The 72,089-nt window shown below is 40.3% G+C and overlaps 1 protein-coding gene across 1 annotated transcript; it reads right to left on the bottom strand.

Moving 5' to 3' along the window:
• Positions 1–29,779: 29,779 nt before the first annotated feature.
• On the bottom strand, positions 29,780–36,426 carry IFNG (interferon gamma). The gene is made up of 4 exons (XM_082252683.1): positions 36,252–36,426; positions 33,475–33,546; positions 32,355–32,543; positions 29,780–30,075 (listed from the first exon to the last, which is right to left on the bottom strand). Exons 1-4 carry the CDS (start codon positions 36,372–36,374, stop codon positions 29,926–29,928), a joined length of 534 nt encoding a protein of 177 aa, XP_082108809.1. The 5' UTR covers positions 36,375–36,426; the 3' UTR covers positions 29,780–29,925.
• Positions 36,427–72,089: the final 35,663 nt, after the last annotated feature.

The raw sequence follows: 72,089 nt of genomic DNA, 5'->3' as shown, positions 1-72,089 counted from the left end.
ATACAGTGAAATGTCCGGGTTCGGGTCCGGATACCGAATACCCAAAAGTCCAGTACGAACACGAACAATACAGTCTGGGTTCACTCAACCCTAGTGTTTAGTTATATACTTTAAGGTCATCACAGAGGACAAGGGGGCACTCTTTACGGCTGGAGGAAAAGAAATTTCCTCTCCAAATACGGAAAGGTTTCTTCACAGTATAAGCTGTGAAAATGTGGAATAGATTCCCTCAAGAACTGTTTCTGGCCAGCTCAGTAGATTGCTTTAAAAAGGCCTGAATTATTTCCTAAATGTACATTTTATACATGGATACTAACATAAATAGGTAAAGTTGATCCAGGGAATATCCGATTGACTCTTCGGGGATCAGGAACAAATTTTTTCCCCCTGCTGTAGCAAATCGGATCTTGCTTTGCTGGGATATTTTTTGCCTTCCTCTGGATGAACTCTGGGTATAGGATTGCATATATGGGATTGTATTATTATTATTTTTTTCAACCTGACTAACTATGTAACTATTTAACTCTTGACTAAGACAATTGAGTACTGTCCGTGATACTTTTTTATTGCACTTCAATTGTCTCTGTCGCAAGTGCACTAATACGGCTACAATCACCTCAAGCATAACTCTTGACTATGAATGTAGCAAACATTAACCACTAGCCGACCGCTCATGTTGCTGCTACTGCAGCAGAGCGGCTCGGCTGGGTCCAGAGATGTAGACCTACGTCGCTGGATTCCCCCCCTCTCTGCGGCGCGCGCGCCACCAGAGGCTTGCTCCCGCTGTGTCTGAATACAGTCGGGCCAGGGGAGGAGAGGCGGTGATCACTGCCACTCTTCCCTGATCGTCGGGGAAAGAGTGAGGAAATCCGCCCGCTTGTGTAAACAAAGCGGGCGGATCTCTTCTGTGACAGGCAAGGACAGATCACAGGATTCAGCATAGCTGAACCTGCGATCTGTGTCTGTGTCACACAAACCCCTCCCCCCACACACATCAGTAAGCATGAGGCACACATTTAACCCCTTGATCACCAACAGTGTTAACCCCTTCCCTGCCAGTGTCATTATTACAGTAACAGTGCATATTTATAGCACTGATTACTGTAGTAATGTCACTGGTCTCCCCAAAAGTGTCAAAAATGTCAGTTAGGGGTCCGATCTGTCCGCCGCAATGTCGCAGTTCCACAAAAAAATTGCAGATCGCCGCCATTACTTGTAAAAAAAAATAAACAATAAAAATGGCAAATCTTTCCCGTAGTTAGTAAACGTGGTAACTTTTGCGCAAACCAATCAAAATACGCTTATTGTGATTTTTTTTTACTAAAAATATGTAGCAGAAAACAAATAAGCCTAAAATGTTAAAAAATTTTGATTTGTAAATTTTTTTTGGGGAATGTTATATATCAAAATATGAAAAATATTGGGGTTTTTTTGTTGCTCTTTTTTTCAAAAATTAAAAATCGCACAGGTGATCAAATACCACCAAAAGAAAGCTCTATTTGTGGGAGAAAAAAAGGACATACATTTAATTTGGGAATAGCGTTGCACGACCGCGCAATTGTCCGTTAGAGTAACGCAGTGCCAAATCGCAAAATATGGCCTGGTCAGGAAGGGGGTAAAATCTTCCGGTCTTAAAGTGGTTAAAAATACACTCATTGAGAATTTTTTTGTCGAAGACATGTAGCTAAATACATTTTGGCCTAAATATATGACAAAAATTGAATATAATGGATATTTTTTAACTGTCAAAGTAGAAAATTTAAATTTTTTCTGCAAAATTTTCGCTCTTTTTTTTATTAATATCGCAAAAAGGAAAAGTGCAGAGGTGATCAAATACCACTAAAAGAAAGCTCTGTTTGTGGGAAAAAAATGACATAAATTTTGTTTGGGTACAGCATTGCATGGCTGCGCAATTGTCAGTTAAAGTCGCGCAGTGCCAAGTTGAAAAAAGTGGTCTGGATGTTTAGCAGGAAAATCCTTTGGGACTAAAGTGGTTAAAGCTACATGTATGCTAGACCACCCTGACTGTGGCTGTGGGAACATTTTGCCACGATTTGGTTTTACCACGGTGGCGATTAGTGATCGACCGATATCGTTTTTTTTGTTGCCGATACCTATATTTTGGCCAATGCATATCAGTATCGGCTGATATGCACCGATATTTTTGTACATTAAAAAAAAAATGTTTTCTTTTTTTTCTTGACAGGTAATCTTGTGGAGTGATAAGGGAGTTTAAAAAAAGCCCAAACCCCTCCTCTGCACTTAAAAGCATTTAAAACGCCAAGTTTGGCTGTTTTGAATGCTGTCATTTTTTTAAATCTGATGTCAGTCCCTGGAAGTGATGTCACTCATGACATCACTTCCGGGTTTTTGCATGGAGACCCTATCAGAGCCGAATGCGGCTTTGATCGGGTCTTCGGCAGGCGTGCAGGCTGGTTGCCCGGGTCTCCCGGGCGAGTCGCGGAAGGCCCGCTCCTTGTAATGACAGCCTAGCGGCTTCTCAGCCGCATCGGTTGTCATTACAAGACAGACAACCGTCGGCTATGGACGCCAGTACCGGGGTGATGCCTCTAGCTGCAGGCATCACTCCGGTACAAGCACTTTCCCTAAATAGCGGCAATATTGGTAACCTCCGGGGCCGATTCTGATGTATCGGTAAAAGTGCATATCGGCCCTCGAAAAACATTCCAATCCTTAACACGATTCTTCTGGGTTCGGGGGAGGGAGGTTTAACCTCATCTAACGTGGCAGCTTCTAAACTCTGCTAAAAGCCCATGTGTACATTGACACACAGGCTTTTAAGGAGTTAAGTTTAGGATCTTTGGCAAAAAAAAAGGCAAAAGCTCCTAAACTCAAGTTTAGAATCTGCCAGGAGCTACCAGTGTACATGAAATCCTAACATGTTTTTCTGTCCCCAGTGGTTTGGTGAATATGTGTGTGCTGCAGTATTTTTTTTTTAATGCACCCAAGCAATCCTCCCACATTCTGTGCCAAAACCCTGTTAGGCACAGAATTAGGCATCCCCTGATTGTTGTGAAGACTTCAGAACAAGGTAAGTGAAAAACATAGTATGCAATACTGCCTGGTGACCTTCAAGGGTGAGGCTGGGAAGCACTTGTCATAAGTCACAAACCCAGAGTTGGGTTTCATTTTTCAGTTTTCCTCACAGCAATCCCTTTTTTATTTGGCTGCTACAAAGTAGTTTGAATAAAGGCATTCTACGGACCTAATTACTGACCTCTTTAAAGCAGAAAGTGAGACTAGTGATACTAGTGAGGTTTTGGCTGCTTTTGGCTTTAAGTAGGCACCACAAATCCGCCTGCCATGTATTTACTTACAGATAGCTGCCATAACCCCAGTATTTTTTTACATGGTGGGCAGTCCGCTTTAAAATAAAAGTGGTTGCAGTGGTGGATTTGTCACGGGATCACTTTTATAGGGGGCGGGAGAGGTGCCGCCCCCCTCCCGCCGCTTCCCGGTCTATTTCCCCGCTCACCGGAGCTGTCGGTAGTGGGGAGAACGATCCTATCTTCCATGCGGATGGGCAGGAAGTCGAGTGAAGGCAAGATGGCCCCCACTTGACTCTATGCCCTTGGAGGACAGGAGCGAGGTCAAATGTCACTTCCGCCCAACAGCCTTAAAGGGACAATTTTTTTTTTCTTAAATTACCTCTTTTTTTATTGCTTTTAAGTGTAAATGTGAGATCTGAGTTCTCTTTGACCCAAGATCTCACATTAAAGAGGTTCTGTCCTTCTTATTACAAGGGATGTTTACATTCCTTGTAATAGAAATAAAAGTGTTAAAAAAATATATATGTGTATATATATATATACACACACACATATACCAGTGCCTTGCAAAAGCATTCGGCCCCCTTGAACTTTGCGACCTTTTGCCACATTTCAGGCTTCAAACATAAAGATATAAAACTGTAATTTTTTGTGAAGAATCAATAACAAGTGGGACACAATCATGAAGTGGAACAAAATTTATTGGATATTTCAAACTTTGTTAACAAATAAAAAACTGAAAAATTGAGCGTGTAAAATTATTTAGCCCCTTTACTTTCAGTGCAGCAAACTCTCTCCAGAAGTTCACTGAGGATCTCTGAATGATCCAATGTTGACTTAAATGACTAATGATGATAAATAGAATCCACCTGTGTGTAATCAAGTCTCCGTATTAATGCACCTGCACTGTGATAGTCTCAGAGGTCCATTTAAAGTGCAGAGAGCATCATGAAGAACAAGGAACACACCAGGCAGGTCCGAGATACTGTTGTGGAGAAGTTTAAAGCCGGATTTGGATACAAAAAGATTTCCCAAGCTTTAAACATCCCAAGGAGCATTGTGCAAGCGATAATATTGAAATGGAAGGAGTATCAGACCACTGCAAATCTACGAAGACCTGACCGTCCCTCTAAACTTTCAGCTCATACAAGGAGAAGACTGATCAGAGAGGCAGCCAAGAGGCCCATGATCACTCTGGATGAACTGCAGAGATCTACAGCTGAGGTGGGAGACTCTGTCCATAGGACAACAATCAGTCGTATACTGCACAAATCTAGCCTTTATGGAAGAGTGGCAAGAAGAAAGCCGTTTCTTAAAGATTTCCATAAAAAGTGTCGTTTAAAGTTTGCCACAAGCCACCTGGGAGACACACCAAACATGTGGAAGAAGGTGCTCTGGTCAGATGAAACCAAAATCGAACTTTTTGGCAACAATGCAAAACGTTATGTTTGGCGTAAAAGCAACACAGCTTATCACCCTGAACACACCATCCCCACTGTCAAACATGGTGGTGGCAACATCATGGTTTGGGCCTGCTTTTCTTCAGCAGGGACAGGGAAGATGGTTAAAATTGATGGGAAGATGGATGGAGCCAAATACAGGACCATTCTGGAAGAAAACCTGATGGAGTCTGCAAAAGACCTGAGACTGGGACAGAGATTTGTCTTCCAACAAGACAATGATCCAAAACATAAAGCAAAATCTACAATGGAATGGTTCGCAAATAAACAAATCCAGGTGTTAGAATGGCCAAGTCAAAGTCCAGACCTAAATCCAATTGAGAATCTGTGGAAAGAACTGAAAACTGCTGTTCACAAATGCTCTTCATCCAACCTCACTGAGCTCGAGCTGTTTTGCAAGAAGGAATGGGCAAAAATTTCAGTCTCTCGATGTGCAAAACTGATAGAGACATACCCCAAGCGACTTACAGCTGTAATCTTTATGTTTGAAGCCTAAAATGTGGCAAAAGGTTGCAAAGTTCAAGGGGGCCGAATACTTTTGCAAAGCACTGTATATGTATATATATATATATATATATATATATATATATATATATATATATATATAGATGCAAAACCAAAATAATTATATGTATATATATTTTTTTATTGTTTTGCCTATGTGTGTATATATATATATATATATATATATATATATATATATATATATATATATGACAAGCAACAATAATATGGCTCCCCCCAAAAAATAAAACATTGTATATGTGTGAAATTAATATTTTTTTGGGTTGGTTAGATATAGGAAGTAACAATAATATATTGTTTTTGCATATGTAGATATATATATATATATATATATATATATATATATATATATATATATATATATATATATATATATATATATATATATGTATATATATATATTTATATATATATATATGCATATGCAAAAAAACAATATATTATTGTTACTTCCTATATCTAACCAACACAAAAATATATTAATTTCACACATATACAATGTTTTATTTTTAGGGGGAGCCATATTATTGTTGCTTGTCATATAGAACAACAGAGACAGGGATAGGTAGTTCAGGGATTTGAACCCCCAAATACACTGTTGCATGGCAGATTTGCTAACCATTTAGCCACCTGGTACTCATGACATTTTTGAAAGCATTTGTGATGGGGGTAGACTTGGGTAGACTTCTATCTTAAACAAACCAAAAATACTTAAAAATCAATATATAGTTGTTCAAGAAAGAGTTCTGGTTTCAGCTGCCCATGCTCAAACAGTTTGCAAAATTTAAAATTTTTCTGTGTTTTGATATAGGAATATATTTGTTGGTTTAGTGGGGAGCCATATTAGTGTTGTTTCCTATATAGAATCACATTAAACTCTGAAAAACTGCAAACTGATTTAGCGTAGCTGAACCCAGAACTCTTTCTTGAAAAACTACATATATCTGTGTGTGTTTGATTTTTTTGGCATACATATATATATATAGATATATATATAAATATATATATATATATGGAAAGAAAACAAAATCAAAAAAATAATATAAAAAAAATATATATAGACATATAGATATACACATATATATATATATATATATATATATATATATATGTATCTCTCTCTCTCTCTCTCTCTCTCTCTATATATATATATATATATATATATATATATATATACACACATGTATATATATATATTTGTTTTATTTAAGAAAGAAGTCTACCCAAATCACACATGCTTTTCAAAAATGTCACGAGCACCAGGTGGCTAAGTGGTTAGCAAATCTGCCGTGCAACAGTGTATTTGGGTGTTCCAATCCCTGAACTACCTACATTTGTCTCTGTTGTTCTATATGACAAACAACAATAATATGGCTCCCCCCAAAAATAAAACATTGTATATGTGCGAAATTTATATATTTGTTGAGTGGGGAGCCATATTAGTGTTGCTTCCTATATAGAACCACATTAAACTCTGAAAAATAGCAAAGTGTTTGAGCTGCAAAATCTGAGAATTTGGAAATTGATTGAGCATATGCAGTGGAACCCCAGAACTCAGAATTCAACAACCCCAAAAAATAACTATATATATATATATCCCCAAAATATAATTTATATTTTTTTTTCTGAAACATTTCTGGGTTCAGCTGCTCATGCTCAAACCATTTGCTATTTTGCACAGCTTTCTGTTCCAAAAATACTACATCAATTCAACCCACATAAGAAATGCTTTCAAAAATCTCATGAGCACAAAGTGGCTTTTTCATTTTGACAAACACTTTTATTCATTAGTTAACTGGTGATTTTGCATTAAGAACCAACAGACACAATGAATTACTTTGCTGGGCATTTCCTTTACTGGGTGGGTGTAGTTTAACCAATGTTATATTAAGGCATGGTCAAGAGCAGATCATTTGGCCTCTGGAAGGGCCACATGTCTTTCTGTCTGAATTGGCTTTTGGTTTTAGGGGTGGGGGGTTTGCTGGCATGCCTAAGGACCCATATTGCAATAAATGTGTTTTGTTGGATGAATACATTTCATGCTCTAAATGTTTTGTATAGTTTTTGCAAAGTGTGTTTTTCTGAACTCTATACATGTGTTTTTTTTTATTTTCATGCCTCTGTGTAGCTGTATGTTCTAGTGATTTGATGGTAGTTTACATGGAAAGGTAGGCTCATGCAAACAATAACCATAAAAGTATTTTGGGTATGTTTTATGCTTAATACTAAGGTGTCTACAACTTATTTTGCTTGACTGTTGGATATTGTAAGCTCTATATCTATTCATCATATGTTGTATGTTTGCACTGTAATTTGAATAAAGAATACTTGATTTGGGGGGGGGGGGGGCGTTTCACATTTCACCTGCCTGCTTGAGTGATTACTGATGTTTTATACATGTTCAATAAAGCTTATTCATTTGTACACAGCTCCTGGTTTTTTGTTTTCTTTTCTTCATATTTGTCTGGATGTTATTCAGATATCTTTTGTGTCTTTTGAATGTAATCCATTTCTTGTATTTTTGGTGTGTGTGCAATGCCAGTACAGTATGAACATGTGTATGGCTCCGTCCCTGGAGAGCAGCAAGTGTATGGTTCCGTCCCTGTACTCCAGCAAAGTGTGTATGGGGGTGTGTGTGTTTGGGTGTGTGTGTGTGTGTGGGAATGTGTGTATGGGGGTGTGTGTGGGGGTGTGTGTGTGGGGGGGGTGTATGGGGGGGTGTGTGGGGGTGTGTGTGTGTGTGTGGGGGGGGGGGGGGTGTGTATGGGGGGTGTGTATGGGGAGGTGGGGCCAAATTGTAAGAAATATTTTTTAAAAAAGTGTGTATGTATAGATTTAGCTAAAAATATATATAAATAAAGGAATAATACAAAATTTCCGTTCAGCCTCTGTGGATGAATGTAACCAAAAATTTTTTAAAAAATCACTAAAAATGATTACTAAATAAAAGATTGCTCCAGCGCTGTATTCATGCATGACTGACTCACCTTTTTAGTTGGCCTAGGTCTGTGATAGTGAATCTTGGCAACACAGGTGCTTTCTAACAACATTTTCCATGATGCTCACCTACATTGCAGAGTACATGAGCATTATGGGAAATGTAGGGCAAAAACATCTGGGGGGGGGGGGGGTTAAGGATTACCATCACTGGTCTAGGTAAAACATTTCCAATACATTTTAGTTGTTTGTGTGCACCATTTTTTAAAATAAAGCAAAATCCCTTTAAAATAAATTGCACATAGGCGTTCGCCCTTGACCAGAAGTGACACCAAATTGGGTTGCACACATTCCAGGAAGTGGTCACAATCAACTAGCTAATCATGGTGAGGGGCACTTTCAGCCATGAAGAAATGGCATTCATATGCAAAGTAAGTGTGGGGGGGGGGTTCTGTGCTTGTAATCAGAGCATTGATTACCAGTGCAGACCCTTGGGGGATGCCCCTAGAGCCACCAGGGATTGCTGACCCATGGCCACCAGGGATGCCCACCCATGCCACTATTGATGCCAATCAGTGCTCAGGGAGCATGTTAGTGCCCTCCTAATCAGTGCTGCCCATTATTACCATCTATCAGTGCTGCCCACCAGTGCCGATCATTGCCCATCAGTGCCACCTATCAATGCCCATCAATGCTGCATATCAGTGCTGCCTATCAGTGTCCATCAGTGCTGCATATTAGTGTCTCATCAGTGCCTGCCAGTGCCGCCTCATCAATGCTCGTCAGTGCAACAAAAAACATATTGATTTACTAAATTTTATTACATAAACAAAAACACATTTTTTTAAGGGTCAAACATTTAGGTCTTCTTTTAGCCAATAAAAAAAAAACCTTGCAGTGATAAAATACCACCAAAAGAAATCACTATTTGTGTGAAAAAAATGTCATAAATTTGTGTTAGGTACAGGGTTGCCTGACCGCGCAATTGTCATTCAAAATGCAACAGCATAAAAAGCTGAAAATTGGCCTGGGCAGGAAGGGGATGTAACTGCCCTGTAAGGAAGTGGGTAATTATTCAAACATGGGACTAAATATTCCAAGGGTAATCATGCTCAGCTCAATGGTTTAGTGGTTAGCGCTCCTATCTATCAACACTGAATGCATGAGTTCAAATCCCAAGTCAAATCCCAGTGCCATCACCTCCTTAAGTTTTAGACAGCTGTAAATAAACACTGAAACTTGGCAAATGCATAATTGCACCCTGCACATATGCATGTCTGTTTCTTGAACATACATGGCCATTGACATGGAATTTTAGTTGATGTAGCCAATGTATTACTATGTGGCAAAAAAGTAATGACACACAACTGTGAACACACAGGGTGTTAGCATGGTTGTGGCTTGAACTCATGACCTAGCAATCTTTGTCTATGAGCATAGACCACTACACCAAAGTGCTGAATACAATCAGATATGCCTGAAAGTTTCAGATGAATAAAGAATGAAGATTGATAATTAGACAGTTGTGTAGTCTGCTATTAGTAAATCTAAAGGTTAAAACACATAAGATACATAACCATACCTAAAAATAAAATAAACCATAATAGATGACATTGCTGTGTAATAGTGATTCAGAATAGACAAATTTCCTTTTATGAAAAACACAAACGGAATTTGGTTAACTCCAAACCGAATTCACTATTTGGTTAACTCCAAACCCGAATTCACTATTTGGTTAACTCCAAACCCGAATTCACTATAGCACCTAGTTGAAGGTTTAATTCCAGCAGCTTCACCTAATTAAAATGATAATAAGTTTAGGTTGGAGTTAGTTTTGGAGAAGTGAGCAGCTCTAGTCCGAACTTATAGTGAATTAGGCCCCAAGTGTCAGAAATAGGCCTGGTGTTAAGTGGTCAATGTATAGGATACTTTTTTCTCCTCTTGCGGGAGTCCACACTGATGCTGGGGCATTTCTTCCTTTGCCGCTGTTGGTTCCATTATTTGCACCACTTAAACCCTTCAATTAAGTGCAATGTGCAACAACCATTGACACATTTTAAAGGATGCTGCAGCCATTAAATATGTTTTGGTGTTGATAATAGCCCCAGCCCATCCCCTACTCTACCCTTTTTCCCACCTCTATTCTCAGGTCCACTGATTTTTAAAAGTTCACATGTATGGTTCTAACCTCTCAAAAACTTTTTGTTAACAAGAGAAAAGGTTTTGTCTAAAAATACACTTTAATATAATTATTGGTAATAGCATGTGTGGGTAAAGGGGGAAAATAATTATTTTATTACAGGAGTGTCAGATTCTATAATGTATTGAAAAATGAATTACATATTTTTTGGGGGTTAGAAAAGACAAAACTAGTGGCTTTTTTCTACCAAACCAGGGTAATGTGAAAATATTTACATCTTATAAAGTAATTTGCTAAAAGGCATGCCAAATCGGCACACCTGTTTTCACTTCAAACAGCCAATCAGGTTAAAGAGAAATTTATTTTGCATTATTAATGCTAAATTAGCCTTAACATAATCGGTTATTTGGCAAAGCTTTAGTAAATGATTTCCTTTAAGTGTGTAATACACTAAGACAGATGTTTATGTAATAGAAAATAAGGAAATGACACTGAGCAGCAGCAAGATACTTCTGCAGCTGCTTTGACAATACTAAAATCTAGAGAAATTACCAGATTTAGCCTGAATTGTGTCTGGCAAAAGGGAACCTGTATGTACAGGACATAGTTGACAGCAAATGCTAACAGTTTTTTCTTTTGTTTGGGGTAATAAATTGGTTTAGCAGAAAGAAAAAAGTATTTTATAGTGGACCTATAGTTATTTCTTTCTTGTGGATGCAAGGAGGGAGTTTTCCACAGAGAAATGTTTATATTGCTAACCAATATATTAAGTTTACTTTCTGGGTTAAATAAAGTGGTCTTTATCCTTATTATGTGTATTTAAAATGTCACTCTTATGTTTTGTGAAGAATGGCCAGAATTACAGATCACTGGTAGATGTGTGGGCTTTAATAAATTTGTTTATCTTGCATGTTGCTAATCTCAATAAAAAAATAAATGCAAAATTCAAAAAATCATGCAAAATTAAAAATATATATTGGGGTGTTCCATAACTGAAGTTGGATATTGGTGATTTGTAACACTGTTTTGCGCCTTTTATTGAATAGTGGATGGGACCCTGGTGATTTAAATTTTTTTATGACATGATTCCCTAAAGTTTTTTTTTTTTATAAGGGGACCTTAGTTATTTAAATATACAGTGCAACAGCTACGGTTTTCTCCTGAGATTAGTGTAGGCATAATTTACTATTATTTCAAGATAAATTATTGGTCAGGTAGGGTTCTTCATCATGATGTGGCAGATATATTTTCATTATAATTAAGCTGTAATGGCTATTGTTGCTGCTGCTTTTCAGCACTAGCAGTGGTGGTAAAGCTATGATGCAGTAGAGAGCAGAGAGGTTCATCATTCTCAAAAACATTAGGTTTCTCCATTGCAGAAACTGCCACAAGTAGAGAAAAGAGCACATCCTGATGATATCTGTTCTAGAAATGTATCGCTGGGCAGGCAATGTGTATGTGCTGGGAGTGCACTCCTGCTGGACTCCAAGCACAAAGGCCGAGCTGCCAAAAATGGCTCTCGGTCATGAGAAAATATCAGTAGCTGGCAGGACCCGTTTCCATTCATGTCACAAATCCTTCCCGCCCCCCAGAGTGTTAAAAACGTTTAAAAGGGAGGTGAAGGTGGGCATGAAGGAGTTAAAATACCTGTGCAGTTTTGTAAAATGTTAATTAACTGAATTTAGCGGAAAAAAAAACTCCCAGTTAGCAACCTTCATTTCCTGCCTTGTTGCTAGCGTGTAAAAACCAGGGCTTTTTTTCAGTGGGAATGTGGGGGAACACAGTTCCGCCACCTCTGGCACTGAATGTATGTAATGTCTGGGAGGTGCTGGAGGGTCTATTGCTGGCTGCTGGGGGATCTGTTATCTCTAGAGGGGATACATTGTTGCAGGGGAACTATTGTTAATGGTGGGAGATCTATTGTTGCTGGGAGGGACCTAATATTGAGGGAGGAGTCTATTAATGCTAGCTGCCCGGAGATCTATTGTTTCTGGGGTGGTCTATTTTGCTGGGGGAGGTATTGTTTTTTTTTGGGGGGGGGGGTTACTGTTGCTGGGGGGATTTATTGTGTGTGGGGGGTCTATATCTGCTGGCTGCAGGCAATCTATTTTGCTGCTTTCCTTGTTATGATTTACAAATCCCATACAAATTACATAGCACCACAAAATTATACTTGGTTCTGTATTTTCCAAAAGGGGTGATACTGGGAGGTGGGTAGGAGGTGGAACCAAGCGACGGTGCTAAAAGTTGAGCATGAATCCAAATGGTTAATGACCGGAGTTTGCGAATTTACACATGATGTTGGAATGAGGAAAATACAGGAGAAAGGACAATACCCTTTGCAAGGAAATGTTCCCCAGAGCTAAGGGAATGAGATGACTTCCATGATCCAGTCATGTACAAACAAAAAAAGCTGTATTTATAAATTCCCTTGCATGTGATTGAATATACTTTTAAATTGACCTAAAGTGGTTCTAAAGGCAGGAGTTTTTTTTTATCTTATCTTGCCATTGTCATTTTATTGACACACAGAGCAGTGGCTTGGGTACTCCCATAGCAAGCTGCTTGCTGTGCGGGCAGGAGGGGGGCCAAGAGTGCTGGCGAGGGACCCAAGAAGAGGAGGATCTGGTCTGTTCTGTGCAAAACCACTGCACAGAACAGGTAAGTATGACATGTTTGCTATTGTGCTATCCTTGGCACAGTAAACATTAGGCGTGTGCATCTTCACTGGTCTCATGATTTGATTTGATTACAATTATCCTAATAACGATTCGATTCGATTTGATTCTGCGATGCACCATGATGTATCATGATGCATCATGATTAATGCCCACGGTTCCTATCCAAAAATTCAAGCAGTCAGAAGAACTTCATTTTTTTTGCTATTTGCTCTTAGCGCAATATCCTATTTGGGGAGGTGTAATGGAATCAGGTAGAGGGATGGTGGTGAAGAAATAGGATCAGGCAGAGGGATGGTGGTGGAGGAATGGGATCAGGCAGAGGGATGGTGGTGAAGGAATGGGATCAGGCAGAGGAATGGGGGTGAAGGAATGGGATCAGGCAGAGGGATGGTGGTGGAGGAATGGGATCAGGCAGAGGGATGGTGGTGGGTAGGTATGGACTGTGTGTTTGAGTCGAACGTAAGTTCGCCGAACACACAAACAAATGGGGCGCTCGGTGGAAAGTATGCCTGCCGATGAGTGCCCTATAATGCACTGCGCTCTTGCAGTGCATTGAAGCTGATGATTGGCCAAAGCATGCACCTTACCTGTATGCTTTGGCCAATCACAGCAAAATGTACTATCAGAGCTATGAATGGCCAAAGGCTCTTTTAAAAACTATAATTTAAAGAAAAAGTTTTTTGCATTGATACATGTCCCCCAGGGCAGTACCCAGGTCCCCATACACTTTTTATGGCAAAAGTATGCATATAAGCCTTTAAAATTAGGAATTTTGATTTTTTCATGTTTGTGTCCATAGACTTTATTAGAGTTCGCATGTTCGCTAGAACTTTTTCCCTGTTCGAAATGTTCTGGTGCAAACCGAACAGGGAGGTGTTTGGCCCATCCCTAGTGGTGGAAGGAATGAGATCAGGCAGAGGTATGGAGGTGGGGGGGAATGGGATCAGGCAGAGGGACAGTGGTGAGAGGAATGGGATCAGGCAGAGGGATGGTGGTGAAGGAATGGGATCAGGCAGAAGGATGGTGGGGGAGAGATGGGATCAGGCAGAGGGATGGTGGTGGAGGAATGGGATCAGGCAGAGGGATGGTGGTGGAGAGATGGCGTCAGGCAGAGGGATGGTGGTGAAGAGCTTGGATCAGGCAGAGGGTTGGTGGTGGAGAGATGGGATCAGGCAGAGGGATGGTGGTGGAGGGATGGAGTGGGATCAGTGACACTGGCACTCACTAGCTTTTAGTGTCAGTCAATTCCCCCTCCTCCATCATGTTTATTGTGTCTCTGCCTCTCTTCTCCCTCCCGGTGCCTCCAGTGATGCTTCTGCTGATGTAGGGTCTGCTCGAGCTCCTCCCCCTTCACTCTATTGGCAGCTCATCAGATAACTTTCTGCTTCAGTGTCCACCTGGAAGGGGAGAGGGTTTGAGTCACTAGGCCTCACCTCTGTGTTTCTCCAGGAGAGGCAGAGCGCCAGATGACATCATCGGAGATCGATTCCGCTGACTCACAGCATCGATGCCGAGCAGAATCGAGAACGTCTGAATCGCGATGCATCGATACTGCGATTATATTCAACACCCCTAGTAAACAACTATGTGCCTTTAGTAAATCATCTTGAGTGTGATTACTTTTAATTTATGAGAGACTTGGTGCACAAGGAATATAGATTACTGGGGCAAGAGGATTTATTTACATATACAATGGGATTAGGGAAATAGATATTGCACTTTATAGAATTGTTGTTATATTACTTATCAAGTTTATTTTATGTTGAAACAAGAGAAAAAGAAGGGGCTTTGGAAGGCCGGTAGGAAAAGGGAGGATCACAACTCTACCTCAATTGTTTCATAATATAAAACATATTTATTAATGAAAAAAAGGAATAAAATTGCATAAACATATAATAAAAAGCACACACAAAGAAATGGGGCCATCCTTCATACTGCCAGTATGAAGGCAGGCTCTCGCAATACTGGCAGTATGAAGGATGGCCCCACTTCTGTTGGTTAGGTGGGATGTACCCATGTTTTTTGCCCTGTAATGTATTTTGGATTTGTAAAGATCTGCCTGCCTCATATGGACAGCTTCCTATGATAAGGCTGACGTATCATCGTTACAGAACGTAAGAATGATGTCCCCACAATTTGAATACAATTAGCTGTATGCTAGCTATTAATGTGGAACACTATAGTGGGTTAATACTGGTATAGTCATTCAGGTCTGGAGTTGCCTCTGGTGTCTGCCTTCCTGCGCATGTGGTCAATCTGGTCTTTTATGCAGTGGAATATCGGCCTTTTTTTGGTCTCTCTGGCCCTAAGGAAGCCTTGCTGCGAAACGCGTCAGATTGCTGGGGACCCTTAGATCATAGAGACCACCATCATCTATTTGATACACAAGTATCAGCACTCCCAACTGGGAGTATAATTCTACACATGCAATTTTCCTTTGTGTGTGCTTTTTATTATATGTTTATGCAATTTTATTCCTTTTTTGATTAATCAATATGTTTTATATTATGAAACAATTGTGGTAGAGTTGTGATCCTCCCTTTTCCTACCGGCCTTCCAAAGCCCCATCTTTTTTCTTGTATATCTATATATGCGATTAGGGGTGTGGGCCATTCATCACGGTCATTTTTTGTCTGGTGCCAGAATGAAAATGTATGTGTCAAGATAAACAGGGCAAATTGAAGGAAAAAAATGTGCCCTTTGTACTTATTGCAAACGAGTTGTTTTAAAATGGTCACTATTCAAAAGTGAAAAGGGGATTCTTTTTATCTTTGATTAGTCTTTAAAATATGTATAAAAAAATTAAACAAATCTTTATTGATGGTACCTTGTTTGTCAGCCTCCCAAAAATATATGCCTCATTTCTACATCTCCAGTATAAGCAAAGGTATTGCTGAATAAAAAGACCTTTAGCTGAAATAGGAAAAATGGTGGTTAAGCCTCAGGACAGGCAATCACAGCCTCCACCACTTGCTCATTCCATGTTAGTCAATGAGGAAAACCACACATCTTATCTGAAGATCACTATAAAGCCACAGCTTGCAAAATGGTGATTTCTCTTTAGTGATAATGTGACAATGTAAGCCCTACTTTTGACCTCTACTACTGCCCTACTCCCAGGCCTGTAGTATCCTTAAATAGGTAAATATACAGTATCTAGTTACACTGCATGTAGACAAAACACTGAGTTTTTATAGGTTAGCAAGACCAAAATTAAGAGAAAGACAATCTGATAGAGACATGTTGCTTTAGTTACCCACTGTATATACCACAGTCAAAATTGTATCATACCCATAGATGCCATGTTATAAATGATAGAATAAGTGAATGTTACCAGATGTACCATGTTAAAAATTATTGGGTATATTTTTGCAAATACATAATAAAGAAATTATGCTTCACAAATCACAATACATATAAGTATATGCATCCATTCCCATTTGCTCCACCCAGCTAGATAGAAGCATACTATGAGCAGTTTAATTGCAATAGATCCCAGAGTGGTGTTAGGGGGAGATCAATAGAGTAACGATAATGGAGCAATGGTACAAAAAGATCCAAAAAAACACATACAGTATATTGCTACCAAAGAAATATCCATTGGTGTATGGACACTCATAAGAAGGTGGAGGTGAATATCATAACATTTCAGTGGAAGAGCCTCTTTCTGAAGTAGGATGCAACATAGCATAGTCATAGCAATGGCACTTATAGTGTTTAAATACACTCAATGGTGCCACATATCCCTAGTCCTGCCTCTCAGATGCAGTCTTCCAGCCACATGAGGAAGGTGCCACCCAGGGGTGGGGAAGCTGTCCAAAACTGAGAGGGGCAACAAGATAAACAGCAACAGAAAGGGGAAGTGAATTTTGAGCATGAGAAGTGCAATTTTGGGAGGAGAACATAAGCTACTTAGAAAGAACAAAACAAGTGTAAAAAATGTATAGATCTATAAACTGAATACCCTCTCTCTGAAAAGTATGAATGAGGATAAGGATCTGTCAGTCTTCATATATTATTACTGCTCCAGGCTATTTCTGATCCCTCTAGTTGGAGGTGGTTAGGTCTTTTATGTGTATATGGTTTTATGATTATTATTATTGTGGACACCTTGTATAGATTATAATTTTTTTTATACTTGTTTTATTCTTTCTAGGTAGCTTATGCCTTACTTGGGTCCTCTTTTGCAAATTGCATACCTCGGACAACGCCCCTGGTTGGCAACTTCTTCCAGTGCCTGGCAGACTGCATCTAACAGAGTGCAGAATGGAAATTACTTCACAACTGTTAAACGTCTAATGGCTGACATGGTATCTCATCTGCCAGAGGGAAGAGGCAGGGCTAGCCATCTTTGGTGTTGCTATCAAGGTTATCTAAACACTATGGGTGCCACTACTATGACAGCAGGATCTGACTTGAAAAAAGGAGTTCTCACCCTGAAACATTGTGATATCCACTTCCACCTGTTTCTGAATGTTCACATGCCGGGGGGGGGGGGGTATTTTTCTGGTATCAATATATGTGTAAAAATGTATCCTTTTGTACTGTTACTCTGGATCTCACCTTTTTACCGCTCTGTGATTCATTACAAAACAACCATGTACTCCAAGCACTCAAAAGCTAAAGATCATGTCCGGATGCAGAGGGTAAAAAGACCTGGGCTAACCTGTGCAGCTGCCAATGTACATTATGGAAAATGCAGCATATAAACACAACCAAAAATGTTGTCAGCGCTCGGCGCCCTGCGCAGTTACTGTAGGGGGGTGGACAACAGGTAATGATAAGAACTGAAGGAACTCAGGTTAGTCCATGGATGAAAAAAAACATTAGTTTATTATTCACAACATTGGGAAAATAGATCAACGATTAAAAAGCCATTGATACCAAGCTGGGTCCATGGGCATTGATGGGCTAAGGTTGTCCAGTGCCATAGAGGGTGTTTCTAAGAGAGGCACCAATCCAGCAAGCCCTGGAAGGTGGAAACTGAGCAGCTCGAGATGTCAAATGGGGTGCACTGGTGCGCCCAGATGATGTTACAGTTAGAACCCAGGAGGACCAGTATGGAAGCCTCAGAAAGCCAGCATAGAACGCAGGGTTATATGTTGTCCTGATGACGTGTTTCGTATGCATGCGCTTTGTCAAGTCCTTGGATTTCCACCTTCCAGGGCTTGCTGGACTGGCGCCTCTCTGAGCAGCCCCCTCCACGGCACTGGATGACCTTAGCCCACCAATGCCCAGGAACCCATCTTGGTATTGTAGGCTTTTTAATCCTTGATCTATTTTCCCTATGCTGTGGATAATAAACTAATGTTTTTTTTTTATCCATGGATTGACCTAAGTTTCTTCAGTTCTTATCATTGCCTGTAGTCCATCCCCCCACAGTGACAAATCAGGGCACCAAGTTAGTGTTATTGATATTGTATCGCTTTCCCTATTAAATGGCTATCATACACATACCGTATGTGCAGTACAGCTAGCTAGCCTATGTATTAGAGCCGCTAGCTCTCTGTCCACCAGCTCCCTTGTGGCTAGGGTATTCCTGTTGGTCTCCATTAGTAGCAGTACCCAATGGCACATTCTTGGTTGGCTTTGTGTAAAATATAAAAAAATAAAAACCAGCTAGTAGAAAATCAAATGCTTTATTACAAGTAACAAAACAGTGCAAAGTTAGCTGAGATATCATGTTGCAGTATAACATGGCATCTCTTGTAACAATCTATTAAGCTGAGAATAATATAATATTGCCAGACATGCCATGTTGCAAAATGCACAATAATGCAGCATCAGCAAATATGCAATATTACAAATGGCAAATGTTTCCAGGGCTGCTGTGTTACAAAAGACCAAACAAGGTCATGTTAACAAAGTGCAATGTTACAAAAGAACAATGAAAAGACCTGTTGAACTAGTCTGGTTTGGCCTAGAAGCAAAAGGATTGAAACGTAAGCCGCTTTGTAGAAAAGACTCCTTAGAGACACAGATATGTCTTCTCTGTCTGTTAAATAATAACATATTACTAAATGTCTAATTACCACAACATTTTGAAGAATGGCAAATGTGGCTGCCAAGCTACACAACCATGGTGTGGGGACTGGTACTGGTCATACATTAAAAGAAGCAGCATCATTCTACCTGGTTGATTTTTGCAGTGTTTATGTGGAGGCTGGAGCTCCTGTTCCTGCAGTTGTGTAACACACATTCCAGGCAACTCTCCTATAGACCTTCCAGGCAAATGATTTAACTAGTTACAGAGGATCCACCAGACAAGAAAGTAGAGCAACAAATAGGATAGCATGGTCTGGTGCCTTGTGGGATGGCTGGCTTTTTTTATTGCGGTGAATAATTGTTTTCATAGTGGATGTAAAACAGAATGACATTTAGTTTGCATACTGAACACTGTGTATAACAAGTATGGACGAGCTGAGCGTACCTGGGTTTTTGTTCAAGAATTGTTTGTCAATCCTAATTGGAGGATGAGTTCCAAAAAAACGTAATGGCCATTTTCTAGGCTACATTTATCAAACAAATTGCATAGAGGGCTGGGGACTTCCCCATGGGAAAATAGAACAATGTTTGGCAAGGAGTAGCAATTTTAATAATGCCTAAAGTAAAACAATAAAAATGGGAAATTCCTTTAACCTTTTAGCGCCAGCGCCTCCTGGACCTTTAAGAGCTTTATGATGTCAGGAGGCAGGACGTGGTTTAAGATCACATGACCACCGTGATTGGCTGTCACAGCGGTCACTTGGTCCGAAAACTCATTACGATTAGGAGCTTTTAGTTAGGGGATGGTAACTGTGCTGGGAGCGCACAGCGTGCACACTTTCAGCACAAGTGTATACACAGCCATTCACGTAAATATGTGGCCCCTCGGAGCTAAGGACCAGGCGCCAGGAGGCCACATATTTGTGTACAGTTGGTGAGAGGGGTTAAATAACATGCAGCAGGATGCCCTGAACCTGCCTGTGAAGTGGCACATCTGTACATTGTATACAACCTTTTACATAGGAAAAAAATTGTGTTTTAATTGCTGGTGAATGACAATGGAAATATAGTTACATAGTTACATAGTAGATGAGGTTGAATAAAGACATCAGTCCATCCAGTTCAACCTGTATAGGTGTGTGTGTGTGTGTGTGTTTGTCAGTGGTCTGCTCATTTCCCATAACCCTGAATGTTATGATCTGTGAGATGCACGTCCAAAAGTCTTTTAAAAGTAGCCATACTCCCTGCAGCTACCACCATTTGTGGAAGAGAGCTCCACATTCTCACCGCCCTTACAGTGAAGAACCCCTTACACAGCATATGGTTAAACCGCCTCTCCTCTAATCTCATTGTGTGGCCACGTGTCATCTTGCACTCCTTGGAACTAAATAGTTTTCTACCTATTCTAGGATCGCCATTGATGTATTTGTAGATCGCTATCATGTCCCCTCTCAGGCGGTTCCTCTCCAAGGAGAATAAATTAAGCGCTTGTAATCAATATATAATTTAGGTCCTCCAATCCTCTAATTAGTAGGGATGATCGAACTTTTGAAAAGTTTGGTTCGACCAGAACACCCAAACTTCCCGAAAGTTCAGCCCGGATTTCAGAACCCCATTGAAATCAATGGGACCCGAACTTCGGTAATCAAAAAACACCATTTTGAAGCCCTAAACCCCAATAAATGCCCCTAAAAAGTGCCTAGGGTTCTGTGTCATGCCCCAGGGACTATTAATCACACAAAAAAAGTTCTTAAAAATTGTCATTTTTGATAGAGAGACAATTATTGAAAAAATTATTGAAAAAAAAAATGAGATTTCTTTGGATTTAGTGTCTGGGGGTCTAAAAAGTGTACCTGTGAAGTTTCAGCTCTGTAGCATGTCCAGAACCAGAAAAAAGTTTGTTTGTATTAGAATTGCAGTAGAGCAGGATAGTGGCTTCGCTATTTTCACACCCGGCTTTTTGTTGCAGGCGTTTATAGGGCTTTTTTGTGGACGTGTTTGGAGGCAGGCATGACATCTGAACTTCTGTGTAGGGGTATATATACACACACACATGTATGTATATATACACATACACATATATAGGTGTGAAAGTAGCAGAACCCTATGCCTGCGCTAATGAAATAATTAGCAGGCATAGGGCTACGCTCCGATCACATCTATATGTGTGTATGTGTATAAATACATATAAGTGTGTGTGTATATATACCCCTATACAGAAGTTCAGATGTTATGCCTGCCTCCAAAGATGCCCAAAAAATGCCCAAAAAAAACACCTGCTACAACACACCTGGGCGGTTTTGTAGCAGGCGTTTTTCTGGTCATTTTTTGGGCATCTTTGGAGGCAGGCATAACATCAGAATTTCTGTGTAGGGGTATATATACACACACACATATATGTATTTATACACATACACATATATAGGTGTGAAAGTAGCAGAACCCTATGCCTGCGCTAATGAAATAATTAGCAGGCATAGGGCTATGCTTCTATCACACCTATATGTGTGTATGTGTATATATACATATAAGTGTGTGTGTGTATATATACCCCTATACAGAAGTTCAGATGTTATGCCTGCCTCCAAAGACGCCCAAAAAATGCCCCAAAAAAACGCCTGCAACAACACACCTGGGCATGTGTGTATGTGTGTGTATATATATATATATGTATATATGTATATATATATATGTGTGTATATATGTATATATATATATACTGTATATATATATATATATATATATATATATATATATATATATATATACATAAAAAGTACAGTAAAACTGCAGGAAAGGGCACTGGGGGGCAATGTAATGTGATTTTTCTTTATTTTGCATTGTATCAGTGTGTTTGGTGTGTTTTTACATTTGAATTTGCCGCCGGTTCCACCCCCCTGTGAACGTCACGTCGCCGGAGACGGAAGCCGGGGCTCGCAGACGATCGGGAGGAAGCTCCGCAGCCGCATAGCGCCCGCATACTTCGCTGGATCCCGGAGAAAAGGTAAGTAAAACCTCTACCAGGATCCAGCGATCTTCCTAGCGCTACCCCGAGTGTGGCTCGGGGTTACCGCTTTTGGCTCTAAAATCTAACCCCGAGTCAAGCTCGGGAATACCGCTAGGAAGGTTAAAGAGTCGCCTATGAAAAATACAGGATTGCTATTTCACAGGTGCATGCATTTTAGGGCTTAATATGTTGGGTATCTATTATATCTACCAAATAAAATTGATAGTATATCAAGTTTATGTGCCCTAAAATTAACTTTGTGTACTTTTTACTGAAATGTATAAACTATTGTGCTAATATTGTGTGACATAAAAAACTGGAACTACAACTATTTTATTCTCTAGGGTGTCTGTTTTCAGAAAATATATAATGTTTTATGTAATCTTCAGGCCTAAAATATTTGTTTATACATTTACGCAAAAACCCCCACAAAAACGGTCCTGGCAGGGAAAGGGTTAAAGGGCCATTGTGCCAGAAAAGTGTATTTAGGGATCTATTGCATTCATCTGATTGTGCTAGTTTGATAAATTATGCTTTTAGGCTGTATCTGTACAAGAGACCATCCATTCTAGATTGATAGTTGTTCATACGTAGAGATGGGCTGAACACCCCCCTGTTTGGTTCGTGCCAGAGCTCTCGAATATCGCAAAAGTTCGGACCTGAACTGCACACCCCATTGATATCTATGGGACCCAAACTTGAAAAATCAAAAGTACCCATTTTGAAGGCCTATATGCAAAAAATTGGCCATAAAAAGGTTATGTGGGCCTTGGTACTGCCCTAGGGGACATTTACCAATGCAAAAAAAACTTTTAAAAAGATTAAAGGTTTTTAAAGGAGCAGTGATTTTAATGATGCTTACAGTAAAACAATAAAAATTAAAAATTAATTTAAATATGGAGCCTGGGGGGTTCTCTTAGTCTGCATATAAACTGGCGCATCTGTACTTTGTAAAGAACCTGCTGCAGCAAAACTGACATTTATAAAGAAAAAAATGACATTTAAATTATTTTTTTTCTGCAAGCTTTCTTTATTTAGTAAACAACAGCTTGGGGAGACAGTCTGTTTGATAAGGCCACAATTTAGTGCACTCGGAACAAGATTATACATTTTTTGGACACATTTTTGTGTCTCTTTGGCAGACTTTACATGGAAATAACAAAGTTTTGCACCACAGTGAGCAAGCCTTTTGTGAAGAAGACACATTATAGTACACTCAGGCCAAGATTAACAATTTTTCTTAGATAAAGTCTGGTGTCTCTTTCAGAGACTGTGGGCAGAAGTAACAGGTGAAGAAAAGCTGGTGTTTGGGTGTTGGTGGTGCCTTCATACCGTAACCCTATAGAGATGCTCTTGATGAAAGCAAGAATTAGCTTTGCTGTAAAAAAAGCTGCAGCTGGGGGAACATGACTACCAATTTGTTGTTTATCAGTGTTCTCCCCTCTCTGTAGGCTTATGTTACTCCCTTCCTTTACCTCAGAACCAACATCAGAATCAAGTAATGTTTGTGCATCCTCAAGAAGCAAGTGGCTGATGCTGTGTTCAAATAACTTAGCGGACTCCTCCGTGCATGATGCTGGGGCTATGGCAGGAGTAGCTGTGAATAAAGAGGCAGAACAAGCAGATGCGGTGGGCTGCACACTAGTCTCTGCTTGGGTGATAGAGGATGAGAAGGATAAGGATGGTTTAGAAAGCCAGTCCACCACCTCCTCTTCCTTCCTGTGGCTGGATAGCACAGGAAACACCATTAAACAGGGACAAATGTGACCTACATGAGGATGGACCACGTCCACCTTTGCCTATGGATACAGATGCTGCTGGCCCCCTCATGGTGGCATGGGAACGTCTGCTTCTCCTTGTAGGCCTCCCAGACATGATGGGGGGGGGGTTATTACCCAAATTTAATAAAAACTTAGAAATGTGTGATTGGATACACTTTATTGAATAAAAAGTGTTATTCGGTGCACTTTAAATTGAGGACTGACACTGACAGAAATGTAAAAACTATAGAAAAATAAAATAAAAAAGGGGGAACACCAGCGTGCCAGTCACTGACAATTAAAAAGGGACAGAGAGGGGACAAAAAAAAAATGCAGCAACCAAAAAAAAAGGTATACAGCACTGTAGACAGCACTAAATGTAATGTAATGCTGTAATGCTGTGCTAAACACTGCACTACAATAACACACTACACTGACACTACACATAACTCATACTACACTATACTGATACACTATACTCATACTATACTAACACTCTACACTCACAATAAGTGAACACACTAACTCGCTCAGTTTGCTACCAGCGAGTTAGTGTGTTAGAGATAGATAATCTCCACTCCAACAACACACTGCAAAAGCTTCCTGTGGGAAGGAACCTTTTATATTGTGGGGTGGGACTATGAGCACTGAGCCATGATTGGACAAAGCCATCATCACTTTGTCCAATCAGGGCTCTGTGTCCTAACTGGCAAAGCCTTGCACCTGACCAGCTGTCAGGTACAAGGCTTCATCCAATTGGGGCCCTAGCATGCACTGTGCAGCGCGCAATTTCGGGAGTTTACCGAATGGGCGAACAGACGATGTTCGGGCCGAATTTTTGCTCAGCTCAAACTGTTCTCTCAACTCTAGTCATATGACCTTTCTTAGATGAGATAAAAACATATTTTTTGCATTTGTTATGGAAGTGTTGATCTGTGATTTGACCGTTTGAGAAAATTAAGTATTTAGTGCTCATTGTTACTATGATGTTGTTTATCATTTTGCCAGTGTATTTTGGTGTCATTTTTTTGGAGACACAATTAGCTCACAATATTAAGTGCAGTCTCAAAGAAAGAACATGTGGAAATACATCACCACAAGAAACACCTTGTGGAGGAGAGCTCCAGGCACTGCATCCTATACAGGTACTAACCCCTTCACACCTAGGGGTAAAACAAATCTCAATGCCTGTTCTGCCTCTCCAGTCTAAGCATTAGGATTTTGATCTATGTAACTTACAGTTGTGATGAGATAGCAATAACCCTCAATCTTAGCTGAATTAACAGACAGTGACTTAATCCAGACGACACCTTGAAGATCTTGTGTAAAGTTTAATCCATAAACTGTGAGGATCTTACAACAATGAACATTGAATAGGTCAAAAGATCATAATATGATCCACTCCATGAGACATGAGGCTGAGATGCATTACTGGAAGAAATGAACAAAGAGATGGAGCTATCCATACAGGATAAACTGAGCTAAGGGGATGGGAGAAACCAGGGACAGGAGAAAACATATAACATTTAAAGGCATACCACAACGCATGTGAAACATGACAATGCCTAAGCACAATTTTGCAACTTTGACATGTGTTAGTAAAACCGTACATATCATCGCAAACTACTTTGTGCAACCTGGTGGGTTATACCTTGTTTTTTTTTTTCAGGACAATTTGGGCTCTCATTTTGTGGTAAATGGTTATGGATAGCTCTTGATTTTTTTTTTTTTCTTATCAATGGAAAACCGGCTCAAAATAGTAAAAAAAATATTTTCTTTAAAATTTAGCTGTATATTTCTTGTTACTACCATAACCTAGGACCAAAGAACAACTAAAAAAAAATTCTCCTGCGCCTGACGGTCGCAGCAATACCACATATGTGTATGTTATTTGATATTTGTACCCGTAGTACAGCCTAGAAACAATAGTGCATATTTTGCTTTTTTTTTGTCCCACCTACTGACACTGACTGACACTGATACTAATTTAAAAAAAAAAAAAAAAATTCTGTCCAAAAAATACTGACCCTGACCATGATTTTTTACCTTAACCTTTGACCCCGACCTTGACCCAAACACTAACCCTGGCACTAACCTAGATCATACATTGATCTAGGTTTTTTCTTTATTTTTTATTTTATTTTTTAATATTTATTTATTTGTTTACACACTTTTTGCATGAAGGGACAAAGATACAATATATTTTTCCTCTCCATTCACAACAATCACCAAGTTCAGAAACATACAGTAGGGGTGGGTTTCACAGTGACTGATCACTGTGGTAGTCAATTAGAGGCTATCACAGCGATCAGTTGACCCAGAATCAAAAGTTCTGGGTCCCGATCGTTGGCGAGGGGCCCGGGTCTTTCTGTAAGACCCCAGCCTCAGTCCTCGGAGTGCACTGTATGGCGCGCTTCCAGCACAAAGGGAGATACACAAATAAGGGGTCCCACAGCAAAAAGTTCAGTGCAGTGGGGCCACATATTTGTGTTACGTCGGCATCAAGGGGCTAAGAAACAAGAGAAAATGCTCAGAGGAGCTGGGATTTTTAGGGTGACAATAAATGTGTTACATGATAAGATAAAAATCCATAAATCTTTATTTAATCCATATCTAACATTAAAATACTTTGATAAAATGTCCTAAAAACATTTAAACTATCATTCAAACAATATTCATGAAACAAACTTTGAATTAGAATGTCCACAACATTTACTGTAGGTTTTCATGGTGTAGCAAACTCAATATGTTTCACCTATTACAGGCTTCCTCAGGAGATATACAGTAGTGCACCAAACAATCTGACTGGGAACTAACTCAAAGAAATTCTGAAAAAACCAACATCTGGCAAGACAAAGCGATCAAACCCCCAAGGAACCAGGCTGGTATACAATTGGCTGCAGGAGGGGTATTCATTACCAGTTGACCTTTACAAAGATGTTCTAAAAGTGTGAGGGCGGCACCCAAACAAAAAACAACAAGTCACTACCCCCAAGGAGACCAAGAGGATATATAGTTTGCCACAAGAAGGATACCCAAAACCCGTACACTTTTAAGGATAATGTCACCTTTTTACAAACATAATAAATGCACATTTTTTTGCATGTAAAAAATATGCATTTATTAATTTTTGTTGTAGGAGTTTGAAAAGCATTGCACCAGTGATCAGCAGATCACTAATTTTAATGCAGGACTCCTGCAGACCTGTCAGTATATCTGCTTGCTAATACCTAGTACAGGCAAGCCGATACACTCTGACAGAAAGAATCAATGAACTAGCACGGCGCAATGAACTACCACGGCCCTGTTCATTGAGAACTACAAGCCAACAGCCGCTAAGCCTTTCAGGACATATAGTTTTCCATTCACAGAACACTGAAGCACTTAACACAGAACACTTAACATTTTGACAGCGGGCATGGGTAGAAGATCCCCGGTAGTTGTCAGAGTGGGGGATCAGGAGGTGCGGGGGCTGGTCCTTTCATATCATGTTACATGTTACACCCTGAATATGGGTGTAACATGTAACATGTTATGAACAGGAAAAACCCCAAAAATGTACAAAACGTGAAGCTTGACTGACCAATGATTCTCAACACTTGCTTGAAAAACCAGACTGTCTAGTTATAAGTTACAGCGCTTAGATGGATATAGGTTGCCGCCCCGCACCCATGTTTTAAAGTGTACCGGTTTTTGGGTATCATTCCTGTGAATAACCACATACCCTCTTGGTCTTATTCATGTTGCCCCAGTGAAGACGTTCATTAGAATGCAACGTATGTCGGGCGGTAGCTGTGATGTCTTATCTTCTGTAAGGACGCCAGACGCTGTGTGTAACTGATTTGCCTATAATATCCTTCTTTCTTGTAAGTAAATGTCTATACTATTAAATCGTTTTTTATGGATGTCTGAATAATGAGTTGTTTCCTCCTTTTTCATATGTGACACAACGAGCTGGAGTGTGGAATACTAGCACAGCTTGATGTTCATGAGATGTGGTTTATCCATCCATACTGAGAGCTTGGATTTGCTATGAAAGTGTCATCCCATAGATGAGGCACTGCCTTGCATTGAAAAAGGTGCAAAAGGCTGTGTTAGACCTGCAAAGGTTGATTCATCTAGGAAGAGGCAAATCCTTTTTTGCATGCAGTGGAGCACGGCGTATTTAAATAGGATCGCAAATATATTCAGGAAGAATCACCTCTGAATGGTTGTTGCAAATCTGTACCTGATCACACTATCTTGTGAATGGGACTTTTTTTCATCTATTTCTTTAACCATGGACTCCCTTTTGGTTTAATTATTTCACTTTGTTTGTGAAAAACAACCTTTTATAATTGATGCTATTAATGATTTTTTTAGCACTGTTGTTTTGGATAAGCGCATTTACTTTCTATACATGGTATTTTTTTATTGTTATGTGCAATATATTTAAGTGCTGCTATCCCCATATTTGTTTGAATTAACAAATATGTATATATTTGTTTTGATGATTGACACCTTGATATTTCACGTATTATGTAAATACTAGTGCAAATATTACACTTTTCCCCTTAGGTGGTGTGACTTTGTGTTTTTTTTGTTTGAGTGCTGCCCCCCCGCTCTTTCAGGACATCTTTGTGAAAGTCAACTGGTCCTGAATACCACTTAATTAGTGATAAATGTATTGGCACCCTAAAAACCCCAGCTCCTCTGAGCATTTTCTCTTGCTTCTTAGTATGTGGACACACTTGCTTTGTAAAAGTTGAGTAATTGCAAAATTAGTGACAGACAAGTGGTCAGTCTGATAGAAAATATGTATTACTTTTGAGGCGCTGTTGTGAATATACAATCGTGTTTTCCTGTGGTGTTGTGTGTTGGTGTTATATTCTGTGCTCAAATGCAAAAAACATAAAAAGCGTCTTTTTACACAAAGTTTAAAAATTAAGATTGTCCATATTTTCTTGTATTCTTTTAATCACCACGTGTAATAGGTGCTTCGTAATCCTCTTATAAGATAAATAAGTGCTCTTAGATAGTGTTCCACCACCTTTATATGAGAGGGCAACTCAGCAGATATCTGAGGGCCATCAGGACCCAGATCGCTTTAGGTGTCCTTACTTATATCCCAGAAACTGCTTCTGGCCCTTACACATAAAGGAGATGGAGCATTATCTAAGAGCATTTATTTATCTTATAAGAAGATTATGGGGCACCTATTACACGTGGTGATTGGAAGAATACAAGAAAATATGGACACTCCTAATTTTTAAACTTTGTGTAAACAAAATGCTTTTTATGTTTTTTGCATTTGAGCACAGAATATAACACCAACACACAACACCACAGGAAAACACGATTGTATATTCACAACAGCGCCTCAAAAGTAATACATATAAATTGTTTGGTACATACCAAATCTGATGGCAGTCAGTTCCGGTGCAGTCAACACACTATCTGTTTCCCTGCAGTAAGGATTAACCCTTTCTGTTTGTTCTGGTGGCCATTGTTACCAGAACAGAAAGTAATGGGAAATCCAATTACATTTGACCCTGCCACAGGTAGTGAGGGGAAGTTTTCCTATTGGGGACACCTGTTTTGGTGTTGACTGTCTAATAATGGATATTGCCGAGGGTTTTGCTTATGTAGATAATATGGTGTAAAAGTCCCCACCACAGGCACCTGATAAGTTTGAAAAAATCTTTGGGATTTCATTAAGTGGTTCTATCTGCTGGTTCAACATTCAGAGTGGTTGACTGGAGACCCCATGCCACTGTTCAATGGATGACTGTAACTTGCCAGTAGTCCAAATTGCAGTTATGTATCCAAAACCTAATGTAGTTACAGTAAAAACAGATACTATATTTAAAATCTGTGAAAGTACTGCAGTGAGAGTTTTCAGTTCTGTCATTTAGCGGCCTAGCAAGGAAATGTATTTTTGAACTATCATTTCTAAGATGTAATGTACTGAAGCAAATAGCAGAGTCCTCAAACACTGAAAACACTGTAAACTTTTATTTAGTCCTTTAGCAGCAGATAATTTAAATATAAATACATTTGTTATTGATATAAATATATAATAGTAAAATAATGATAAATAATATAAATTAAGTTAGCTAGCATTGTTTAAATTAGTATTGACTGAAATAAACGAATTTTGTCTAACATCCTCTTTTCCTTCTTCTGCTTTCTCTTTTGCATTTTTGGGTGTTTTTTTCTTTTAAATGTTGAGATTCAAAAAGTTCAAAAGTGCATCGGAAAATTCGTAACAGGTCTTTGATGGCCGATCGCTGGACTTTAATATCTGACACCTATTAAAAGAATACAGAATGAAAACGTTATAAAATACAAGCATATACTATAATACAGTATTTATTGTTATTTGGTGTATTATTTTCTCCTTTCTATTTTCAAAATTATATAGATATTTTTAATAGGGATCCCTTCTGCAACACATTTTCACATATTATGTGTGGTGCTCCCCATATTACTTTAATAACTAATAAAGAAAAGACACAAAATCAGTCCAAGGTGTCACTGATTGATACCATCAAAGAATGTTAACTTTATTTAGGTATGACTATGATGACTTATAAAGTAATTCCATAATAAAAATGGCTATCTCAATAATTAATTATGAAAGGGATTTGAAATACCCTTACTATTTCTTGCCTGGGAATAAGCCTAACACAATAAACTATTAAAAATATTTAAGACAACCATAGAAATAAGTTAACCATAGCCACGTGTGGCAGGTTTCAGCCTATGGGTGTTAGATAATTTGACTTGGTTGCTATTGTTTTCCTCTAAGATAAGCTAATGACAGATATAGCTAGCTATGCTCGCTCCTCCTTTCTTAAAGACATAAACATGCATGCTCATGCAATCTAAATGTGCATGTTTTTGCACCAGTCTAAAATATGCAGCAACATAGGGTAAGCAGATTACTACTATTTATCCCCCTGATATTTAAACAAAGCCCCCTAACAGGGATCCTAAAAAAAAAAAAATTCTAAATTACAATAAAAAATAAAATAATACAAATAAAAACTACTGACACCATGCGCTGCCCTACTGACACCAATCTCTGCTCTACTCACACCGCCCACTGCTCTACAGTATATATACACATGCACACATACATATGTGTTTGAGCTTTGAGGTGCACATCCTAATGCAGTAGGCTGTGCACACCTATGTGCAGCAATGATCCAACTCACCACTGAAGATATAAACACAATTGAATAATCTAGTCAGCATAAGTGATATATATTGAATGTAGCCAAACAATAAGCCAAGACTTTGTTGTGAAACTATTTCATGGATATATATATATGTGTATAGTGTGACTTTTGTACTTGCTACTTTGAGGCTATTTTTGAAGCATTGGCCATATATATACATGCACCAGGGATAGCTGGCAGATTCAAAACTTTTATAATATTTTTCTTTACTAAAGAAAAGTCAATCATTTGAAAACCATGGGCCCCTTGTTCAGTCCTCTGAGTGCAGCATCAAACAAACCCCCTCCCCTCTTTGTATTCTATTCCTACTGAATATTACAATTGGTGAACCTTATACATACACCTGGGCATTTTTAATGATGTATCATACATTCACAGCTCCTAACTGTCCCTAATTTTGAGGGACTGTCCCTGATTTGGAATAAAGTCCCTCTGTCCCTCTTTCCTCCTCATTCGTCCCTAATTTTAGTCTATCTATATAGTTGTATATAAAATGCACTTTTTAGCTTTCAAAAAGTTCCCAATGCTAAACCTTTCATCCAATTTTTAAATTGCTGCATTTGTAAATTTCAAAATAATATAAAGGAATAGTAGTGGTAAAAAAAGCACTTGTGGTTTTAACTGATCTTTTTTTGTATAGTTCTCCTTTAAGGGGGCGTGACAGGGGGCATGTCCTATGGCTACATACTTTTGCAAATAGGTGTCCCTTGTTCCCATCTCCAAAAAATGGGAGTTATGTACAATGCCAGATAATCCTGACACATCATTTTCATTAATGTTTTTTTTTTTCTGAAATTTTAAACTGTACTGGAAAACATTGTTATTTATTGTGAGCTTCTCTGAAAAGACAAGTTAAATTCTGTAACTTTTTGAAAAGTTGTTACATGTATACACAGAATTTTAATAATGAGAAAACCTTGTTTTTGGTATATGCACTCAGCAATGTTGTAGTAATAAAAAACATGTTTAATCTCATAGAAAAATATGTTGTGAAACAAGATGAATATAGGTTTCCAGTACTGGCAAAGAGAGATGCTTGTGATCCCAGAACGATGGCACAGTGCTTGGGGCCCCTTCTAATTGTGGGAATAAGGCAACACACCTAACAAAGGAATTGCACTATTTTTAATACTATTTTTAATTCCAACAATTCCCCCAAGTTAATTTTGATAGAATTGCCCACATTTAACTTAATTTATAATTAGAAACATAACATTGCTTTTCACTTTGTTCATTTTGATTTGAATACTGCAACCAAAAAGCTGATTTTTTATCCCTTTTATCAGGCAGTCTCCCTGTGTGCGCTTCTGCCCTCTGATTATATTAAGAATATTTTATAATCATACCTGCATTTTTCTCAGCTCCATCAGTAATTCCAGTTTCTGCCTAGTTGGCTCCAGGTAGTCAACATTAGATTGATTCAACATCAGTGACAAGTTAGTGATGCTGTCTTTCACTTCTGTCCCTTTAAGAGAACTAAGCATCTCCGTATACATGGGAACGATCTGGCTAAGCAATAGTTTTTTTTCTCCTTCCTGTAAGGGTAAAGAGAATCTTTTGTAAGATGGAATCTTAGAAAAAAAAATGTTGAAAAGTTTCCAGATATTTATATCCATTTTCCACAATAGTAAAAATAAAATACCCAAATATATTTTGTAGAATTTATAAATAATGAATTCCACCTGAAAGCCGACATACCCATTATTTTGCAAAGTGAAGTAGGTAAAGGATATATATATATATATAGTATATACACACAGTTAGCAGTAGGGGGGGGGGTGTCACCCCCCCCCCCCTACTGCTAACTGTGGTAAATTAAAAGGATTCTATTGAATACATTCCAGTTCCTATTCTGTTTTCTTTTATGCAATACATAATAGTGACATTTTGTGACTTTTCAAAAATTAAAAAAAAAGCCAACAGTGTGATGCATTGTAACAACACATCACACCACTCCTCTACACAACGCCGTCCAGCCTGCATGCATTTTAGTATGTGATCAAGCTCTTTGTAAATGACGGTATGCACAGATAAACATTACAAAAAACTAGGCTTCTTGCTGTTACTTGTTACCACCGCTGGCATTACATGATATACGCTGATATAATCTGAAGCAGAAGGGATCAGAGCAGTAACTCCACTGCCATTACATTGGATAGAGGCTACATTGACATTAATTTAGTATAAAGCTAACGAGCCAGACAATGGCAGCTTCCATTTAAAGCCACTCAGAAAGTTACGAAATTCAAAAAGATATGTGAGTCACTTTAAAGGAATCAACTTACCATAAATTATTAATATTATTGAAACAGTCATATCATGATGATTAATGCAACATTTAGCTTAGTACATTTCTTTTAAATTCAAATATTAAAATGTCTCAGTAAACCTTCTTTTTCTATCATTAGTAGACATTTACCCAGCTATTATTAAAAAAAATGTATTATTAAATGTGTGTTAACATACCTCCTTAAAGGAGTCCAGTAGCTTTGCAAACATTTGATCTTTATCATCAGTATTGCTTTTGTCTTGGGAATTCTGCAATTAGAAAGAAGGCATTGTCAGCAAACAGGAATATAAAATGTGTGAATCAAAGATCAGCCAGTTTACAAGTTACATATTAGCTGATAGGAGTCTGATGGGTTAAGTTACTTTTTGGATTTTAATATTTTGGGGAACTCAAGCATTGAGTTCCTAGCCCTGTACTGCCTACTTGTAGATCAGTTGTCCCCACCTGTTTTTAGATGTTCCTACTCTACCTATGACATTCTACATCTATTAAAAAACAAAACCCCAAAAAAACAAAAGATTCAACAAAATGTTTGGGGATCCCTTGTACTGGCAATGGCAGGCATGCAGAGCCAGGACCACAAGAACACTACCAGCGGTCCAATGAAAGGTAAAATAAACATTATGTGGTCCCTACAGCTTCTTACATCAACTGAAAAAAAGTTTTCGTGGGTGGATCCTTTACTTTGTTTACTAACTATTAATTCGTTATTTATCACAGATGACCATTAGAATAGTGAAGTATTTCAGGAATCTATTGGAGACAATTTTCAATTGAACTAGTTATAAAATTATAAATAATATAATAAATTTGTACCATTTGTTCAGTCTGTAACAGACTGAAGAAATGGTACTAATTTAATGGTAAGGTTAGACAAGTTAGTTTACTCTGTGTCCTTTTTTTAAAATTTCTTATTGATTCTTTGGGATCTGCAAAGAGTGACGAGCTTAGCGGCAGATATTGCAAGCAGCATCTCAGCATAGCTTTAATTACTTCACTTGCGCTATTAAATAACTTGTGTCCAATTGTGTTTTGAAATGGATATATGTAAGATCAGATAGTCCTCTATCTGATCTTAGATTGCTCTAGAGGTTTTATACAGACTTATGACTGCTTACTAATTCCACCCTCTAACCTGCCAAATTGCAAAACATTCTGTTTGCGACTATGTGCACATCAAGACACTTTTCACACAAAAAAAAAACACTTTTTTCATGTCATTTTCAGTGATGGTAAAAAAGCAACTGCTTTAATTCTGTAGCTTCCATACAGGATGCAAAGAAACAAATGCTAGTAGAAAATATTCTTTTAAGTTGCCTTATGAAAGTGTCTACTTATGGTTATATATATTGTGTAGTGTAACTTTTGAGCTGCATAGTAAGTGTCATTTCCTCCTGCAGTAAGCAGCAACTTGTTAAATGTTTGACCACATACACAGTTTCCATCTAAGTTTCCAGATCAACAAATACATTTAATTTATTAAACATTACTTGCAGTTACCACTACAATAGTCATCTAATCTCTTTAGTGACATACAAATTATGTACAAAATCTTTGCAATCACAGCTAATAACTGTCATACAATGCATGAGACTTTCTATGTTCCTCCTCTGAAAGTGGTTATAGTTCTGGGGCAGATCTGATCCATGCAGCACCACATACAGGGGGAGATTTACTAAAAGTGGAGCACTCAGAATTTGGTGCAGCAGTTCATGATAGCCAATCAGCTTCTATGTTCAGCTTGTTCAATTAAACTTTGACAATAAGACCAGGAAGCCGATTGGTCTCTATGCAGAGCTGCACCAGATTTTGCCCTCTCCAGTTTTAGTGAATCCCCCCCACAGTGACCTCCTTGTCTCAGAACTGGCTTTTCAGCCAGTCTCCAAAGCTGGACAGGAGCTTCAGCTATGATAGTAACAACTGTCCTGATCACGATCTGACCCTCAAATCTATTAGCTATATATATATGAATAAATATATATATATATATATGAATAAATATATATATATATATATATATATATATTTATATATAAATAAATATATATATATATATATATATATATGAATAAATATATATATACATATATATATGAATATATGTATATATATATATATATATATATATATATATATATATATATATATATATATATGTTACAATTTTCTCAATTACCAATCATTCTATTCCATAAAGGTTATTATTTTCAACAATGAGAGCCACGGAAATCTTAATATACTAATCGTCTGGCTGAAAATAATAAGCAGTATGGTAGTTGACATAAAGCCCAGTCAAGAACCAATTTATAATAAGGAGAACTTATATATTGTAATTCACAACAATCAATAATCCTTAAGCTTTATACTGTTGTAAGTATAAAAGATTTAATGCCATGGCTGACAAGCTAAAGGGAACCGGTCACAAAGCAATAAACGTGAGCGAGAAGCCTCAAATTTCTTTCCCCTGGTTTGCCTACTTGTTCCAGAACCTTGGAGCTTAAGTTGTTAATGTTATTAAAAATGGCTAAAAATCTGTCACCAGAGGATTATGCAGTCCAGAGGTTAGACAATCACACCTTCTGTCAACAGCTTCTTACACCTACTCAAGTATTTTAGTTTACTTTTTGGATACTCTCAATAGTGTGCAACAAGTATATTCTCTAGCAAACCATAAGGAATCTTTGCAGCATATCACCCACAACTTACAACATTGCCAGGGATGTTTACATTGGCAGAATATGTTAGAAAAGCTACCATATTTATATTACAAGGTACTAACAAATATAAGTAATGTGAAAAAAATGAATTGTCAGTCTAAAAGGTGATGAAATTACTTGTCTGACAATAGCTGGAAAAGGAAATTAGACCATAAAGTATTTGACAGATGTTATAAATGCTAACAGTGTGTGTGCAAATATTATATAGTTACATAGACAATACAAGATATACTTACCAAGTATTTTCTCAGCTTTTCAATGTCATCAGCTGCCCTTTTGAGGTCTATGTTACGTCCAATGGCTTGTCCGATACAGTAAAGAAGAGTACTGCAGAGCAAAAGCATCCTAAAATGTCTCATTGTTTCTCAGGATATCAATCACAAGAGGTGAAATTAGTGTCCTTTTACCAGGTTCAGGTCAGTGAACCAGGATTGTGAAAAAATAATATCTTTCATATAGACTACAGCAGGTATTTATAGCCCACCTAACTTTTTGTACCACGTCACAATTAGTCATTTTTCACAGGCTTAAAAAAAAAAGGAGATGGTGTTAGATAGGCGGTGTGATACTTCTGTTTTTTTTCTGTTGTAGATTTGGTTTGTGGGGTTTTCTGCTTTGAAGTTTTAGTTTCCTCTAAGTGACATAGCAAGCAGGCCCACCTTACATGTAAAGGGCTTTGGGAAATCAAGAAATCCTTAGAAAGTATTGCTGCAGACCTAAGTAGTGGAAATATTTTAAATGGAAAATAAAAGAATAATGCGCATTTTAATAATGTGAGAGTCAGTTTATGAGCAAAAATGCATACACTAATCTATGTACTTGAACTTTGTCATTACTATACATTAAACATTTCTTTTTACTTTATGGTGTTACTAAAATCATATATTATATATTTTTTTGTCTTAGCATTTTAGAGTCTTTTTAAATTTACAAACAGAAAAAAATATTTATCTTTTGGAAAAAAAAAAAAGAAAAAATATTCATCAATTATTTGCATGTGAACAAATACTTTGGATCTCTCACTTAGCAAAACGCTATTTAATTTTATAACTGTGGTACAAGTTGTGTGACCATAAATAAAGAGATGAATGCAATAGATACATGACAATTTAAATCCTGTTAATGTGTGCCTAAATTGCTTTTTATGGCATTTATTTTTATGACAGATGCTGGACAAGGAATTTCAAATTGTATGATTGTGCAATGCCACCATTTACTAATCCTAGAACTATACACATGATTTTAAATATTGCAATTGATGCAAGATATTGCTTCTGCAATTATACATCAGGGGGCAATTTGTTCCATCTGTTTAGCAATTTGTTTATTTCTAGAAAATATGGTAGTGTTATTCAATAATCATAATAATAATAAAGGATAACTCTACTATTAGTAATTCCCACCACTTCCCCAGCACCCTCTTAAAGGCTTAAATGTGTTTTTAAAAAAATAAAAAACATGTTATACTTACCTGCCCTGTGCAGTGGTTTTGCACAGAGGTCCCCTGCCGGCGCTCTGGGCTCCTTCCCCTTGCCAAGTGCCCTCAAAGAAAGCTGCTTGCTATTGGGGGCACTTGTCACTTGCTCATTCCCGAGCCCCGCTCTATGTGTCTATAAGACACCCAGAACAGGACCTGGGCCGGTCCCCACTCATTTCCCACTAGCTGTGATTGACAGCAGTGGGAGCCATTGGCTCCCACTGTTGTTTATGAGCCAATGAGGAGGCAGAGAGTGGACAGCAGCAGCTCTCGTGCACATCACTGGATCAGCCTTAGGTGACTATAAGGGGGGGGCCTGCAGGGAGTGCTGTATACTGAAGGTTTTACAACTGGCCTTTACCACCCATTTACACTTGAGCATTTTTTCTTCTAGTTTCCCTACGCCTTACTACACCTGACCACGCAGAATCCCATTCCTTCTAATTGTCCCTGTTCACACTTGTACACTCAAATGCACTATTTCCAATGCACACGTTCCGGAAAATTGGCTGTGGGTGTTTTTGGAGCCATGCAGGACCCCTGTCAGATGCCTGAGGAGGGTGTCCTGTGTGGCTCCGAAATGTTGCCTCTGTAGTTATAATGTGAACACTAAATAAAGCTTTGGACTCGTTCTGAAGATCCTTGGTGTGTTTGTGACAAATTTTTCACTTGTACCCATTGCCCTATGCTTTACGCCCTACGCTCAGAGTTGTACATGAGCTTGTTTTGAGCATATTGAGGTTGGCCCCCTAGACCAGTGTTCGTCAACCTTTTTTCAGTTGAGGCACCCATTAAAATGATAAACAATCTCAAGGGACCCTTTAAAATTATTGACAGTTATGGGACACCCCATTCCAAAATATAAAAAACTATGCTAATAGTTTTTTACATAATGCAGCAACATCCACACACTTAGGACATCCAACATCAAAGGTGATTTCTTCTTCCAAAGCAAATACACTTTTAAACACTGGTACTGACTAGTAGTCCAGTTTTTTCTGCTCCCTCAATTTTTCTCCATCACTCAGCTAATGTGACCCCAGTGCTGAAGGATAGGAGCTGAGGAGGGTAAAACAAGGATTATGTGCAGGCAACCGTCATCCTCCTGTTTAACTGATGATGTCATTGGTTGTTAGGACAGTGGCGGCTAGAAGGTTGTAAAGGTGCACAATAAAAAACTGTGGCTTTGTGTAACTAAAGGCAGACTTGTTCCACTCACTGGCTTGTATACAATTTTTAGGCAATTTTTAGGCATTTTGCCAAGGCACCCATGAAGATACCTCAAGGCACCCCAGGGTGCCTGAGCACCCTGGTTAAAAAAAGCTGCCCTGGGCTTCAATAAAAGAGCCTCTAAACTAGTGTTTTTTCACATGCACACTTTTATGTCTGAAGAATTCCTCTAAAGAACTGCTCTCCTTCCTTTGCCCAGCCAAGGAGAAAACTCCTGAAGTTTAATCCATGCGCATAAATGCCTGTAAAACACCTTAATATGCTTAAAAAATAGTTCAAATCACAAGGAATATGCTCTGCTTTTGTGTGAATGCAGGCATAGCTTACTCACAGAGAGAGCTTTCTAAACACCACAAAGCCTCCTCTTCAAAAGTCTTGTGGTCAAGCTCTGTTTCTTCCTCGCATTCATGTCATGTTCTCCATTCATTCCTAATAAAAGGCCATCCACCATTGATAGACATCATAGGAAGGAATCGAGATCACAGCATGGGAAAGAAACAGGGTCTCACCAGTAGACTTTTGATGAAGAGGCTGTGTGGTGCCCAGGATGAATGCAAGTAAGAATAAGACTTGGAAGTGGTCCAAGGAGGAGGGTGGACAAATGGAGGATATCTGTTCTAAAAGTACAGTTATCCCTTAATTGTAAGGTGGCACTTTACTCTCCTACTTAGATTTTAATATGCATCATCCAAAATCTTTATTCTTCAGTCATTGGGCAGGCACAGATGATGTAACTCTCGTTCAACCATACTGAATTTACATTGTCCCAACATCTGGCTCCTTTCTCTCAGCATCTTACATATACTGAGATTGGGCCAGGAATGTGAACTGTACTATGCATGAGCTGCAGGCAGTGTACACTAAAGGAAATATATGTCAGAGAGTATGAAGAAAGAAATGTATAGTAAAAGACACATACAAGGGTTCTGCCACTGCAATAATAATTCTGCAATAATAATTTCATTAATGTCTCAACCAACAATCAAAAATCTGAATTAAATTAAATCCCATAAAACATAATGTTTGCATACTAGAGTCTTTAGATTTGCTTAGCAGCCCCATTCAACTGACAGACACACAAATGCGGAAATAAATGGTTTTCAGCTAAAACTGGCAAAACTGGCAAACCAAACATAGCAGCACAATGTAAATACAGAAATCCCTCACCGGTTCAGTTCATGGCCTGGTAAATGTGTTGGAACATTGGCAGAACATGCCTATGACTACAAGTATACCAGCATTACTTGTTAGTGGAGTGAAAGCAGACTGGAATATGAATGACTGACATATAAATCGTTTTTTCTGACACTATATAAAGTATCTCACAAAAGTGAGTATACCCCTCACATTTTTGCATATATTTTATTATCTTTTCATGTGCCAACACTGAAGAAATGACACTTTGCTACAATGTAAAGTAGTGAGTGTACAGCTTGTATAACAGTGTAAATTTGTTGTCCCCTCAAAATAACTCAACACACAGCCATTCATGTCTAAACCCCTGGCAACAAAGGTGAGTACACCCCTAAGTAGAAATGTCCAAATTGGGCCCAAAGTGTTAATATTTTGTGTGACCACCATTATTTTCCAGCACTGCCTTATCCCTCTTGGGCATGGAGTTACCAGAGCTTCACAGGTTGCCACTGTAGTCCTCTTCCACTCCTTCATGATGATATCACGGAGCTGGTGGATGTTAGAGACCTTGGGCTCCTCCACCTTCAATTTGAGGATGCCCCACAGATGCTCAATAGGGTTTAGGTCTGGAGACGTGCTTGGCCAGTTCATCACCTTTACCCTCAGCTTCTTTAGCAAGGCAGTGGTCATCTTGGAGATGTGTGTTGGGGTTGTCATCATGTTGGAATACTGCCCTACGACCCAGTCTCCAAAGGGAGGGGATCATGCTCTGCTTCAGTATGTCACAGTACATGTTGGCATTTATGGTTCCCTCAAAAAACGGTAGCTCTCCAGTGTCAGCAGCACTCATGCAGCCCCAAACCATGACACTCCCATCACCATGCTTGACTGTAGGCAAGACACACTTGTCTTTGTACTCCTCACCTTGTTGCCACCACACATGCTTGACACCATTTGAACCAAATGAGTGTATCTCGGTCTCATCAGACAACAGGACATGGTTCTAGTAATCCACGTCCTTAGTCTGCTTGTCTTCAGCAAACTGTTTGCGGGCTTTCTTGTGCATCATCTTTAGAAGAGGCTTCCTTCTGGGATGAAAGCCATACAGACCAATTTGATGCAGTGTGCAGCGTGTGGTCTGAGCACTGACAGACCTCTTTAACCTCTGCAGCAATGCTGGCAGCATTCATAAGTCTTTTTCCCAAAGACAACCTCTGGATATGACGCTGAGCATGTGCACTCAACTTCTTTGGTCAACCATGTCGAGGAACCTGTCCTAGTAAACCGTTGTATGGTCTTGGCCACCATGCTGCAGCTTAGTTCCAGGGTCTTGGCAATCTTCTTATAGCCTAGGCCATCTTTATGTAGAGCAACAATTCTTTTTTCCAGATCCTCAGAGAGTTATTTGCCATCAGGTGCCATGTTGAACTTTCAGTGACCAGTATGAGAGAGTGAGAGTGATAGCACCTAATTTAACACATTTCACACCTGAGACCTTGTAACACTAACGAGAAAAATGACACCGGGGAGGAAAAATGGCTAATTGGGCCCAATTTTTAAATTTTCCCTTAGGGGTGTACTCACTTTTGTTTGTAGTGATTTAAACATAAATGGCTGTGTGTTGGATTATTTTGAGGGGACAGCAAATTTACACTGTTATACAAGCTGTACACTCACTACTTTACATTGTAGCAAAGTGTCATTTCTTCAGTGTTGTCACAGGCAAAGATATAATAAAATGTTTACAAAAATGTGAGGGGTGTACTCCCCTTTGTAAGATACTATATATATATATATATATATATATATATATATATATATATATATATATATATATACAGTTTATTAGCCATACATTTCTGCTGTGTTTAGTAGCATTTTCCAAAATATATACAGAATATATCAAATGGCATTCAGTAGAAGTGTTTGGGAAATGTGCCCGGTTAGTGATACTTGGGAGCAGATGTGGAAACTACAAAAAAATGCATTCTTAAAATGGTTAAAACAGTAAATCTAAAAATAACTTACGTAGGTCAGTAAATTGTTACACAAAAAGATTTAAAGGAGGTGAATGGGAAATCCTAGGCAGAAACCATAGTTTCATACTTTGTATCTGTGGCTTTCCTGACCTTTCTGGCCTCAAATAGGGAAGCTCATAAAATACCTATGTTTAATTTTTTTTTGGTTGAACTAAATGGCCTTTTTTCCACCTAAATAACTATGTAACAATGTTTTGCTGGGGTTTTAATTAAAGTCAAACTCCGAAAACTGTGTTAATTCGCCCAGTCTCAAAAACCACCTGTGATGATACTGCAGCTTTTACTTTTGTAAAAAAAAAAAAAAAAAAAATTAAATGTAGTTTGTGGTAAACTGCCAAAGAATGGAGAGTGCAGTATATATCATGTAATTCTCTACTTATCCTATTTATGAATTGTTCCTGTCAACACACAATAACTGTATGCCCATACACAAAATCTCCAGTAAACTGTTTTTATAAAGGCAAAAATTTGATTATACTGTCACTGTGGACAAATGATTTATAAAGTACTTGTAATCTAGTTCTTAAAGACTCATGGGCTGTAACATTTAAAAATAATTTCGAAAAGTAGTTTTCAATGTCCTTAAAACTGCAACTTTTCTTAAAATAATATTGGGTGATGCTGTCATGAAAGTCCTTGCTCAGGCACTTTATATTGTAGGAAGACCACATTCTTTCCCCATCTCCCTATTGTGTTCTTGCATTATTACATTGCAACATAGGCTTCTATTGATAACTACAAGTGGCTATTTCAACACACCTTAAACAGGCATGGTCATCTATTGTCACCCAGGGTTTCCAACCCATCCATACACTTAAGCATCATCAATCAGTGATTTTTACAACTGTCTGTAATTGTCCAGTATGAACATTTTCTGTCTGTAAAAATCAGGGCCCTTTAGCATAGTACTGGCAAGCACCGCCGTCAAATTACGCTGGGAGTATTGGGCAGGCACCCGCCACATAAGGAACAGGCAACCCCTAAGCTCCACTGTGTCCAATCCCCTCACTACATCGTGAGTGCTTTATGCTGCCCTGTGCTCACACTGCCAGGCTGTGACTGGCACCTGCCTGCTGAGGAGGGAAGAGCTAGACCAGGCTCAGCTCACGTGAGCCTGGTCTAGCTCATGTGTGGATATGGGGCACACACTGGACACCTTAATGCATACATTGCTGGGGGGAGCACAGTGTTCCTGCACTGCTGTCACTGTACTCTGCACTGATTTACTATCCCCATTCTAATTCTAATGTCACCCTACAACAGGAGGAGGTAGCAGTCTGTCTGTGGAAGGGCCCCTGGATTGCAGGTGGCAGTCTCTCTATGGAGGGGTCCCTGGACTGAAGGTAGCAGTCTCTCTATGGAGGACCTCCATAGAGAGACTGCTACCTTCAATCCAAGGACCCCTTCATATAAATATTGCCACCTCCAGTCCAGGGCCCCTTCATAGAGAGGTTGCCACCTCCAGTCCAGGGGCCCCTCCATAGAGAGATTGCCACCTCCAGTCCAGGGGCACCTCCATAAAGAGATATTCACCTCCAGTCCAGGGGCCTCTTTATAGAGAGACTGCCACCTTCAGTCCATGGGCCCCTCCATAGAGGGACTGCCACCTTCAGTTCAGGGGCCCCTCCATAGAGAGACTGCCACCTTCAGATTAGAGGCCTCTCTATGGAGAGTCTGCCACCTCAATCCCTGGGATAGATATTACATCTTTCAGTCCAGGGGTCCCTCACATTAATTAAGCAGATAACGGTAGCTGTTCAAGGGGCAGTTCTGTTTAATCATCCTCTTTTAAACCTCTGCCACTGTTAGATGCAATTTGGTCAAGCCCGTTTCTCTCCTTGGCATGCAGAGCAGAACTTATTTTCAACTGTATTTCAAGTGTAATTAGAAAAAGTATGGGGTTTTTAAGCACACAATGGCCTTGTTTTAAATATTCACAGGTTTGTAATTTTGTAAATGTATTTGCTTTAAACTTTGGCAAACTATGCTGTCTCCAACCATTTCTAATTGTTACTGATCCCTCCATACTGTGAGGAAAGCCTATACTTTATAAAGGTCATCTCAGAGTTAGGTACTCCTAACCTATGCCAGGCTGTATTTAGTGTTTCCCTGTCCCTCTCCGTTACCATGTGACATCAGTGAGCCTTCAAAGAAGTCCAGCACAGGAAGTGAATTGCATGCAAAGTTGTTTGTGTTGTTTTAAGCTAAGCTATTTCAGTGATATGAAAGTTTACAGACTTCCACTACAGAATGTCAATGCGAGAGCATCACAAGGCTCATTCATACTTCTGCATTTTCAATTTCTTACAGTGAATTTTTGGTGTACGCATTATACAAGCAATACTATTAATTGTATCTAATCCCAGAAAGTATGATTTGTTATTTAAATGTATTATTCTAAAAAGCATAGATGGGAATTTTGGTGGTTTTCTTCCCAAAATGCCACTAGTGATTTCACCATATACCTTCTGGTGATGACAAACATGCGTGGTTGTACAACGAAAAGCCACCTCTTTGACTCTGTTACCTATAGGCACAGGTGAAATGTTGTTAATGGTAAATCAGGCCACAAGTATCGGGGCAGGAATATTTTCCAATAGACAGCAGCAATAAATAACATTTATTCCACTGAGTGATAGAAGCTCTCCCATATTAGACAACTGTGCAAACAGAATAAATAACAAAAAGTGCTAAATGTTCATATTCTCTATGGAAAAAAAATCACCATACTTTATTCTTTCTTTAAAAAAAAAAAACCTAAATAACTCAATACAGGTTAGCAGGCTCTCTGGAATATGTTATAGCTAGTAAATCTGTACAAGAGGAGTCCTCAGAGCTGGGATTTAAAGATAACTTCTTCCATACAGTACTTACTGGAGCAGGTCAATGATCAAAATAAAGAACATTGGTAGCAAAGCCTGACAGCACGCAATATAGCTAATGCAAACCATGGGACATTGTGCTTCCAAACACCAGGTCCCATAGGATATGGGGACCTTTCATTTGGATATGTGATAATGTTTGAAGATCATATGGTTCTCATGCTCTTATCACACTATTAAATGCCTTTAAATTGCTGGATGTGTAGAAGCCCTTATCATCAGAGCTGAAAAGTATTGATTTGATGAGATAGGGTCATTGATTGTCCTGGAAACACCAATTTACTTTATGCATTTACCTAACAATTGAATGCTTTGTTTTTGATTGTTAAGTGTTCAAAGCTTAGAAACCATTAAAAGATTATATCTATATGACAAAGGTGCTGACTACAGCTGGAAAGTGAAAGTATCTGTTTTCTATTGTTGTCATTAGAAAAAGAAATGCCTGCATGGAAACAGGTGTATCTTACTGACAAGCATGTTTTAAATGGTGAAGCAATTCACACCTTTAAATTTGCCCTCCAGATTAGTCAATTAAAGGAAATAATCTTGTAACATCCCTAAAATATGCACCTTCTGTGGGTTGTAAAAAAACCACAAAGTGATGCTAGTCTTTGATATGCATTTTCCACTGCAATGTAAGAATAAAAATTTAAAACGAAAAATACTAAAAAAGTTTATGTGGTACCTGAAGCAAAATCATCATTTCCATTTGGTGTCTTGCTTATAAATTTATGGATTATCGTGGGCTGGAGGAACAATTTTCCATTTTACATCCATCCCATACCTTTTTATCTTTCTCCAAAAAATAAAACAATACTTGTAGTAGTTAAATATACCAAAAATCCAAGAACAAACATTTAATATTTTTTATCTTATTGATTCTTAGATGTGGTGGCTGCATTCATTTTCATTTTTTTTAGCTAAGTACATTTGAGGAAAGAACAGAAATATACATACATTTAAGTTAAGAATCGGGTGATTGGTTGCTAGGCAGTGGGGTGGTCTTAGCAATCAATCACCCATCTTTAACATGAAAAGTTCCGCCCTTTGTCCAGGGCTGCCGTGATTTCCGTCTTGTGTGAATAGGTAGGGCTCTGTGGGTAGGGGGGAGTGCATTGCTGTGCTGTGCTTTTATGAAAAGGACAGCCGTTTAATATCGAGAGAGGACTGTGATGAGGGTTCTGTAATGGGGGTCTGTGATTGGGGGGGGTTCTGTAGTGGGGTCTGTGATGGGTAGGTCTGTGATGGGGGGTTTGTGATGGGTCATTCAGTGATGGGGGGGTCTGTGATAGGTCAGTCTGTGATGGGGGTCTGTGATAGGCCAGTTTGTGGTGGGGGTCTGGGATAGGTCAGCCTACGATGGGGGTCTGTAATTGGTCAGTCTGTAATTTGGGGTCTGTGATGAGTCAGTCTGTGATGGAGGGGTCTGTGGTGGGTCAGTCTGTGATGGGTCAGTCTGGGGTGGGGGATCTGTGATGGGTCAGTCTGTAATGGGGGTCTGGGATGGGTCAGTCTTTGATGGGGGGTCTGTGATGGGTCAGTCTTTGATGGGGGGTCTGTGATGGGTCAGTCTGTGATAGGGGGTCTGTGACAGGTCAGTCTGTGTTGGGGGGGTCTGTGATGGGTCAGTCTGTAATGGGGGGTCTGTGATGGGAATGTCTGTGATGGGTCAGTCTGTAATGGGGGGGAGGGTCTGTGATGGGTCAGTCAGTGGTGGGGGGTCTGTGACGGTGGGTCTGTAATGGGGGAGTCTGTGATGGGTCAGCCTGTGATGGGGGGTCTGTGATGGGTCAGTTTGTGGTGGGGGAGTCTTAGATGGGTCAGTCAGTGATGGGTGAGTCTGTTATCGGGGGTCTGTGATGGGTCAGTCTATGATGAGTCAGTCTGTGATGGGTCAGTCTGTGATGGGTCAGTCGGTTGTGGGGGGGTCTGTGATGGGGGTCTGTAATGGGGGGTCTGTGATGGGTTAGTCTGTGATGGGGGGTCTGTGATGGGTCAGTCTGTGATGGGTCATTCTGTGATGTGGGGTCTGTGATGAGTCATTCTGTGATGGGGTCTGTGATGGGTCAATCTGTGATGGGTCAGTCTGTAATGGGGGGCCTGTGATGGGCGTCTGAGATGGGTCAGTCTGTGACTAGGGGATTCTGTGATAGGTCAGTCTGTGATGGGGGTCTGTGATGGGGGGTCTGTGATGAGATAGTCTGTGATGTAAAAGGGGGGGTGTGAAGGGGGTACTGAGGACACTGATGTAAAAGGCGTCTGGGATGTGAAGGGGGGACTGAGGACACTGATGTGAAAGGGGATCTGTGATGTTAAGGAGGGGACTGAGGGCATTGATGTAAAAGGGGATCTGTGATGTGAAGAGGGGACTGCGGACACCGATGTAAAAGGGGGTCTGTGGTGTGAAGGGGAAATAAGGACACTGATGTAAAAAGGGGTCTGTGATTTCTGCACTAGCAAAACACAGGTCTCTGTGAGGGCAATAGAAAACAATTGTTTTCTATGTATCCTTTTCAAACTGCAACAGCACCCCTGAGTGCTGAGCAGTGCAGTGCGAAATGCACACTGTTTTTATGCGCACCGCAGCTGCAGTGCATAAACGTAAATTAAATGTAATTTTGACATTTAAAGAAAATTAAAAGAAAAAAGACAAAGCGTGATGTGTGTGGGCCCTAAGGGTGTGTGTATGTGTGTGTGTGTGTGGGGGGGGGGGGGGGGTACTGTGACATGCATGGGAGGCTGTGATGTGGAGGATATCATGTGGAGTCATAGCACCAATATGACACTCGGACCTCCACTGGAAGAAAATGTTTCCGACCGGACCCCCATGAATTTTATTTAAGTACCCCTGCCATAGAGTAATCTTATTGTGTCCATATGTAGATAACAAAGAACAGCAAGGAAATAAACACACTCTAGCACAGTTGTGGAGCACCCCAATCATTTCAATACATTTACACCTTTGCCAGTGACAACGCAATGTCAAAGAGAGGAAAAAAGCTACAAACCTAGTAGTGTTTTGCTTGGCGTTCCATAAATGAAAGTCAAGTTTGTTTGGTATCTACAGGCTTCATGTATCAGTGTGTAATTACTACAAACTGAACCTATTTGTCCAATGCTATCAACTGTATACATACAGTGTTAATTTTGGCATCAAATTTTGATTTCGTTTTAGTCATAGTCTTTTGACTAAAATGCCATTTTAGTTTTAGTCCCATTTTAGTCATCTCATCTGCAATTGTTTTAGTCATATGTTAGTCAACTAAAATCTCCAGTACATTTTAGGTGAATAAAATAATTTTAGTCAACTAAAATCGAATGTGCTTAGGTAAATTGTATTGCATTATTTAAGCATTTCTATGTAACTTCCAAGCTCATTATATACTCCTGGAGTAAAGTAAAAAAAAAAAAAATATTATGTTATAATATATGGTACTGTATTAAGGTTTGAACAAACTCAAAGATACAGATTTAGCCACTCTATACAGTCTGAGGAGGCCTGTAATGCTGCACAGTGCTCTGGATGGTGGTCTGAAGAGGCCTGTAATGCACGCAGTGGACGGTGGTCTGAGGAGTCCTGTAATGCTGCACAGTGCTCTGGATGATGGTAAAAGAGGCCTGTAATGCTGCACAGTTCTTTGGATGGTAGTATGAGACTACGAGAGGCCTGTAATGTAGCACAGTGCTCTGGATGGTGGTCTGAGGGAAGGCCTTTAATGCACAGTGCACTGGGATAGTGGTCTGACTCTGAGAGGCCTGTAATGTGGCACAGTGCTGGATGGTGGTCTCAGGTCTGAGGGAGGGCCGGTAATGCACAGTACTCTGGATGCTGGTCGTCAGAGGAGGCCTATAATGCACACATTGCTCTGGATGGACGGTGGTCTGATGGGAGCCCTGTAATTGCAATGTACACACTCAAAGTGCTCTCTGCTCTGGACGGAAATCGTCGGGAGGCCTGTAATACACAGTGCTGCTCGTCTGAGGACTCAGGGGGCTGTAATGCTGGCTGCACAGCCTGCTAACTGCTGCTAAGCAAAGAACACTATGGACTTGAGTCACTTGCTTGCTGGGAGTAAAAGAAGGTGGAACTCTGTGGAAACCAAAAGTTTAAAAGGGTAAATGTCCCTGCCACACAGTTTTGTTTCATTTTAGTTAATTAACAAAAACGCAATTTATATTCATCATAGTTTTTGTCAGCGGAAGAATATGTGGTGTACTTTTTGTTTTGTTTTCGTCAAGGCCGCTGACGAAAATTTGGACAAAAATGTTTTCGTTGGCGAAATTAACACTGTATACATACTTTCAAGGCAGGTTTAATCCTGCTTGCGTGCAAAAGTAAGAACATTTAGTTCTTAGTAAGAACACTCATGTACCAGACAGGACAAAAAGAGCAGATGCTATGGGTCAACTAGTCCAGCAAGCCCACCAGAGGATCCTAATTCTGCTGCCTGGGTCCCAAGCCAGTAAAGCTGCAAGTGTGTTAACAAAAGTCTTTTTTATGTGTGTATTTTATAAATAATATATAGACAAGTTCATAACCATTTTATTTTCAAATTGAATATCTTTATTTAGGTATTAGAAGGACAGTATTTTAAATCATTTTACAGAGTAGACAGTACACTTCTTAACCACTTGCCGTACTTGCCGGTACGTCACTAGCCTGTGAGGCTCTGGGGAGCTAGCGCGCGCCGCTGGATGCGCGCTCCCGCTCGGTCACGGAACCCCCCACGCGATGTCCGCCGGGCACTCGCGATTGTCCGTTACACTGGGAGAAAGGCAGGCGGCTAATGTAAACAAGCCGCCTGTCATTCTCCCCTGTGTAAGAATAGTGATCATACGGTTCTGCTATGTAGGACCATTGATCACTGTTCTTACACCTCAAGCCACAGCCAATCACAGTTAGAAGCACGCCCCTAGGGACACACTTAACCCCTCCCTCTCAAAAAAGTTAACCCCTTGACTGCCAGTGTCATTTTACAGTAACAGTGCATATGTATAGCACTGATTACTGTAGTAATGTCACTGGTAACCCCAAAAGTGTCAAAAATGTCAGTCAAGGGTCCGATCTGTCCGCCGCAATGTCGCAGTCCCACAAAAAAAATCGCAGATCGCCGCCATTACGCGTTAAAAAAAACAACAAAAATGACAAAAATCTTTCCCTTAGTTAGTAAACGCAATAACTTTTGCGCAAACCAATCAAAATACGCTTTTTGCGATTTTTTTTACCAAACATATGTAGCAGAAAACAAATTGGCCTAAAATGTTAAAAAAAAATTTTGGGGAATTTCATATAAAAAAATTTGAAAAATATTGTTTTTTTTTGCAAAATTTACGCTCTTTTTTTGTTTATAACGCATGATCAAAAAATCGCACAGGTAATCAAATACCACCAAAGAATGCTCTGTTTGTGGGAAAAAAAGGACGTCAAATTTGTTTAGGTACAGCATCGCACGACCGCGCAATTGTCCGTTAAAGTCACGCAGTGCCGAATCGCAAAATAGGCCCTGGTCAGGAAGGGGGTAAAATCTTCCGGGGCTTAAGTGGTTAACCTGTAGGCTGCCTGTTCTCCAAAAAGAGCTACATTTTCTTTCCTGTTAGTTATGCGTTGTGTGTAATCAGTTGGAAAGGACATAAACAAAGAGTATACTGCCTGATTCCTATGAGTGGACTAGTGCTTGTGCACAAACATGTACATAGACATACACACGTACATAAATAGGTACATATAATAATGGATGGGGCAAATCCAAAGTAACTAATCAGAGTTTGGTTTACATCCATATAGAATGGTTAGAAGAATGAAAGATGACAGTTGGTGAGTTGCTGTGGGTAAAGCATCTTGCATATTGCTCAGATCATTTTTACAATGTTCCATGCTTACTTACAGTAAATCACACAACTGTACCCTGAAAACAGAGAAAAGCACACATTTTTAGCCCTAGTGTGAATAGTAGGCCCCGCAAAAGCTAACCACCCTCTTTTGTTGGCTGTGGTCTTGCCCCTTCCATCCTATGCAGTGTGAAATTACCATGTTTAACTTCTTCAGATCCGCGCTATAGCCGAAGTACGGCTACAGCGCGGACTCGAATTTCCGGGAGGCCGTCTTTAAACGGCCTCCCAGAGACAGTCTCCCCGCGCGCTCCCGCCAGCGCGCATCAGGGAAAATCTGTGTTGGCCGTGTCCCTTGGACACAGCCAATCACAGATCGTGGTAAATGGCCAATCACAGCGGCCATTTACCACGTGTTCGGACCATGCAATGAGAGATGATCTCATATGTAAACATATGAGATCATCTCTCATCGCCAGCTCTCTTCCTCACACGGAGACTGCAGTGTGAGGAAGGAGCAGAGCCCAAACAACGGTAAGAGAACACACAGGAATGTAATCAGGGCACTGATTACCAGTGCCCTGATTACAGAAGAGGGGAAATAATGCCACAACTGCCCACAGTGCCCCCCAGCAGTGCCCACAGTCAGTGCCCATAGTGCTGCCAGTCAGTGCCCATCAGTGCCTGCTCATCTAGGCACTGATGGGCACTGACTAGCAGCACTATGGGCACTGAGTGTGGGCACTGATGGTGCTGCCCATCAGTGCTGATCAGTGCCACCCCTCAGTATCCATCAGTGCCACCCATCAGTGTCACCCATCAGTGCCCATCAGTGCCGCCTCTCAGTGCCCATCAGTGCCGTCTCTCAGTGCCCATCAGTGCCGGCCGTCAGTACCGCCTCTCAGTGCCCAGCAGTGCCACCTCTCAGTGCCCAGCAGTGCCACCTATCAGTGCTCATCAGTGCCGCCTATCAGTGCGCACCAGTGCCGCCTATCAGTGCTCATCAGTGTGACATATTAGTGCCCATCAGTACAGCCTATCAGTGCCCATCAGTGCCGCCTCATCAGTGCACATCAGTGAAGGAGAAAAATGTATTTATTTTCAAAATTTACTCACAGAAAATAAGAAAACTTTTTTTTTTCAAAATTTTCTGTCTTTTTTCTTTTTTTTGTAAGAAATAAAAAAGCCAGAGGTGATTAAATACCACCAAAAGAAATCTCTATTTGTGTGAAAAAAATGATAAAAATGTCATATGGGAACAGTGTAGCATGACCGCGCAATTTTCATTCAAAGCGTGAGAGCGCTGAAAGCTGAAAATTGGCCTGAATAGGAAGGGGGTGTAAGTGCCCAGTAGGCAAGTGGTTAATAGTGTTCCTAACTGTGCAAAAGTTACATTTTGCAACGTATAAAAAAAAAACGTTGCAATTTACAGAGCTGTGGTGCACAAAATAACAACAATAGGCTAGGCTTGGGCCTTAGTAAAGTATGTCAGTGACAGAAATACATAAAGAAAATGTTAAAGATTTGGTTAGCTTTTTGGCACAAAAAGAGGTCAAGGACAGTTCAAAAAGAAACTTCCCTGTCCCTCAGGAGTCATGTAAACCACATTGCAACCTTAAAAATCTTTTTGCCAACAATTCATTTTGCTGAAATGGCGAAATCTCAGTTAAATGTTTACTCAACTCTAACAAAGGGACGATAGGAAAAAAACATGTGGAGCCTAAATAGGGATGCAGATAAGTGATAGAGCTTCTCAGCCACTACATGCCGTTTGGCAGCATAACAAGTCCCCACATCAACCGTATGTAAAAACAGCAAGCACCACAAAATGTTATAAGTGTTTACTAGGGGCTACAACAAAACCATCAACATAGCTAGCATGTTACAAGAGATCACTGGAGACATGTAAAATATGAAGTCTAAGTGGTGACTTCCAACATTACTTTAGCCCAGAAAATCATACAAATTTCTCAATTATGATTGGATGGTTTGGATCATAGAGTTTAAAATTAAATTAAAATTAAATATTAGAAAATTACTAATACTCCTGATTCACTTTTTACTGCTTATTGTAAAAACTCACTTGCGATTTTTAATCACTTCGTATTATGACATTAGCTCACTGTTAAAGTGTTAATACAGTAAAGCAGTAAACAGTAAAGCATTCTTGTTATACTCACTGTGAAACCTAAGGGTAATCCTGCATATTGTGTAAAAACACTGCTTGATCCTGTCTTCTCTGATCCTCCCCTTCTTCCACAGTCCCCAATCCATTTCCTGATAGTACAGAGCCTTGGGGGCACTCTGCACATGCTCAGTTTGGTGTGTGTTGTTTTCTTGGGGAGGTGTATGTGATCGGCACAGGGCCAATCAGTACTGTCCTGTCAGAGGGTCAGGGGGCATGCAGTCTCATAGGACAATCAAAGGAGAATGAAAACTCCCCCTACAAGCTTTAACTGGCACTCCACCAGACACTGATAGAAGTCACAAGACTGCTATATACTGCTGACAAGAAAAGGTATTTAATAGTTTATATTTACTAAAATAATTGCATTTCCATGTTCTGTGTACTGTTGGGAAACCAGATATAGGGAATGTAGGGTCCTTGGTTTAGTAAGAAGGAAAGGAAAGATGAGTATACCGGAAATTTCCCATAAGTTGAAAGCAAAATAGGAGGTTTAGGAAGATGTAAGGTTTTTGAAGACTTTTATGTTAAAAAAAAAAGATTCTGAATTGCATCCTTTGGAAAATTAGGGATCTTCTGTCTATCCTTATTGAGTCAGGCTCCATTAGAAAAACAGGCATACATTTTGTCTCCATTGCAATAAACCGATTTTCTGTTAAATCATGTAACAGGAACACAGAAATGTAAAATATGGATTATAACATAATAAAAAAGGTCAACTATGCAATTGGCACTCAGATTTCTTTCCCTCCCTTTTTTCCTTCCTTCCCCTCTTCTCTTCTTCTACCCTTTTGTCTCTTAATTTTTGTCTAGACTATGTGTACACCCCCCCCCTCCATTTTTTTCCTCGTTGTGTTTGTTCAGTGGGCCAGGCCTGGAGTCTTTGGATGGTCATTGGCCCCTGTGACATGTTACCCTGACTCCCCTCCCTCTTACCCCCCCTTTTTTTTTAACCCCTCGCTATGTCTGCGTATATATGGGACAATACATACTCAAGCCTTTGTTTGGGTCCTACAAATATGATTTCCATTCTGTTTGAGAATAAATCCTGATCTTTTCCATGTACTGGACCCAATTTTTTTTTCCTGAATATATGTAGGAATGGCAGTTAGAAGGGTCTCAAGTGCTCTATCCACTAACTGTTCCATGGACATCTAATCTTTTTTATAACATGTGTTTTCTCTCATGTGCATATGATACATGATGATGTACCTTTTTTTTGTAAAATCCCAATAAACATTTATTATTGAACCAGAAGGTCAATTGTTCAAGGAAGAGGACTGGTGATTGCGAAGTTAAAAGGTTTTGTGATCCAAACTATAACTGAAGAACGTTCGATAATAATAATAATTTAAAAAGAATTATTCTGAAATGGTGAAAAAACTGGCAAACTATCACGAAAATAGTGTACTAAACTTAAAAAAGTGGTGAATACGTGATGAACCAAACTAGTATACTATCTTTGAAAGCAGTGAATCTGACCATAATTGATGAACCAAAGTGGCGAACTACACTTGAAAGCAGTAAGGCTCTAGTCACATAGAAAAAGACAGCTCTTTACTTGTCCGGCAGCTGTCCGTACTGGGTTTTTTTTTTCACTTAACTTTATTTGAAGTGTACAAAAGTTTCAGTGTACAGCATGGGAGTCCTGCATGATGCGCTGCAATAAAATGCAGCAATTTTACTATGGGCTATGTTGGGAGGAATTGGAGCAGAGACTGCGAGCCAGGCCTTCTTGTCCAACCCAACATCAGTGGCTGACCTCACAAATGCGCTTGTGGAAGAATGGTCAAACATTCCCATAGACACACTCCTAAACCTTGTGGACAGCCTTCCCAGAAGAGTTGAAGTTGTTATAGCTGCAAAGGGTGGGCCAACTCAATATTAAACCCTACGGACTAGGATTGGGATACCATTAAAGTTCATGTGCGTGTAAAGGCAGGCGTCCCAATACTGTTGACAATATAGTGTTGTTTTGTTTTAGGCTCATTAAAGCAGAGTTCCGGCCTTAAATACCTTTTTTAACTAAAAATACCCCTATAATATTAATCCATCGCCCTTTACAGAACCGCTATTCTCATACATATAAGGTGTACAGTATTGGATTTTAGTCAAAATCTTACTTTTAAAAATGCTGTCTTGGTTCAGCCATCTTAGACGTTGGCATCTGAAGCCACAGTGTAATCTGCTGTGTCCTTCTTCCTGATTCCAGGGAGTGTTCTGGTAGTTCTTCCTGATTCCAGCTTTCTGGGAGTGATGACAAACAGCTCCCAGGATGCAATGCAAAGGCGGAAGTGATGTCGGTGGTCATGGCCACAGAGGGGGGAGAAGGAGGAAGTACAATCAAAAATGCCCGGAAAATAAGGTAAGGGACCCCCGAAAAAAATTGAAAATGCCCAATTGTTGATCAGCATAGCGAGCACTCCAGGAATCACTAAAGTTGCAAAATAGGCCGGAACTCCACTTTAAGAATGCATTCAAAATAAGTGACCTGTCTTAAAGTGAAACTAAATGTTTCCGAAATTAAAATTAAAGTTATAAATGTTCAATAAATGTTACTAAGGCCTTAATCAAACATACTAATGCATGGTTTTATTTACATTATACTTTACGTCATACATTATGCTTAAAATGAATTTCTAGTCATTCCAAAATCTAATGAATAAAATGACCTTAACTTTCCATGTTACAAGTTCAGGAAATCAAACAGTTGCTTTCACAGTTGAAAGTTACAGGAATATGTTAGAGTATACCAAATATTACATTAAAAATGAGTAAGCTTCAACCTTTTGTATAGCAAGGTGGTAAGTAAAACACTTTAAGTGCAGGTTCTTAAATTTTGTCACTTTTGCCACATCTTCCTGTCATTGAAGAGCACACCTCATGCTAGCCCTGATCAGCTAAAACCATTTTACTGGTAATGCAACAAAACCTCCTGAGGTAATTACGTGTCTGGAAACTCCAGGGTGCTCTGTAAGAGGGTACACTACTTTGTTCCTTGATATTCCGGATTGTTCCTTTCCATATAATCATATCACACTTTAGTAGCGCCTGCTCTGAGTATCTACACCCATCTCCATCCTTACTATAATCATCTCATATTTTCTTTAACCTAAGCAACCAATTTACAAGCCCACTTTATAAATCTTATGTTTACATAGAAACATACAATTACTATTACTGTAGCTGTCTACAATGTTCTTTTTCAATTCACTAATGTCATGCTAAACTAATATATATTTTAGCTTATATATACAGTACATATTCATTCACTAACAGAAAACTGTATAGTAGTAGCTAGCTTTTAATAGGTGTTTAATAAGTAAAACATGACGCAAAGCAATCAACCAGAAATCTATGACAAAAGTGCTGAACCCTAGGGATTCATAGAGAGCAGAGGAAAAAAACTTTTTTTTCTTTTATTCTCCAAAGTATTTCACCAGCATATTCATCTACTAAATGAATATTAAACTGATTACAATAAAAATAGTTTGGCAAGCATTTACTGCAGTGGTTTTCAACCAGGGTTCCGTGGGACACTAGGATTCCCTTCAGAGGTTGCTGTTCCTGTGACACCATTAATATTTTAAGCTATCTGGAAGAAGATAATTCTTCCAAATGTCCACAAATGTAAGAAGCATTCATCCCACTGGCCATCACACTAATGTATCATGAGTTGTAAATATAGTCATTTTTAGCAGGGGTTCCCTGAGAACTGAAAATTATTTTAAGGGTTCCTCTGTGTTGAAAAGATTGAGAAAGGCTGATTTACTGCATGCAATAAAATGCCTTAATTTCTTTTTTTGTTTTTTTTTTGTTCACATTGAACACTTCTGCTCGTGTTATGCTTGGGAGATGGCATTATTCTAATTTGGTGTTAGGGACAGTACGATTTTCACAGATAGCACCAGTTATCTGGCATCACATATGTTAAATGTGTAATTGATGTTTTAACTTTTACCTTAAGCTTGGTTTAAATACAGCAGCAGCACCCCAATATAATTCATTCCAACCTGGAAAAAACATGATTTTTGGGTAGTTTTGGCCGCATTGTCCTTAAGGTTTAATAGAATGTCAAAACAAAGCACATTAAAAACCACAACCCCACATTCCCCAAACCCTCTCCCATACCCAAATATCCAATTATTCCCAATTTAAATTCTAGACTTCAGGTATGCGTTTGGAAGAAATTGGCTACACAACAGTTTGTCATAGCTCCCAACTGTCCCGGATTTCGAGGGACTGTCCCTGATTTGGAACAAAGTCCCTCTGTCCCTCTTTCCTCATCATATGTCCCTCATTTTGGTCTGATCTATATCGTTGCATATAAAATGTGCTAATTATCTTTCATCAAAGTTTTTCCCAGTACTAACAGTTCTAAATTGCTGCAATTGTATATTTCAAAAGCCAGTATGAGAATAGTAGTGCTATTAAAAAAAAAGCACTTGTGGGTTTACCCAATTATTTTATTTTGTATAATTCTCATTTAAGGGGGTGTGGCGGGGGGGGGGGTGTCCTATGCCTACATACTTTTGATAATAGGTTTCCCTCATTCCCATCTTAAAATGTTGGGAGGTATGCAGTTTGCTAGTACCTGAATAAGAGGCAGTAAAAAAAAAAAAAAAGCAATAAATATTGTCCAGTGGCTAGATAGTATGTAAGCAGCTTGGTTAGGCTACAATATAGGAGGAAGAGGTAGGGCGGGTTTTATTTTGAAATAGATTGAGTGTATTATCTAAGAGGTAATGCCCCAAATATTGTTTAGTAACTACAATTATGCTACAGTAGCTACAGTATGTAAGCAGCTTGAAGAGGTTGTAATATTGGACAGAGAGATAAGGCAGGTACTGCAACATACTGTATTTACCTCCTGTGTAAAGGTGAATGAAAATCTGTCTTCAGCTTAAATCCTAGATCTATACCCCTCTGACATGTGTCACCAACATTGGGCTTAATTGTATGTCTACGAATAAGCCCAATGTGGGTGAAATATGTCAGAGAGATGTGACTAATGGGCTGGGATTTAAGGTGGTTCTAAAGACTCAAAGTTTTTTACCTTCATGCATTCTATGCATGAAGGTAAAAAACCTCCTCTCTGCAGCAGCCCCTACAAGCCCACCCCCTAATACTTACCTGAGCCTGATCTTCTTCCAGAGATGTGCACCAGTGCCTCGGCTCCCACTGTTGGTAATCACAGCCAATGAGGAGAGAGAGGGGGCAGGCTAAGGCACGGCTCCTTGTCTGAATGGACATGCAGAACTGCGGCTGGTGAGCAAGCCTGCTTGGGTGCCCTGATTACAAGCTGCTTGCTCTGGGGGCACTCAGCAGGAGGGAGGGGCCTAGATCACCAGTGAGGGGCCCAAGAATAGAAGGATCTGGGCTGCTCTTTGCAAAATCCTTGCATAGAGCTGGTAAGTATAAGATATTGGTTATTAAAAAAAAAAAAAAATAGAGAGAGTCTTTAATATCACTTTAGGCTGAAGCCAGTTTTTTACTCACTTTACACTGGATTAAATACAATGTACTGCAGTATCTCCATGCTATGTTATATTTTGGAGTGAGATGTGCTCTATTTCTGTCAGCACAGAGTGTAAATCTCGGAGACTTACGCAGCAGACTTGGAGCATTGCCGATCTGTTATGGCATTAGAGGCATGGCATGTTTTATCTTGAAATAAACATATGTATGAACATATATTATCTGAAAGAAACAAATATAGTGATCGGTGTGTTGAACGAAAAAAATAACTTGATACTCCCATCCTTCCCGCTGAGCCTTTGTATTCTGAGCCAGCAGCACTGATCAAATGTGGAAAATCCCACAGACTGCTTGTACAGAAGTTGATCGGAAGATCAACTTCTGTACAACCAGCCTGCCCATACATGAATCAAAATTTTGATCCAGGTATGGCCAGTTTATGTGGGCCACCTATTTAGGCAGATTTTATCTAGAAATAAAAAATAGGGGGTAGAGCAGTGGTGTATTTTGGTTTTGTGCTGCCCTAGGCAAGACTTAAATCGGGCGCCCCCCTCTAAACTTGTCCTACCCCATTCTGTTTAAGACCCACCCCTCCATCTGTAGGCCCCACCTCTTCTTATTAGAGCTCTACCTCTTCAGAGGTTTGGGGCAAGATAGAGTGTGCAAGTAGAGGGAGAGAGGGAGATCACACAGGGATCTGGTGGAGGGGAGGTGTGTGGTGCAGTCTGTATAAACAGATCAGGCACATTACTCACGGAGTTTAGCTATGTAAGTTAGACTCACCTCGCTGTTGGGGTCATCCGGTACTCGCAGCTCTACACTCAAGGGACCGCGTAAGCTGATAATCTTTAGTTAGACCTGGCAGCCAGATTTCAAAGGCGGAATGATATACAGCCTCTCTGTTGCTTCCCCAGCCAATGAGAAAGCATTGTACACGCCTCCTTCTTCAGCCCGCCTGATTGACTTCTATGCTAAGCCGTATCAGGAGGAGATGCCGGCAGATCGATAGGAGGGGGACAGGAGAGGAGTGGAAAGAACACAGACTGCTATGGAGGATGGATTACAAGAGGCCTCCATCCCTCCATCTATCCCTCCTTCCATCCATTCCTCCTTCCATCCATTCCTCCCTCCACCCATCAATCCCTCCATCCATCCCTCTCTCCATCCATCCCCCCATCTATCACTCCATCCCTTCTTCCACCCATCCCTCTCTCCATCCCTCCTTCCATTCCTCTATCCATCCCTTCCTCCATCCATCCCTCCACATCCCTCCTTCCATCCATCCCTCCTTCCATCAATCCCTCTCTCCTTTCCTTCCTTCCTTCCTTCCTTCCTTCCTTCCTTCCTTCCTTCCTTCCTTCCTTCCTTCCTTCCTTCCTTCCTTCCTTCCTTCCTTCCTTCCTTCCTCCCTCTATCCAACCATCCCTCCCTCTATGCAACTAACCCAGCCCCCCTTTATCCAACCATCTCCCCCTCCATCCATCCCTTCCTCCATTTATTCAACCATTTCTCCATCCATCAATTCATCCATCCCTCTCTCCGTCCCTCCTTCCGTCCCATTATCCACCCCTCCCTCCATCCATCCCTCTTTCCCTCCTTCCATCCATTCATCCCTCCTTCCATCCATCCATCCACCCCTCCCTGCCTCTATCCATCCCTCTTTCCAACCATCCCTCTCTCTATACAACCATCTCTCCCTCCAACCATCCATCCATCCCTCCCTCCATCCAGCTCTCCCTCCCTCCCTCCCTACCTACCTCCCTCCCTCCCTACCTCCCTCCAACCATCCCTCCCTCCATCCAGGTCATCAGGCCAGGGCTCTTGCACACAGGTGGCTGAGCCCATTCAGTTTAATGGCAGCCAAGGTGCAGTATACAGCCCGTCACTGACATGAATAATTGTGTGCTGCTGTAATACACTATACAGTGATCATAAATATGAGTACAGCAGCGTATAACTATTCATATCAGTGACGGCCTGTACATTGCACCTGCTCTCTTCTCATGTTAGTGTAAATTATATCCCATATTCAGTTTAGTGGTCAGTACCATCACCAAATGCAATCTTTTCAAGAGAACCAGCCTATTTGTAACTCCGCACTCTATGTAGTGCATGCCTGAATGCTACACTTTGTACATAGCGTGCTCCTGAACCCTGCATTGTGTACATAGGGTGCTCCTGAACTCTGTAGCACACTTCTGATCTCTGCACCATGTACGTGGTGCACTCCTGATATCTGCACTGTGTACATAGCACACTCCTGAACTCTGCACTCTGTACACAGCGCACCCCTGAACACTGCACCCTGTACATAGCACATTAGCACATTTCTGCACTTCTTTAGTAAGAATAAAATACAAAATATGCATTGAAAAGTTTTTTCTCTATCTTATCTTCTTAACATTTGGTAGTCATATCCCAAAAAGAACCTTTTTTTTATCTCATAGGAGAGAATGTATATATCATACAATCATTCCATAAACACATACCACATACACTGCATATATATTTGGGGAAAATATGCTCATAAAATAGTTTACCATTTGTCAATGAAAAAAGATATATCCCCAGATTTAATTTTAAAAATCTGGTCACCTTATGTTAAAGTGTCCTGCAGCAGAAGCAAAGGTCCCTGGGATCAATGGGAAGGGCCTCGGGCTCAGAGGGAAGGGCACAGGTTGGGGGTCAGAGGGGCCCTTCACAGTTTCTTGCACCTGGGCACTGAAGGTTCTAGTTACATGATGGTGAGGATAATGTTGATAAGAATGAGAAAGGGAGGATATTGATGACAGTAGAGGATAATGATGAGAATGATAAAGGAAAGTAAAGAGGATAACGATCAATGGATGATTGTGGATGGATGGATGGATAGATTAAAGACAGAGATGGAAGACAGAGATGACATGGATAAAGTGATTTAATACGGAAAGTGATGTGAGGATGAGGATGATAATGGGGGTGGGGGGCTGCAATGTTGATGGAAGGGGGGTGGCGAGGGGCAGCAAAATGCGCCTTTGCCTGTGTAAAATAAAATCCTGGACCGGAGGAGTGGCAAGGGCAGAGTTCACAGCCCATCGGTTCTAGTAAATTCTGTCCCTGACACCCCTCCTGTCCAGGTTTCATTGTTAAAACAATTAGGCAAACCCATTGTTTTCTTTTGGGTTGCTCTAAGGTGTCCCAGGTCTTTTACAGTGTAGTAGTAGTAGTGTACCATAAAAAAAAAAAAAAAAAAATGGCATGCGCCGCTAAAGTGTTTGGCTGAAAAAAAAAAGTTGGTAACCCTAGTGGCTGCACCAGAAGAAAGCAGCAGTGCTTTAGGAGGCGATTTCATGCTTCACCTCTGCGGCAGGTTAGGAGGGGCACGGTCAATACAAAAGAAGGGATCCCAGAAGCAGGTCTTTAATAATTCACTTCTTCTTTCCTGGCGGTGCCCCTCCTAATCCTCTGTGAAAGTTGAGGCTTGAAATCACCCCATTCAAACCCTACATTTGTAGAGAGCCACTATTACTAAAACTTTGAAATGACTAATGTACACTGTATATCATGGGTGTCCAACCATTGCACATGCTCACCTCACCTCCCCCCCCCCCTCCGAGGCAGCCTCTGCCTACCATTAGTTAGAAGCTGCTGTGGCCGCGCCCCCGACCCAACTTCCTCCCCCCCCCCCCAGCAAAAAAATTTGTCAGGGCAGTGGGCCGCATTGCCTGCAGCTCCAGGCCGCAGGTTGGACATGCCTGCTGTATATGGTATTACCATCCTATGACTTTATTTATTATTTATTTATTACTTGTACTTCTCTCTCTGGGAGGGGGTGAGATGTGTGGATGGAGAACTTGTCTCTTGGGGGAGGGGTGGGAGCCTTTACCCTGGGTGAAAAAATGTCTAGCATCACCACTGATTCCACAATAATATGAAAAGAGAAGGAGTAAACCAGATGAATCAGAAAAGTGCTCCAGGGTTAGAACACTGCCCAACTGCATACTTTCTGGGCTTTGGATTCTTTTAATGTAATGCAATACCCTGAAAAATATTGAAAAGGTTGCTTCATTTCACAACACATGCTGTAACAAATTTTTCAGTAGTGCATTAGGATACAGATGAAAGTTTGAAAATAATAACTAAAATGCCACTTTCTGAAGCTTGCAGGTCAGGCTAAGCTGAAAACTAAAAGCGCCGTTTTTCCACAATTGCTTAGGTCCGAATGTATACCAGTTTGAAGTTTAAGTGATAGCCTTTTTTGGCTAAAGGGTTAAAGTTAAGTTAGAGGTTAGTTCATATTTACCAAAAAACTGCCTATGCACAGATAAGGGAGCATCTGTAGATAAAAAAAAAAAATAACTGTGCAGCTTTGACTAAAGATGAATAATATCCTTGCTGTAGCATTTTTGCCAGCAGTCCTGATTTGTCCGGGACATTCCCAGAAATCAGACCAAAGCACTTGTGGGTTTACGTAATCTTTATTTTGTTGAATTCTCCTTTAACCACATCAGCCCCTGAAGGTTTTACCTCCTTCCTAACCAGGCCATTTTTTGCGCTACGACACTGTGCTGCTTTAACTGACAATTGCGTGGTCGTGCGACGCTGTACCCAAATAAAATTGATGTCCCTTTTTCCCACAAATAGAGATTAATTTTTCGTGGTATTTAATCACCTCTGCATGTTTTTTTTTTTTTTGCACTATAAAAAAATATTATATTATTATATTATAATAAATATTATTTTATACTATTGAAAAAAAAATCTAATTTATTCATCAATTTAGGCCAATTTGTATTCTGCTACATATTTTTGGTAAAAAAAAAAAAAATCCCAAAAAGCGTATATTGATTGGTTTGTGCAAAAGTTATAGCATCTACAAACTGTGGGATAGATTTAGGGACTTTTTTTGTTATTGTTTTTACTACTAATGGTGGTGATCAGCGATTTTAAGCGGGACTGCGACATTGCGGCGGACAAATCTGACACTAACTGGCACTTTTTGGGGATCAGTGACACCAATACAGTGATTAGTGCTAAAAAAATGCACCGTCACTGTATAAATGACACTGGCAGGTAAAGAGTAAGCATAATGGGGCAATCAAAGGGTTAACTGTGCTCCCTGGGTGTGCTTTCTAACTGTGTGGGGGAAGGACTGACTATAGGAAGAGAGACATTTGTGTTCCTGATTAGCAGGAACACAAGATCTCTCTCTCCCTGTGTGACAGAACGGTGATGTGCCTTGTTAACATAGACAGACGGCCGTTCTGTCTCTCCTACGAACAATCAGCAGGTCCCGATGGCCATAGTGCCTGTCGGACCCGCTGATTGGCTCCCACTGTGTCCAGAGCCCCACCAGCCGACAAAGATAATCACGTAATTAGGTAAGTGATTTTGTGCTTAAGGGGCCCCTGCCACAGTAAATGTACGTGGGGCGGTCCTTAAGAGTTTAAGTGGGTGTGACAGGGGGTGTGTCCTATTCCTACATACATTTGTTATTAGGTGACCCTTGATCCCATCTCAAAAAGTTGGGAGGTATGATTATAATATATGTGCTCTAACTTTGGAGACTTTCAAAATGTATAGAGGTAGGGCTGCAGTACACTAGGGTGCCACGATGTGGCTTCTGAAGCTTATGCATATATTTACAAATGTGTGCAAACTAAATCCCTGGTTTTATTGTTAACTGTTAATCGTTTTTTGCTGGCTGGTTGATAAGTGAGCTGGGAATTTGTCTTTGTTGTTTTATGAATTGTGTCACTCTTCCATGTGGTCCTTGCTGCAAAGGCCAGTTATAGGGTGGGGTGGTTGCCATTTGTTTGTACTGTTGGTGAATTGGTGAGGGGAAGCATTGGATACCTTTGCTGCCATGGTGCTATTGCTGGGTGTCCAATGCAACCCTATACCTTTAAGGAGTTGTAGGCTCCCTCCAGGCATACCTGCCTTTAATCTATCATTATTCATAGCTCCCAACTGTCCCTGATTTTGAGGGACTGTCCCTGATTTGGAACAAAGTCCCTCATTGTCCCTCTATCCTCCTCATTTATCCCTCAATTTGGTCTGATCTATATAGGCGTATATAAAACACACAATTTATATTTCAAGATATGTTTCCTAGTACAAAACCTTTCATCCAATTTCAAAATGGCTGCATTTGTAAATTTCAAGAGCCAATATAAAGGAATAGTAATGGTAAAAAAAAAAAAAAAACTCTTGGTTTTAACTAATTTTTATTTTAATTCTTCTTTAAGGGGGTGTGACAGAGGGGGGCCTACATATGTTTGCTAATAGGTGTCCCTCGTTCGCATCTCAAAAAGTTGGTATATTGGCATATTATTTATGTGCTCCAACTTTGGAGACTCTGACAATTTATAGAATTGATCTGCAGTACACTAGGGTGTCATGACATGGCCTCTGCAGCTTATGCATATATTTGCAAATGTATACAAACGAAACCCCTTGTTTTAACATAACCTGTTAGACAAGGTTAATTCAGTTTGTTGCAGGCTGGCTGGTAACTGTTTGTTGTTCTTTAACATTTTGCAGCTGCAGGGGAGAGTAGGGAGCACTGGCATCAGATGGGCTATAGTAAGCCTATGGGTGAAGTCACCAGGCATTGCCACTCTGCCCTGTCTCCTCAGCCAGCACTGGCTGACACAAGGGATCACTTAACCAGACTGGAGTGGTCTGAAAATAGATAAGTATACAGATCTGAGGTAGCATTTTTTAAGATTAGTTCGGTATATCCTTGAATTCTACATCAGTCTTCCCTCCACAGTTGTCTCATCCCAACGCTACACCTAGCTACTCACTGCAACTTGTGGACAGTCAGGACCATCAGATTGGTTATTTTTAGGTGCTTGCCTTGTTTGTGGCAACACATCTGTGCTCACCCCCAACCTCACCATCTTCTACAACATTTGTAAGGACTGTCTTATATGAGGCCCGTGGCCCCTTGCTAAATGTTTTTTAGTAGTTCTTCAACTTACTGACATGACTATAGCTATTAATCAGACCTCCCGTATTGCTGGCCACTTTGTTTTACCCTGGCCTGCTTACTACCTGCGTTAGCAATGTTATCCGATACCTGTCTCTAAATATGAGTTCTGCAGTACAGCAGCTAGTATTGGCTCTGCTATCTTTCTGTTGCCTGGGAATACCTTGCAACTCTCTCAGGGCTCCCTCTGTGTAAAAGAACTGCATTTAAAGCATCATATCCCACCAAAGTACAAAAAAAAAGGTACTGCTGGACCTAAGCAATCAACCCATGCTGCACTAATTACAGAGCTAAACTAAATTTCCATAGCAGCCTACTCTATACTAGGAGAGTGCTACATATGTAATTTCAGTTTCTAATTGTTTCTATTTGCTGGGTAAATGTAACATTTGATTACCACTGCTAAATGTGATAGCTTTCTACTCATGGCTCCTGGTGGTTACTGGTTAGGGAGCTGGCACCCGCTGATCTCCTATATGTATAATAGTGCAGCGCTACTTTCAATTTCTTATCTGTGTCACTTGACATAAACCCTAAAAACAAATATAATAGTGCAGTAAAAAAAAAAAAAAAAAAAATGAATCCATAGTGTAATACACCACACACACATGAAAAAACTTGTAATACAATGTGAAAGTGTTAAATACCGTATATTAGTCCCATGTGCTGGATAACATATATACCACTGATCACTACAGTAGTTCACTCCACTTATTCAAGTGTTTAACTCAAACACTCCACTGCAAGTGTTTAACTCAAGTGCTCTCTTAAAAAATTACCTATACATTATAGAGGTATATGAAGCTTTTTCCCCCCTTCCTGTGGTCTAGGTGTCCCAGATAATGTCCTCTTCCTTCACTCAAGGTAAACAAAGACATACTACATAGTGTATTTCCATTTTAAAACCTGATTTATTAAAAACTTTTTAAAATCACACACATTTATTAGTGTACCATTTCTCCAAAGGCTATTCGTGTGAGGATTCCTGCCTGACCGCTGTGTATTGCTATATGGAAGCTTTACTTGTTCCTACATATGTGAGTGCAATTCTCCTTTTTTAATAAAGCTGAGTTTTACAGTACTTCACTATTGTAGTCATTTTACCTTGCATGTGGCCATTATACTGAGTGGAGTTTGTGGAAGGGATATCGGATCTAGTGTATACAGCAAGGATTGATCAAGGCTGTTTTCTGACACCCATCAGTAATACCTTTGATTCCTGCTTTCTGTGCTCTTGTGTGAGAACACCTGAGCCACTATATCTGGTGAGTGGCCACTTCTACTGTGTGACACTTGGTGGTGGTTGAAAAAGGTGATCCATTAATAACATCACTTTATCCTGGACGGTCTATGGACTTTAAAGGACTGTTTATCCTATATTGAAGTGTTTTTAAACACCCCCTATTTATGGTTGTATTTTATGCAATTTGTGAGTTACATCATAAGTGACTTTTTGCGCTACTATTATTTTTCATTCATGATGATGTCACTAAGCCCACCCAATGCATTTTGTGACGGTCATGTGAGTTCATCAGAGGAATTAGACTGCATAACTACATCCATCTTTTTAACCACTTTAATACAGGGCACTTCCCTCCCTTCCTGCCCAGGCCAATTTTCCCCTTTTAGCGCTGTTGCATTTTGAATGACAATTGCGCGGTCATGCAACACTGTACTTACACCAAATTTATGTCATTTCCCCCCCACAAATAGAGCTTTCTTTTGGTGGTATTTGATCACCTGTGGGTTTTTTCCTTTTTGCTAAACAAATAAAAAAAGACTGAAAAGTTTGAAAAAAAAAAAAGTTTTTTTGTTTATGTTATACAATTTTGTAAATAAATACGTTTTTTCCTGCACTGATGAGCACTGATGAGACTGCACTGACAGGCACTGATGAGGAGGCACTGATGGGGTGGCACTGATGGGGTGGCACTGATAGGGTGGCACTGATAGGCGGCACTGATATGCGGCACAGATAGGCACTGATATGTGGCACTGATAGGTAGCACAGATATGCAGCATTGGTGGGCACTGATAGTCGGCACTGCTGGGCACTGATAGGTGGCATTGATGGACACTGATAGGTGGCACTGATGGGCACTGATAGGTGGCACTGACGGGCACTAATGGGCACTGATAGGCGGCACTGGTGGGTACTGGTGGGCACTGATGGGCACTGATGGAGCGGCACTGATCGGCACTGACGGCGGCACTGATGGGCACTGATAGGCGGCACTGGTGGGCAATAATGGGCACTGGTGGGCGACACTAAAGGATGGCAATGATGGGCACTTGTGGGCAGCACTGATAGGGAGGACACTGGTGGGCAGCACTGATGGGGAGGGCAATGGGGGGCTCCCTGAGCCCTGATTGCCATCCCTGGTGGCCATAGTGGGCATCCCTGGGGTCATGGTGGGCATCCCTGGGGTCATAGTGGGCATCCCTGGTGGATCTAGTGGCATCCCCCCCCCCGAGGGTCTGCACTGGTAATCAATGATCTGATTACCAGTACCGACCCCCCCCCTGTCAGGGGAGCCGCCGATCGGCGCTCCTTTACTCGTGCCTGTCATGCACGAACTAAGGAAAGCCGATCAACGGCTGTTCCTGTTTTACTATGTGACAAGCCGTGATTGGACACGGCTGATCACATGGTAAAGAGCCTCCGTCAGAGGCTCTTTACCGAGATCGGAGATGCAGGGTGTCAGACTGACACCTCGCATCACCGATCGCCGCTCTGCGCGCCCGCGGGGGGCGCCCAGAGCTGTGTTATCCTGCCGCCGCCATATGACGTCCGGTCAGGATAACACAACCACATTCCCACCGTCATTTTGTAATAGGGCGGGCGGGAAGTGGTTAAAGATCCACCTCTATTCAAGCTACCCAAACACTATTTTGTTGGAGACTTATTCCTCTCATGATCAAATTTTACATAGCCAGATACTATCTTAACTACTATAATACCCTACTCTTAAGCCAAACCCCAAACATACATATTATCTCCCCACATTTATTTATACCTCAACATTAAAATTGCTCCTCCGCCATTTTTTTGCTCCGGAATTGCATGCTATATATATATGTTACATAAAAACACTAAAAACTATTAATGCTAACATTACATTTCTTAAATAGTACTAAAATACATTGTGATCTCTTTAGAGTGATCTATCACAGCTCAAGATGAATGTAAACAAAGGGATAGTGTGGGGAAAAAAAGTGTGTGGATCCCCCCCCCCCCCCCCCCCAATATCCATACCAGACCTTTATTCAAATAGGCAGCCTAGCTGGCCAGGAAATGATGGGGGGGGTTGAATGAGCATCCTCCTGAAACATACCAAGCCGACACGTTAAGACAAGTGACATGTTAGCTATTTATTTACTCGACATAACATCATCTTTAGCATTATAGAAAAAAAATTGGGCTAACTTTAGTGTTTTTTTTTTATTCATGAAACTGGGGTTTTTTTTTCCAAAAAAAAAAAAGTAATTCGTTTGATAAATTGCTGCGCAGATACAGTGTGACAAAAAGTTACATAGTTACATAGTAGGTGAGGTTGAATAAAGACAATAGTCCATCCAGTTCAACCTGTGTAGGTGTGTGTGGCTGTAATCATCTCACATATCCCTGAATGTTCTGATCCTTGAGATGTAAGTCTAAGAGTCTTTTGAAAGCCACCATACTACCCGCAGAAACCACCTCTTGTGGTAGAGAATTCCACAATCTTGTTGCCCTAACAGTAAAGAACCCCCCACGTTGCCTGAGGTTAAAACGCTTCTCCTCTAATCGCATTGTATGCCCTCGAGTCCTCATGCAATCCCTTCGAATGAACAGCTTTTTTTCTAAGCTGGGATCCCCATTAAGATATTTATAAATTGCTATCATGTCCCCCCTCAGACGTCTCTTCTCCAGGGAGAATAAATCGAGCGATTGTAGACGCTCTTCATAGTCAAGGTCCTCCAATCCCCTAATTAGTTTAGTTGCCCTTCTCTGGACTCTCTCCAGCTCCAACACATCCCTCCTGAGGACTGGCGACCAGAACTGGACGGAATACTCCAGATGCGGTCGGACCAGAGTTTTATAAAGTGGAAGGATTATAGTCTTATCTCTGGAATACATCCCTTTCTTTATGCATGCTAATGTTCTGCTGGCTTTGGCAGCTGCCGCTTGACATTGCATGCTGTTGCCTAATCTATCATCAACCAAGACTCCCAGATCCTTCTCCATTTTTGATTCCCCCAAGGGTTCCCCTCCTAACGTGTATTGTGTTTTTATGTTTTTAGTCCCCAAGTGCAAAACCTTACACTTCTCCACGTTAAACCTCATTTGCCATGTCGTTGCCCACTCTGTAATTTTGTCCAGGTCATTCTGTAGGATATCTGCTTCATGCTGTGCAGTTATTGCCCTGGCCAATTTTGTGTCATCTGCAAAAACTGATATCGAACTACTGATCCCGACCTCAATGTTGTTTATGAATAAATTGAACAAGCTTGGTCCCAAGACTGAGCCTTGGGGGACCCCGCTTACCACCTCAGACCAGTCTGAGTATGCGCTTTTTATTACTACCCTTTGGACACGCCTTTTAAGCCAATTCCGTATCCAAGAGCAAACCCTGCTATCGATACCTGCAGACCTTATTTTATAAATTAAGCGCTTGTGGGGAACTGTATCAAACGCCTTAGCGAAATCCAAGTACACCACATCCACTGGTCTCCCCCTATCTAGCTCACAGCTCACCTCCTCGTAGAATGTTAAGAGATTGGTTTGACAAGAACGCCCATTTGTAAACCCGTGCTGATTACTGCTGATGATGTTGTTGTCTTTAGCAAACTCTACGATATAGTCCCTTATCATCCCCTCCAGAAGTTTACATAATATTGATGTCAAACTGACAGGCCTATAATTTCCCGGGATATGCCTCTGGCCCTTTTTGAATATCGGAATCACGTTAGCTTTCTTCCAATCCCCTGGTACATCTCCTGTCCTAATACTGTCAGCAAAGATCAGGAACAGTAGTCTCGATATAACTTTACTGAGTTCCTTGAGTACTCTCGGATGTATGCCATCCTGACCTGGTGATTTGTTTGTGTTAAGTTTATCCAGCCTTTCCCTGATTTCACCCTTTGTTAGCCATAGTGGCAAGTCCTGTGTATTACTACTAACCATACAGTCATGGTCAGTGTACCCCCTCCTTTTCCTGTGTAAAGACTGACGAGAAAAAAGCATTCAGCACGGTTGCTTTTTCAGTGTCCTCTGTAACCATCCTCCCATCATTGTTAATTATGTGTGCAATATGCTCTGCCCTAGTTTTTTTGCTGTTGATATATTTAAAGAATTTCTTTGTTTTTTTTTTACTATCCTCCGCTATTTGTCTCTCAAATTTGATTTTAGCCATCTTGATTTCTTGTTTACTTTTCTTATTTGCCTCCTTGTATTGCTCGAAAGCCGATACTGTGCCCTCTGATTTATACTTCTTGAAGGCCAATTTTTTTCCCCTAATAAGTTTTTTGACGCTACGGTTTAGCCAGCCAGGTTTGGCTTTGTCTCTTCTAAATTTATTTCCCATAGGAATGCACTGCAAGATGCCTTTGCTTAATATGTTCTTAAAGCATTCCCATTTTTCCTCTGTGGTCAGGGATCCCAGGGTTTGGTCCCAGTTTACCCTTTCCATCAATGAGTACAATTTTGGAAAGTTTGCCCTTCTGAAGTTTAGGGTTCTTATATTCCCCACTTGCCTTGTTATATTGTTATTTATACTAAATGTGATCATCCTGTGATCGCTAGAGCCCAGGTTGTCCTGGACTCCTACCTCCGAGATTAGGTCTGGGTCATTAGTGAGCAATAGATCCAGGACTGCGTTTTCTCTGGTAGGGGAATCCACCAACTGTGACATGTAATTATCCAGTAAGGTTTCCGTGAATAGACGGGCCTTCTGTGAGTGTGTAGTCCCCTCTTCCCAGTCAATGTCGGGATAATTGAAGTCCCCCAATATGATGACTGATCCCAATTTTGCCACTTTACCCATTAGTGCTAAAAATTCCAGCTCTACCTCCTCCCCTTGGTTAGGTGGCCTATAGCAAACCCCCACAATTACTTTCCCCTTTTCTCCTTCCCTATGGAGTTCCACCCACACAGATTCTAAATCCACGCTCATCCCATCCGTAATGTCACTCCTTTCTATCACCTTTATATTGTTCTTGACATAGAGACATACCCCTCCCCCTCTTTTTCCTACCCTGTCCTTCCGGTGCACCGAATACCCTTGGATATTGGCCAGTCAGTCATGTGAGGGGTCGAACCAAGTCTCTGTTATTCCCACAAGGTCTATGTCCTCCTCATGTACTAACATTTCCAACTCATCCATTTTATTAGCTAGGCTCCTGGCCTTAGCATATACCCCTCTTAGTTTTACGGAAGTTAAGCGCAATTGGCGGTTATGTTTATTCCTGTTTGGTCTGAGATTTTCCCGCACAGACCTGCCAATTGACATTGTGGACCTACTGTCGCTGCTGACACTACAGCTGCCTTCTGTCCTCTGCTCCCTCCTGACTGACTCTACTTCAATCTATTACCTAAGTCCCTGAAATCGTTCTTAAGGATCCTCCACCTACCTTTAACTTTGTCATTAGTGCCCACATGCACCATGACCGCTGGGTCATCCCCAGCCCCACACAACAATATGTCTGCCAGATCTGCGATATGCCGAACGCGGGCGCCCGGTAAACAACAAACTGTTCGGTTCACGAGATCTTTTTTACAGATTGCCCTCTCTGTCCTCTTGATAATTGAGTCCCCCACTACCACAACCTTTCTAACCTTTCCTGAGTTACGGCCCCCCTTCTTCCTGGA

This window comes from Pelophylax lessonae, assembly GCF_965119305.1.
Source record: "Pelophylax lessonae genome assembly, chromosome: 4".
NCBI lineage: Eukaryota > Metazoa > Chordata > Amphibia > Anura > Ranidae > Pelophylax > Pelophylax lessonae.
This window is presented reverse-complemented; position numbering and strand designations above follow the sequence as displayed.

Coding starts and splice junctions, on each gene's coding strand:
- IFNG (XM_082252683.1), bottom strand. CDS start 36,374: ATGAGACATTTTAGGATGCTTTTGCTCTGCAGTACTCTTCTTTACTGT. Junction 33,547..36,251: donor AAAAGCTGAGAAAATACTTG/GTAAGTATATCT, acceptor TTCTAATTGCAG/AATTCCCAAGACAAAAGCAA. Junction 32,544..33,474: donor TACTGGACTCCTTTAAGGAG/GTATGTTAACAC, acceptor TTACCCTTACAG/GAAGGAGAAAAAAAACTATT.